The 71,290-nt window shown below is 41.5% G+C and overlaps 7 protein-coding genes across 7 annotated transcripts in view; 3 read left to right on the top strand and 4 right to left on the bottom strand. All coding sequences in view use genetic code 11, as the record gives it.

Annotated features, from left to right (window-relative positions):
• Positions 1-8,518, bottom strand: part of EGR_04800 (Serine/threonine-protein kinase atr) — a gene marked incomplete at both ends in the record, with an annotated part of 20,073 nt that extends 11,555 nt beyond the window's left edge. Inside the window, 21 exons of the mRNA XM_024494049.1 lie at positions 1-154; positions 227-368; positions 681-1,103; positions 1,550-1,672; positions 1,721-1,840; positions 1,918-1,986; positions 2,376-2,554; positions 2,630-2,869; positions 3,110-3,325; positions 3,658-3,747; positions 3,816-3,890; positions 4,074-4,506; positions 5,034-5,405; positions 5,485-5,711; positions 5,748-5,967; positions 6,005-6,168; positions 6,201-6,434; positions 6,836-6,950; positions 6,988-7,067; positions 7,893-7,981; positions 8,500-8,518. The exon at positions 1-154 is cut by the window's left edge and continues 19 nt beyond it. Of these exons, the coding sequence (XP_024351614.1) occupies positions 1-154; positions 227-368; positions 681-1,103; positions 1,550-1,672; positions 1,721-1,840; positions 1,918-1,986; positions 2,376-2,554; positions 2,630-2,869; positions 3,110-3,325; positions 3,658-3,747; positions 3,816-3,890; positions 4,074-4,506; positions 5,034-5,405; positions 5,485-5,711; positions 5,748-5,967; positions 6,005-6,168; positions 6,201-6,434; positions 6,836-6,950; positions 6,988-7,067; positions 7,893-7,981; positions 8,500-8,518 (3,784 nt within the window). The remainder of the gene's footprint in view (positions 155-226; positions 369-680; positions 1,104-1,549; positions 1,673-1,720; positions 1,841-1,917; positions 1,987-2,375; positions 2,555-2,629; positions 2,870-3,109; positions 3,326-3,657; positions 3,748-3,815; positions 3,891-4,073; positions 4,507-5,033; positions 5,406-5,484; positions 5,712-5,747; positions 5,968-6,004; positions 6,169-6,200; positions 6,435-6,835; positions 6,951-6,987; positions 7,068-7,892; positions 7,982-8,499) is intronic.
• A 250-nt stretch (positions 8,519-8,768) lies between these two features.
• Positions 8,769-18,748, top strand: EGR_04799 (Palmitoyltransferase ZDHHC3; the record flags this gene model as incomplete). Its single annotated transcript, XM_024494048.1, has 8 exons — positions 8,769-8,823; positions 10,328-10,917; positions 11,591-11,721; positions 11,917-12,013; positions 12,387-12,465; positions 14,327-14,496; positions 15,882-16,138; positions 18,658-18,748. 8 exons carry the CDS (start codon positions 8,769-8,771, stop codon positions 18,746-18,748), a joined length of 1,470 nt encoding a protein of 489 aa, XP_024351613.1.
• A 2,185-nt stretch (positions 18,749-20,933) lies between these two features.
• EGR_04798 (Long-chain-fatty-acid--CoA ligase) lies at positions 20,934-31,012 on the bottom strand (the record flags this gene model as incomplete). The annotated part of the gene is made up of 17 exons (XM_024494047.1): positions 20,934-21,080; positions 21,210-21,563; positions 22,082-22,195; positions 22,270-22,434; positions 22,710-22,857; positions 23,880-24,097; positions 26,007-26,075; positions 27,482-27,558; positions 27,892-27,943; positions 28,009-28,041; positions 28,157-28,332; positions 28,546-28,645; positions 29,794-29,898; positions 29,978-30,045; positions 30,120-30,225; positions 30,274-30,352; positions 30,984-31,012. 17 exons carry the CDS (start codon positions 31,010-31,012, stop codon positions 20,934-20,936), a joined length of 2,040 nt encoding a protein of 679 aa, XP_024351612.1.
• Positions 31,013-43,950: 12,938 nt separating this feature from the next.
• EGR_04797 (Casein kinase II subunit alpha) lies at positions 43,951-47,830 on the bottom strand (the record flags this gene model as incomplete). The annotated part of the gene is made up of 5 exons (XM_024494046.1): positions 43,951-44,078; positions 45,785-46,041; positions 46,471-46,937; positions 47,036-47,341; positions 47,522-47,830. 5 exons carry the CDS (start codon positions 47,828-47,830, stop codon positions 43,951-43,953), a joined length of 1,467 nt encoding a protein of 488 aa, XP_024351611.1.
• A 984-nt stretch (positions 47,831-48,814) lies between these two features.
• EGR_04796 (Exosome complex exonuclease RRP41) lies at positions 48,815-49,990 on the top strand (the record flags this gene model as incomplete). The annotated part of the gene is made up of 3 exons (XM_024494045.1): positions 48,815-49,117; positions 49,430-49,604; positions 49,668-49,990. The coding sequence occupies 3 exons, from the start codon at positions 48,815-48,817 to the stop codon at positions 49,988-49,990; spliced, it is 801 nt and encodes a 266-aa protein (XP_024351610.1).
• Positions 49,991-51,021: 1,031 nt separating this feature from the next.
• EGR_04795 (Cysteine protease ATG4B) lies at positions 51,022-54,687 on the bottom strand (the record flags this gene model as incomplete). The annotated part of the gene is made up of 10 exons (XM_024494044.1): positions 51,022-51,044; positions 51,409-51,880; positions 52,626-52,866; positions 53,050-53,194; positions 53,573-53,652; positions 53,934-54,009; positions 54,085-54,183; positions 54,286-54,459; positions 54,538-54,636; positions 54,669-54,687. 10 exons carry the CDS (start codon positions 54,685-54,687, stop codon positions 51,022-51,024), a joined length of 1,428 nt encoding a protein of 475 aa, XP_024351609.1.
• Positions 54,688-59,114: 4,427 nt separating this feature from the next.
• Positions 59,115-71,016, top strand: EGR_04794 (Knirps-related protein; the record flags this gene model as incomplete). Its single annotated transcript, XM_024494043.1, has 12 exons — positions 59,115-59,537; positions 60,149-60,368; positions 61,317-61,423; positions 61,633-61,774; positions 64,155-64,731; positions 64,816-65,251; positions 65,593-65,670; positions 66,136-66,271; positions 67,747-67,876; positions 69,479-69,624; positions 70,534-70,617; positions 70,799-71,016. The coding sequence occupies 12 exons, from the start codon at positions 59,115-59,117 to the stop codon at positions 71,014-71,016; spliced, it is 2,697 nt and encodes an 898-aa protein (XP_024351608.1).
• Between the last annotated feature and the right edge of the window lie 274 nt (positions 71,017-71,290).

Raw genomic sequence — 71,290 nt, 5'->3', positions numbered from 1 at the left:
TAAGAAGATCCTGTACGCTTTGTGAAAACTTTGCCCACAGTTCTGGACCCAAAAGGAGGCGCTTTATTTGCGGCACTTCAGTATCAGTGTTTGACGAGGCTCCCGATACCGCAAACAACCGCAGAAGCTCTTGAATCGCTAGTGCTGCAGAATCCTATACATCGAAAATGATAGTAATGGTCGTGTTGTATCAAAGATGAAGGAGAGAAGGGAGTTTGAAACTCACCATTTGCTTGGGACTGGCGCCGCGCATGTAAATCTTGGCAAGCTCCATAATAACATCAAAAGTGAAGGAATGACCCCAGTTAAAAGCGGTTTGAATACTCCCTGTGGGACTGCTTTCAATTGTACGCAGTGTCAAGGTGAGTCTGAATGGAGAAATAGATAACGCGAAAATTCCGTAAGCAGTAATTAGAGAAAGAACTTTGGTGTATTAGGTGTCTACTGTTAATTGAATTCGAAAATCATGATGCAAAGCAAAAGAGATGTACGTTAGTTGTTCAAGTAGATTGTAAAAAACGGCTGCTTTTCAGTTTACAAAAATCAAATAATCCGTTTGGTAAGAAAAATTCAGCAAAACGTATGAAAGAAAAGACAGTAAATCGTGTTTACTTTTTAAAAGGTAACACCCCTTATCTTTCAACACTTTTACACGACAAACAACAGATGAAATGTGTAACCTTGAGGGATCAATAGCTCCCAGGGCACCGAGCCACTTGGCATAGAGTAGGCGAATATCCTGATCGGAATCGCGAGTGAGACCAGTTATAAGGGAGGTAATCAACTTGGAGAGGAGGTTTCGGATGGAGGAGGAAGAGGTGCCATCAGCGGCCACTTCGTGGGTCGTGGATGCTATTGCAGAGGGCCGATGGGCGCGGAGGGCCCTGACAACGAGTCGGGATAGCTCCATAAGACCACCATTGTGACGACGACCCCCAATAGAGCTCGGTACGAGCGAGGCCAGGCAGTAGCGACGAACGGACCGACTGGAGTGCTGGAGTCCCCCAACCCACGCGGCCAGCAGGTCGACAAAATCGTTGGGAGGAGGTAATTGCAACTCCAAGGGATCAAGGTAGCCCTCGCTTGGAACACACAGATCACGCCTGTAAGACGGTATCGGAAAGGTTAACATTTCACAAAGCAAATGTAAGCAGGCAAAGCGATAATAAATCGGTAATCGTGCGCAGGGGTCCAGGCTACTCGCATTGTTATCACCAGGCTACCGGATGTATCTGGCCCTGGTACTAACTGTCTTTATAAATAACTTAAGCACTGCAGAATGCCACTTGCAGTAACTTTGAAAGCACTCCAAAATACCAAAGAATTTCGTCTAAGTGTACAATTTTGTACAGTAATAGTTGTGCCAATTCAATTTGAAGTAAAATTCATCACTTCACCGCAGAATAAAAGGCATAACAGATTATTTTCATTCATACATATATAATCCACTGGTATTTAATTATTAGTAGATTAAATGGATCAATTTAATCACAATATTACACCCAAACAAGTAAGTTCGGAGATTAAAATGTGTAACTGTTAGGCTAACCAGGGGCAGATGGCTTTGAGTATGGGTTGGAAGTCCTTTAAACCCGGCAAATCGGGAAGAAAGAAAAGCTGTTTGATCGACTCCTCAAGTTGACCTCTAAAGTAGGACGATAGAACATTAGAACTGAGTAAGGAGACATACGACCAAGCTATAAAGTGATTGGATAAGTACCGTCGCTTAATGAAGACACTTGAAAGGGCCTTTTTCACATAATCAGGAGCGATGGGATAGAGACTGACCAGATTCGCCACAATGTCAGGAAGAAGCTCAATGAGAGAGTCACGTTCCAAACTGAAAAAAGGCATTAGACACACACGTTGTGAGCACATGGGTAATAAAACTAGACGTATTAAATTTGCTCGACTAACGTTTTGAGAAAAATAGCCCACAGCTGGACAACGTTCTTTGGTTCAACAACCTTGTAGCGAAGACAGAGCCTGAGGAGGAAGAATAAGAGGAAAGAACAAAACGATAATCAAAAAGGGGTCTTGAAGGGCAGGATAACTTTATCGTTAATCAGGAACCGAAATGTTCAAATAGCATCGTAAGAGATTTTGAATCAAATATAGCGCTATTTTGAATGCCAGAACTATATCAACCAACGAATAAGAAATCAAACTGTGTGATGGAGGGCTAACCGGTACAGTGAAATGACGATAAATATAAGCATTTTGTAAAAAAACTAGTCAATTGAAAATCTCTTCTTAACTCTGGGATATTTTGTTAATCTATTACTGGAGGTTAAACCTATTTACGGCAGTCATGCCAAGATAAAAAATGTTTTATTATAAAACCATCAACCTTCGGGTAAGTGCTGAGAACTTACTTGAGAGTGGCGATAAACTTGGCGCGCATTCGTGACACGGGTTGGCTGCCGACAAGGTCCATAAAGATAGCTAAGCTTAGCAAGTACTGCCTCCGCTCCTCCAGCGGACATTCGTCATCCAGCAAACGACTGTCGAAGAAAGCCAAAATACCACACAAATGCTGCTGAAGATATTCACCCTACAAAAACAGATTCATTATGTTGAAATAAGCCTACAAAGATTTCCTCACTGCTACAACACCAATGAGACGCACGAAACTCTCGAATGAGACATCTGGGAGTGCAGCTTCGGTGCGAAAGTGGGCGGAATGGTGCTGCTGCAAGAGAAGGCCATGAAGGGGTTTAACTAGAGGATTCATCGCCTTGCTGACGAGCCAGGCAAGGCCTGCGCGGGCCTCTGTGCGATGCGGGTACAGGTTAAGGACAAACTGATGCAGCAGTCTTGAGACATCATTCATCTGCGCCACTTGTTCGATCGAAATATCGAGGTGTGACTGAAACGTGATAAAATACAAATGAATAACTTTGATCAGATTCAATATTTGCATGGGATATGGAATTATCAAAAACCAAAATATGTAATGTTGAATACAAATGTACATAGAAAGGAAAAGGAAACTAGAACAACATTTATATAGGATATCTGATCCATCTGCTAACGATGGCGTATGGGCCGCAGATATCAAAATAAAAACACCAGTGTTCTATTGTGCTTTGAGATAAGAAGATCTCACCTCGAGAAATTTCAGCGCTTTTGTCCGTTGATCCTCGGAAAGACTGGTGTATATGTGAACGATGACATCTGGCAAAATACAGAGTTGTGCTACCTTTGTGATGTAATTATCCGTACTGGTTAAGCCTGGGCTCTGCTCGACCAACTGTTTGATTCGCAGATGACTTTCTTGAGTTCCTTTGACGACGAGAAGAATGAATAGAGGCAGGGTGAGTTCCTATAGTTTAATAAAGTATTTTAACAGCCTAGGCAACGAAGTGATGAGAACATTTATGCATCGAGAATAGGAGTGCATATTATAAGCAGTATTATAGGCATAAGTAAAGACCAAGAAATTTAAATTTACGACTTCGTGGCAGCAATGAACTGGTATAGATCAGAAAAAATAACAAAAAGTGGGTTTAATAGTAAACTTAATGCTTAATTTTCTGTAAAAGCCAATTGACTACTAATATCCGCATGGAAACAAAGTTTGAATTGAAAAAAAATTAGCCATGAAAAGCTTGGCACCGATGAGAGTAGGAATTTATAACCAGATGATAAGCATACCCGAACTACAGTGAGCTTCTCCAATTGAAAAATTCGGGCAAGAGTTTCAAACGCCTGACCAACAGAAGGATCCAGATGTTCTATGAGAACCTGATAGTCAAATAACTGTGTTTGTAAATTCAACCATTTTACATTAAATTTAAATAAAATTCACTTACTTGAGCAATTTGTCGTTTGGCTTCACGCAGAATAGATAAATTCGTTGATGCTAAACTTGACGACAGCTTACTAATCTAGGAAAAAAAGCAAGACAAATCACAGAAATAAAATGCCAAGCTACTTAAAGAATTCTTTTTAATTTTTTAATGCAAAAAGCACAAAGGTCTTGTTTACAAAGCCAGAGATCTACGTGCCTATTGTAATGGGAAGGAATTCTAGGGTTTGCCTGATTTCGATAAGACAACGACAGAAGTTACCTGGACTGCTGCCTCGCCGATTAGACTATGCGAATGGGAATTAGAGAAACCAAGACGACAAATGCTTGCCAAGGTATCTTTCATCAAATTGGAATAGTGAAACTCCGGATTAGTTTCATCATTGTCACAAGAAACTCGTAATATGGACAGTTCAACATCACGGCAACTTTTATGCGAGCTCTTTTTACTGCTCATTCGTCCAAATGAACTGTCCCATTCATTAGACGTGCTGGTGGTCAGAGGGTCTAAGCTTTTAATCCCATTGGCCAACTGCCTCCCAATGCCACCCACCACTTCTAAGCAGGTCTCCTGGTAGGCGCAAGAGTTCTCACTGCCGTGGATGGAGAGACGGTCAAGCAGTAGACGATGTAGAGGAGCCCAGCGGGATGGGCCTTCGGGGAGGAGACGGCCACAGAGCTCAGTGAAAACACCGCTGCAAATAAAATTCACCAGCGATTGAGCTTAACTACGAACAGGATGAATATATGCTCACTCGGGCCAAATCCTCTCATGTAAAGTACTTTACGGCAAGATAATTCCATCAGACGTTAGGCGTGATGAATTTGGGACGCTTAGTTAAATTGAAGGTCTCTTTTTAAAGGACGCGGATCAATTTGGAGTAATCTTTATGTCAAAGCCATTTTTAACTAACTAGATAAAGGAAAGATGTCCAGAAACACACTTTATTAACCTTTATAACGAAAATATTGACAGACAACTCTCATTTAAGTGTTTGTCTCCAATGGAAACTAAAATGGATTTTAATTAAGCCCAACCGAAAACAATCAAACTGAGATCTTGGAAGTAAGATGAAATCAGTTGTAAAACCATGTCGAGAGTTATAGCGAAATGTGCCACACGTACGAGAGTTGTTACAGGTTTTGCTTCTTAAATGGACGCTATCAACATCAGGGTCTAGCTTTAGTTGACGAAACATTTATCAGAAAAGTTACAACGTACCTTAGCAATGTAACAGATAAAGGATCAACCTTTTTGACCAATCCAACGACAAATTCTGTGAAGTTGGTAACGTCCACACTGCTACAAACATCCCATGTTATATGTTGGGCTACGTGTGAGGCTAGCTGTATTTTGCATAAAGGAGCACACGGAGGTTGAGCGGCATTATCATCGACCCATCCCCAATTCATAATTTGGAGCACGGTGGCTATTCCGAGAGGTTGGAAGCAGGACATAGAGGACTCATAAGTCGAGCATCTTGCACAATTCCTGTCATCAGCTGGAGACCAGGTCAAGCATATGGCAGTTTTCACCAATTCAAAAATCCCTTTTACCACTTTTTCTGAAACGTCCCCAGGAGTAGAAACTGAACTAAGAGGAGCAGAATTAAAGTTGATTTACCGAATATCAACAGTAATCAAGGCTTTGCCTTGGTAGTGTAAGGACCTACCTTAATATCATCTCAATAAGCAGGACTATGCTTGATCCCCACACATTTCTGTCACGCATTGAAGCATCATTTATCCAGTGGAGATTTCCAAGCGCCGCTACCTTTTTCAATAGTTTTGGCAGAAAATTCAGCGGGAGTTCAAAGCCTTTCTTCTTTGAAAATACCAACAAAAGCACAACAACTTGCAGAGAAATTCCCAAGAGGAAGCCGTTTTTCTCAGGTAAATCCTGATAAAAATTTACTTAAATTTGAAAAAAACTTACAGAAATGTTCTTGAAAAAATTCCACAACTTCTTCAATCCTCTCTCATCCAAGTCGATAATGAAATCGTGAACTAGTGAAACTCTGAAGATGGTTATTAATAAACTGATTCGGTCAATTAGATCACGAAAATTGGAATCCACGTCCAGAGTTGTAGAAATAAATGTTTTCATCAACATGGGAAGCACAAGATCAACCAAGGACGATGCAGATTCTCTCCATCTAGTGATAATGAGAACAGAAAAGTCGACGGCCTTACTGTTGACCAAATTCAGCACACTGAATACAGGCTGAGACTATCAAGGACAGGCGAGACCAATCAATGAGCTCTCCAGAGAGGAACATTAAACCGGCTTCAGATAATACGGAATCCACAGACTCCATTCCAATCCGTTCGAATCCGGTAGAAAAGAACTTGACGGCCTATTTCCATGAAACTGATCAAAACGGTATACTTGACGTCTGAATGTCTCATGGTGTTCGTAATCAAAATCCGATGCATCTTCATGTAATATGGCTTTTAAAATGGTCTTGTCAAGGACAAGAGTTTTGAATAATTCCAGCTGGATATTTTTGAGTTCAGAATTGTGAACCAGATCTTGACAAAAGAAATCCATTAAAGCCATCACGAGATCCCTCTTGTGGGGCAGTTTTCGATTCGGGAGGTTAAGAAGGCAAGATTTGCAAGTCTAAAGTAGTGCCTATTATTATACAACAGTGAACTGTGTACCAAAAATAATTCCATGAAGCACTGAGCCGAAATCTCATTCCAATTATTATTTATGCAGGAAATAACAAGTAAGACCCTGGTTATAAGATTACAACACGTCTTAACGAAGTCGTTCGGTCCATTCAGCATATGGAATAAAATGACGGATTGATCATCTGACTCGTTTAAAAACGAAAAACATTCCAAACTCCTGGACGCGAGCATAAACACTTTATCCATTAGAGTGGACACATATGAGGACCCCAAAGATGTCACAGTCTCCAACCATTTAACCGTAGCTCTAACACAAGCCTATAAAACAAACACGTCAATCAATCAATTGCTCAATTTTGTATGCAAAAATAAATTCTCACAACTAACCAATTTGCCGTTCAGGTCAGCCAACTCAATAACCTCTATCAGCATTTGAAGAACGCGTTCCGCAAGCGGTGGTCGCATCGCCAGAAATCGTGACAGGCACTGAGAAGTTAAATGGCTGGGAAAAAGTCACAGGATGGCAATGAGAATCTTACCAAATAACGGCTATGAAATTGTACGCTTCATCGACAGAGGTGAGCGTGATATGGCGGAAGTGAAGGGTGATAGTACCACTCTAAATTGGGAAATATTTGAAGTTACGAAAATCTTACCATTATTTCTACTTCTGGACGGCTTAATAAAATAGGAAGTGCGACGTCTAACTTTGCAGAAGAATTCAAACCAAGCTCATCGTCATACTGGGATAATCGATGCAACACCGCTTAAATTTATGAGTAACACATGTTCGAAAGAAAACCTACTCAAAGACGAGGAAACTAAATAATCGGTCAGAGAATCCACATCGGAAGTTGTGTGTCGTTCAAGCATAAAAATAAGCTTGCTGATAACATAAGAAACTGAGTTAACTTGGCGATGGGGACCATGCGCTCCTACCAAAAGAAAGCAATGAAGGCACCAGGCTGCGAAATCTAAAATGAGATATAACAAAACCATTAGTACAAAGGCCAGCTCAGCCTAGTCTTACGGAAAATCAAGGAGCAATAAAACCGTATTTAATGAAAAAAATTCCATGGTAGAGAACCAAGAGAAGAGCAATTTTTGATAATGTACTGAGATTTCCGTACCACAAAGTTCGTCCCCGAGGGCCTCTATGTACAAGTAAGGATGATGCGCAAAGGTGTTTCCTGTACGTGCCAAAAAATCAAGGAGATTTAAATCCTCTTTAAGGATTTGATTTTGGGGGTTTGAACACAGTGCATCAAGGACACAATACACGAATTTCACAGCATCGTCTGGAGATAGACTAAACCAATTTGGGAAAAAATCATAAATTAAACTACTTTGGGTTTTCTTGAGAAGCACCCATTAATCCAACAGAATTTAAAACCTTCCTTTTCTAAAAATATTAAACCTAGAGAAAACACACGGCAGACATTACCTTCGAAAACTCCATACGCCAAAGGAACTGGAAAACCCGCTTCACAGAAGGTGAATGAACGGTCGCTCTGACCTTGGTCTGCAGGATACCTGCTGAAGAAGAAAATATTATTAAAAAAACCAAGCTACATTGGAACAATAGGGCTATTATTATCTAAAAAGCAGTCTCAACGAAGGTCTACTAAGTAAATTCATGCAGTCAATGCCTACCTATGCAGGTGGCTGAAATTTTAATGCTTACATAGTTAAAAATCAGGGGCACTTTTAAGCCAAGCGAATGTAAAAAGCATTTGCAAGTGCACCTGTACATTTGACCCTTGCATTTTGCCTCCGAACACTAAAAAGCAGCAGAGAACTAAGTCAGCAAATTTGCTAATGCGCCGCTAGAGCCGATTAGCAACACCTAAGTTAGCATTTGGAACCTTATCGTGTTAATCATTAATTTGACACTTTTTCAGGTACCTTAGTTCAAAATGCTGGGCCTGCTTTATTTTTAAGCAAACTTGTGCTTTCGTCAGAAATCTGATTGTGCAAACACAGACATATTTCGGAACCAGAAATGATTTGGTGCCATAACTTAAAATTTTCCACTTCGACAACACACTTACTGGAACTTTTTATCACCATGGGCCAGCCACTGTTTGTTTTGCAGTGATATATATAATCTGCTATAATGTTAGTAAGCCTTTCCCCACGAAGCACTTTTTATTAAATCGGGTGTTTTTGAGGCTTTTATTTATTCAGCACAGGTCCTTGTGTGTCCCTGAGATCAGTATTGGTATGCGGTGTTTGATTATGATTTGTGATTGTATGGAAATTGGTGATTTTTTTGGTTTCGTGAAACAAGCTGATTACTGTGACATGATTGATTGGCAATATGCCCTCTAGCCTAACCGTGGTTGGTAGCTTTAACGCGCGTGATCCGAGGACTGGTATGGCTCCACCTGGATTTCTCCTAAATACTTCCTTGGTTGTATTTGTTCCCGTTTATTCATACATTTTACGTAAAACAGCTTCCTGTTATCTAAGATCGTTTTTGTGCTCGGCCTTTTTAAAAACATCCCCCTTGTTCTTGAAAATTCTATGCAGTTTTAAATGGGTATAATCTCTCCTGGTTCGCAGTACTATTCTTCATCCTTTTCAAAAGGCCTACGTGCTTTTGAAATTTCAAGTTGATTATCCTGTGTAACACCCTTCTGAACATTCCTAAAAAGGTAAAAACGACCTTGGATTTTAGTCCCTTTAGTCACTGGGGTTATTTATGAGGGAATTTCTCCGTCACGCACACTTTGCACTCACTTGTTTTTCCAGCTACGTCATGAATATGTTATGAAAGGACTGGTCTTTTTTTCATTAGTGGTTTGTCATACGATTATCATTGCCTCGCCTGAAATGCTACTTGTTGGGAAGTTGTGTATGTATAAATTAGGGGCAATCAACTTCATGGATAAACCGTGATACATTCTGTATATGCGTAGATGGCCGGGATTTGAAAAGATGTCCTCTAGAAAAAAGTATTCCTGAGTTGGTTCTGTCAGAGTTCGAACTCTTGTTTTCTGCGGCGCGTGTAATGTGATTTTCTTCCATAGCTGGCCTTATTTTTCCTCTCAGTATTGATAAAAGGCATGTTCGAGTCGGGACCTATATCAATCCATTTACCAACCTGACACATTAATGATATCACCTAGGTCTCTTTGTTATTATGAGGTGTGTTTTCACTTGGTGCTGAAGTTTCCTAGTGGTGAATTTTATTTATGAATGCTATATTAAATGTTTTCATTTTTGGGGCCTGCTCTCTTAGACCAGAATACTTAGCCAAATCCGCTCAGATTATCGTATTGGCATGATTTTAATCCATTCCACTTTAGGTGAAGTGGCATTTATATGTGAAATTTTGTGCAAAATTTTTGCTGACTTCATAATGTAGCTTGCATATTCACTTCCTTGCGTGCTGTTTTCACCGGCTCTTTAATCTATCTCAACATTTGGTAGAGCTGTTCTGGTGAATGATTGAATGTTATTTTCCCTTTTTAAATCTCAAGAAGACGTTGATCTTATTGGTTAAGTATTTTGCTGATATACTTGATTTATCTGTTTTGTTGTCGACCGAACTAAGGTCACTGTAAGACGCTGTCAGCATAAACTTTGGTCGCATATCTTCAAACCCATTATTCCTAGTCACTTATATTCCACATCCGCGTACTTTGTCATGCTCCTGCACAACAATTGATAAAATTCAGGTAATAAAAGACGGTAATTTAGCACTTTACTCTTCATCATTTATTTATTTACATCACATGATATCTTGGATGCCTTTGACACCACGTGCTGTAATATCATCTCCCTCTTCCGCAATCACCTGTTAGGTAAAATCCACCTGACTGCCTTACCTTATACTTTAGAACACAATGAACCGGTTTCCATTTGTCCGCTTAGCTGAGGGGGGCTCGATATCATCCCGCAAAAGCGAATCTTCACATCTTCAGGACTCTGCTATGGCAAATAATAACAGTAACCATGGCGTGATCAATTACGGCGCTAGTGATCGCCTCGCGGATGCCAACGGTGAGTCTGATAGCGCAGCCTCTGGGTCGACATTCCCTCCCGTCATCACAGCGGGGTCTCGCTACCGTGGTCACAAAGAGGTTGACATCAACAAGTGGGACGAGGAGGCCTCCCAACACCTCCTTACCATGCGACGACCACCCGGCGATCTCTGTGACTGCTTGAGTCCCTGGAGGAGGCTCTGTCGTCTCCGTTACCCTCCACCTCCACAAAAGATGGCCGCGAATGTTGAAAATGGCTTTCCCTTGCCTTTTGGTGTCGTCTGGTTTGTGCGTGACTGTGCTGGATGCGTCTGTATGGTCTTTACTTGGCTCCTCATTGCCTATGGCGAGTTCGTTGTTGCCTGCATTATTTTGCCGCAACTCCCCTCCGCTGTAATCGCTTGGATCTTCGGTTTTATCTACCACGTATTCGCTCTCCTTGCCGTTGTCTCACATCTCAAAGCTGTTTTTACCGACCCAGTATGTTTTAACTCGATTTAATGTTCATTTAACATCCAAGTACGCGACCCCAGACAAGAAACATGCATCCAAGAATGAGAGCATAAACGATTTTTTGTGTTAGTGAAACCCCAAGAACTGACTTAGAATCATTACCTGGCCTTTTTTGTCACTAGGGCGCAACGATATTAATATTGTATCAAACTGTTAGTTGAAAGATCTTAGTTTCAGACAACTATTATACGAACTCATGTGTGAAGGATTGAATTTCCGGTGAATTTTCGTATTTAGGCCCTTGTTACGTGTTATATTCAATAAAATCTGTTACAGCTCGAGAAGAATGTCTTTTTCACTTCAATTTTATGTAGTGTGAGTAGAATTTCAGTTCTGTCAGGGACTTTGCAGGACTTTCTTAAAGCTTCTAGTGCACTTTTTCTTGTGAACTACTAGGCGGTGGGCAGTATTCAGATTTTATAAGTGAATTACAAAGATTTTGACTCTTTAAACACCTCGCTTAAGGTTTTTAGGTAATCCTTGATCGTTTCCCATAGATCTAGTTAATTATACATTTTTTTTTCTTATACACACTTATTCTACATATTTTCACATGCTTCAATGAGAGGCCTCCCCGAGTCCTTTTTTTTCAAAGTGGGTTGTAATTGAACCCCATGTCTTTACTGTCTCTTCCTTTCAGGGCACGGTGCGTCTGGGCAACGCTACTCGTGATGCTGTCATGCGAATATACCTCGCATCCGGTTCAAATACTCCCCTGGTACGCTGTCCAAAGTGCCTCTGTATCAAACCCGACCGAGCGCATCACTGCAGGTAGACTTTTCCGCAGCTTTTATTCCGTTGGCGAAGTTGGTGTCGACCCATTTCACTGTTGAGCCTCTGGTCACTGTGTTGAGGTACTAAAATGAAGTCTAGAGGAAGTGAAATGTGATTTAGTGAAAGTAACGGTGTTAGGCAACTTTGCAGTGCACAATGCGATGTTCGCTTCTAATCCTTCTCTTTTTTCAGCTGCTGCCGCCGTTGTGTTCGGAAAATGGACCACCACTGCCCCTGGGTGAATAACTGTGTTGGTGAGGGAAACCAAAAATTCTTTGTACTTTTTAATGTAAGTTCTTCGATCGTTCTATCGTGTAAAATTGCATTATAATTAACCCTCCTCAGTTGGTCTAGTTGAATTTCACTAATGGAATTGATAATACTTTAGTCGTCAAGTATACCACTTTTACTCCGGGTTCCGCAGAGCTGCAGTGCCATAAATGTTCAGCATCACCCATTAACTCACAGTCCTGCTTCTGATTGTCTATTGATAGTAACAAATGCCTAATTAGAACTGAATTACAAGTGTTAACATTACCTATGGCTACCCGAGAAACTTAATTTCAGATTATGAACTATCCCTTATGTGGGTTACGCTAGCCAAAGGCGTCCTCCGAGAGGGCAAAATGGCGAGCTTTTGTCTTTTCACTTCATCATTTCAGTTATACATATTTCTACAATCGCTCGCTGGATTAGCGCTGATCATCTCTTTTTTCTTCTCTTGTTTCTCCGAATTCGGAAGTAAGTTACATTCTGTCTTTATGCATTTTGTTTTTATTTGCAAAAAGTAAGAACCGAAGAATTAGTTCGTCAAATCTTGCGGTAGTGGCTGATTTTTCGCCGTCTATTCATAGAATGCATTAATGATAGTAATGCCTGTAGCCCTAGAAAGATATGCATTTCACCAAATGTATTAAAATAACCCCAAAGCCAAATGGTAAGCTTGCTGTTTAGAGCACACTTTTTAAGTTGAAGCGAATCTGGAGGGACAGCTGCACACAGCAAAAGTTTCAGATAAAGCAAAAAAGTCGCTACTACAATTTCTTGCTGGATGTATTTAGTCGCTTGGCTCGCACATGTAAATACATACAAATTTATCAACTTTGTTTCTGCGCAGTGCATTTCTTATTTTGCATGCGTCACTGCTTACGTAATTATTTATTCAGTCTTTTGAGTGTGCTTGATTTCTTCCTTTTGCTTCATAAAGATAATAAAATCAGTGCGTTTAGCATTCCTAACACTGGCAGATAGGTTTTGTTTAATTCCTACCACTAGTAGAACTAACACCAATAACCCAGCCCAGTAGACACCCACACTGTCCCCTCCTGATTCATCAAGGTGAATACTAATATTCACTTCCCCGAATATTTGAATTTCATCTCTCTCTCTCTGAATAATCCCTACCCTTTTGCTCACTGCTCAGTCACTGTATTTTTCTGAGTCTTTAAAGAGGTAATGCATTTCAATTTTCGACTCGTCTCCTATTGTTCGATTGGCAATGAGCGATTTTCAACGATGTTTGGAAATTTGTACACGGCAGAAGAGGAGAGTTGAGGCGCTTTTCAGGATACCTGAATATCGTATTCTTCATCCCCTGCGACAAGTCATGGCGAAAATGCTGCTAAAACCCTTGAGATTTTCTTTCCTAGTTTCATTTTTTTTCTTCTCTTCTTCGTCGTGATTTGAACTATCGTAGAGTGTGAATATCCAGGCAGTTACAGCGCCACAGCAGCTCTTATCAACAACATATTCTTCATCTCCGAGGCTACCTTCTTCGGTCTCTTCACTAGCGTCATGTCGTGCTCTCAAGTATCGTCAATCATTTCGGACGAAACCGTGAGTCACACTCCACCACATCCCCTTTCGCCATTCTTCCTGTCCCCACCCTCCCCCCTCCTTTGCCTTGCCTCCACCTCATTTTTTTTCACCTCTCTCTGCTCTGGGCTGGGTACCAAACCCGTTATTAGTGTCGCAGGTAGCACTCACCTCTAGGCCTTGTTATTGGCGTGCCTGTCCTTTCTCTGTTGCTGCACAGCTCTGTTTAACATTCCTGTGAGGTGGTTGGTTTTACTTTCGACTGTTACGAATTAGGCAGTTGAGTAGCTCTAGTCATGCCAGACGAAGCTAAATATAATGATACTATTGGGTCTTTATTAATGTGCAAAAGCGTAGTTCAGGTGCACTTTTACATGCGATTGCCCTAGTACATGACTTGGATTTTTTCTCTCGTATTTTGGATACATGAGAAGATACAATAACATTTTAGATTCCACTGTGTTAGGTGTCTGTTTTGCTATCAATTTTACCCTAGAGGCAACTTTTGTGGTCACTTCAGTGAATACTCTCATTGGAACCACCGCACCTTTCAATGATCATCAAGAATAACCTCGTAGTATCGTCATTACAGGTGTGTAACCATCTCGACAGATGTTGGAGTTATCGTAGTGATAATTTTAAGTTATGTAGCACTTACTCCGACAAGCACGCCATTACTACTGCTCTGGCAGGGCTTTACGTACGTATGCAGTTGTGGTGTATAACGAGACCCGAATGTGTGTGCACTTGTATGTGTGCATGTATGTGCTTGTATGTATGTATTCAGCAACCTGTAAGAACCGCCTAATTTCGTCGTTTGGTGCGACCAATATCTCCTCTACCTCCCTCCCCTCCACCATGCTCGCCATCGGCGCGGGATTCGAGGCTGTCCTCTTTGGTCTCTTCACCGTCGCAATTGGGGGCACTCAACTCTGTGCCATCTGCAAAGACGAAACTGTAGGTTTTATAAACATTCTCCACCCCTCTCTACTGTTGTCTGAGGCTCCCGCCAACTTTCAACTCACTCTGGATGGGACCATCTTTGAGTTTTCCTCCCTAGATACCCTGTGTCGGTGCCCCCTGTGGAATTCTTTAAGGCGATTTCTTATGTGCCTAAAATGAACTTCATTTATCGCTGTGGTACCTTTGCTATGTTCCTGTATTAATTGGATGCTGAACCTCAGCTCTTTAGTTCTACCATTCGTTAGTGCTGACTAGTTGCAGTTATATTTACGCGATGTTTTCTTATAGATCTTTGTGTTATGCCTCATTTGTCTATCACTGGAGTTTCGTGCTCTAAATAACCGTTATAAAATTATTCACTAGCTTTACGCCGCTGCAATAGGTTAAGCCATTTAGTTGTTACTTTATTTTACGATGCTCGCTACAGCCTTCTATTTATGTCGACACTTCAAGTTAGGGCTCAAGATAGAATCAATTAAAATGCGCACAAATTACTGCAGTTTAGTTCTCAACCTTAGCTGTAGGGTTTAGTATCTGACATTTTTAATTTCATTTTGTTTGCATAGATCGGCTTTTACATTCACCAGCTCATAGTCCCCGCTGCTTCGAAACCACCTTAAATTAATTTTAACTCTAGGTAGCTCTAGAACTGTGCATGATTCTCCCCGAGAAACTGCTATTTTAGCATTTATGGATGTCACATCACTGTTCGTGATGCGGTCTTAATTGGCACCCTGCTTAATAAATCACTTTTCTGGCAACTTGCTGGTTTTTTGTGCCCACGTGCTTTTAAGCTTTTGTTTAGTAGACTATGAAAATGCCCTACTTTGGGTGGTTACGTAATGCCTGAAGCATTTGCATTTGTGATAGCAAGCAGCCCTCTGCTAACCCTTCAATATAATCTCCAGGGCATCTTACATGTAATCTTCGCAGGATCGATTTACTTTGGCAGTCATGACACTATGTTGTCACCACTTTGGGAAATAACTTGTGAAAATCCTCGTGCTTAATACACCTTTACATAGTTCGCCCATGCTCCACTTTGGGTTTTTACATGTTTATATTCTACGTCTGGGTCACGGTTGCTAAAACTGCTAGTTTGCTAAATAAATAAGTTTCAGAAAATTTAAAAGTTAGCACACACACATGACTGGGTTCTTTTATTTGAGCTTATTTTATCCCTATTAGCACTTAGTTGTCTTGCACACTTGCCTTCTTGGCGTACCTGATTACTTGCTTTCCGCACTGCAAATACCAGCTTTATGTACCCAGCCTGGTTTCACTTCTCCAACCTCATCCCACTTTATTTTGTTGTATGAGTACTGGAAGTCCGTATTTAATTTACCAAAGCTATGCCGCTTCTTCATTCCTCTTGTTAGGCTGTGGAGAGTTTGAAGCGCAATAAAGGGACGCCGAGGCCGCGTATATCAAAGAGGGAGACGTTGGCAAACGTGTTCGGACGGCCCTTCTCGTGGCGCTGGTTCAGTCCTTTCCACCCGCCGGCACCACTCACGCCGGTGGTGCCACCGCCTCCGCAGGAAAGCGAGGCCAGTGAAGGCGTCTCCGATCTCGAGATGCAGTCCGCACAGCAGCACCAGCACCGACACGAGGACCACTACGACGACATCTACCTCGTGTAGACAGACGCGCTTGCTCCCTTCCTCTCACCCTTACACTATCCATCCGTCTGTGTATGTACGCGTGTGCACAAAGGCCTCTCGTCTCCATCACTTTTCTTCCCCCTCCCCCTCCTCTCTTCTCTTTATGCTTTCCTACGGCTGTGCGCCAAGGCCGCGAACTATACTGTATGTAAGTAATTTATAATTTTTTGTGTGAGAGTCTTTATTTCTGCTAACGAAGAAAAATAAATCTGCATGAATCTTGCAGCTCTTCTATCGTCTAATTATGTGGGAAGTAGCGTTTTTTGTGCATCACATATCTGATGCTCGCCTCCATTTTTTTATCTATAAGTGCCCTTGAACCTTTGTAACGTGGTAGGTTTCGTGATTGAGGTATGCCGACTAAAACTATCGACTAAAACCGGCAAATTTTTATCGAGACGCGCTGTGATTGCGCCTTAGCAGTTCCATATTATTCTGCCTTTGCTGAAAATGTCTTTGCCATCGTTGTTGTAACTTGGTTTGTGTAGAGAGTTTCTTCGGTCTTACGTGTAGTTTCTCCTGCTCTTCTCCCAATATTGACGTGTCAGCTGGATTTCCCTTTCTTTCCAGCGCCTGTATCAAAGCGGTACCATGGTAGATTAAAACTTGGGCTTATGGGTGCGGTAACATTCCAGTGCAAATACATGTAAGCATGTGACTAATGGATACATTTGAAGAAACGGATATTAACTGCAATTCGGTTGTGAATGTCACGACAGCGTTATTCCGTTCAGATTTTGTCTTTAAATGTCAGGCCGAAGCTTCAGGGCTCCTTAATGCTATCCAAATGTGAAAGTCACTGCAACGCACCATCACTTCCCTAAGTTGTACCGTTTGCTTGAGCCTGATAAGCGATGATTAGCCTAGTTAGTCAAAATAACTACTCAAGAAAGATCCCAGGATTGGTATCGAAAGGCAGTTGCACTATATTATTTGAGTTTCTGTTATGGACTGATGTTTTCAAGTGTGATCTTGGAGACTGTCCATTTCCTAACCCGATCAATCTAGTGACAGACCTCGATTTGTACGTAGTGACTAACCGGCCAATGGGACTCTCCGAGTTCAGGGCGGTTTCAGTCTCGCAAATCCATACCATTGTATTGACTTCGGTTTTACTTTAATTATTTGCACATCAGTATGCTACATCAACCAGTCATGAGACCGAGTGGGAGCGCGTCCTGCTAGAAAGCTCAGTAACACCACAAAAACTGAGATTTCCAAAAAATCGGAACGGATATATTTTCTAGGGCTGCGGCCACTTCTTTTGGCAGATAAATGCTTTGCATTGTTGCATTCTTAAAGTAGTGCAATCGTAAGTGAATCAACCTTTATTCAGCCTATGCCAGATGTTAGGTGAGACAATTTCTGTTGGGCTTATTGTCCCTCGCATACATATTTGGTCCAGGTTTCCAGTTGCAGTCGTATGCATGTATATATTAGGCATGAAGCTGCCCAGTGCACCATAAAATGGCCGCAGCATTTTACATCACATCCTCGCTTTATTCAAGAACATTCACTCAACACACTGGTAGTAAATCATGATAAGTCATTTTAGTTTAAACTGACTCTTATGTTGAAGCGGGATCGACGATTACCCGTGGTCACGATTTTAAATTCCTATTTCGGCAGATTACACCGACTTTAGTTACTGGTTTTTGCTTAATAGCGAATGTCCTATTTTCGAAACGCAAATACGTTTATTTTAGCGCAAGTAATCGGCAGCAAAAACATTTTACCGATACTTGTGGATTTTGCTTGTCTAATAAACTTGCAACTGTCATGGGTCCTACCTCTACACGCTACTGGTTCCTTACCAAGATCCTTCGTCCTCCGTGTTCTGCCCCTATGTTTGGCCTTTTTTAGATTCCTCTCCTACATTGCTGAATACTCATTCAAACTTCTTTATCCTACAACAATATTATTTTAATCAAAATTACCCTCGAAAATTTAGATTTTGGTCCATGGTTTAGCACTTGCTTTTCAACACATCCTTGCGACAATTGACAAAACGCGGAAATGCTTTCGGACACAACCGCCTGTGTTTAGCTTTTCATGTAATTATGAGGCATCTGTGAAGTAATGAACATTAATGTACATGAGACGGCACGATTTTGTCGTCTTGTTATTCTTTTGTTGACGATTCTTAATGAGGGGAGGCCTCCCAAGAAAATTTTTTTTTCTAAATCGCTAATGAATACAGACGCCAATTCCTACTGGTCTGCAGACAGAATCATTTTTCCGCTTCATTATCCGCCAAATTGGGTCTAATTTTCAACACAGCACGTTTCTGATTTCGTAACCCTTTATATTAGTTGAAACTACTGAAATATATATATATATATGACGTAGACGCAGATACTAAATTTACCTGCTATGAGTTCATTTTGACGACTATTTAGCAAGAGAATAGGGATTACTTTCCTGAAGTTAGCTGCTTTGGAAGGAAATTTTGAATGAACTTCCAGTAAATCAATTTACTGAGCTTCGGTTAAAGAGACTGCCTGAAGCGACCGATTTTGGGCATGTTTTCCAGCTCATTCCCATCAGAATCTGACGATCACGATGACAAATTCGACAGTGTCTGATCTTTACTCCCCCTCTTCCTCGCGTCGGTATTACTAACTTTTAAGACATAAACGCGTGTAGTAGTGTGGGGGTTCGAAATGGAACTTGCTGTTGAGAGTTACCGGTTCTCAAACTGTACTGAAAAGTACTCGATTAGCAATAATAGGTTATCAATTGGTCTGTGAGTATTACAACGATTTGCTCTTACAATTAATGATCCGTAAATCACGATTTCTAGAAGTAGTGACGCAGGAACTAATGATTATTTGTCAAATAATTCAATGAAGGACATTTGTTGTGTCGATGCTTCCTGATATGACCCAGAAAATTCCACAGATAATGCATCAGTCTTAGCGAATTCAAGATGGTATGGGCTGACGAAAAATCGCTTTCGTTTACTCTGTTAAGAGAATCCCCAAATAATTTCATGTTCTACGCGGCACTTTAGTTTCTTTAAGTGGTTGTTGTCACTTTTTTTTTTAAAAGTAGGCGTAGTTTAATGGATTTTCAGCGCCATTCTCTCCTCTTGAACGATTCCAAAACAAATCCCCAGGTCCTTTTTTGGCTTATAACAGTATGTTTCCAGCCTAAATCTACCTATTAGAATGAGTGTAAATAGATAAACAACTCAATCTAAAATTATTCCAATTTGTCGTAATTTTGGAAACTGTTTATAACCATTGGATCATGGAGCAATTTAGCATTACTTCTTGGCAAAATCAGTATAACAAGAGGTGATAAAGGTAGTTATTTATTTGCAAACTCAAAGCAGTCTCACTCCGTTAAGCAAAGGGTCGGCAAAATGCCTGCCATGACGTTCGTTATCGTGGACTTCGGATTTATGAACAATTGTGATCAGTGGTACCATGGAACATTATTTATGCAGCCGATGGATCGTTTACTGTTAACCTGGGGTGTTTAATGCTGAATCACTAGGTATTGCTACCCTGGGTTTTTCAGTAATGTACTCACCTTCAGCACCAGAGAGAGGACATTTGTTCAGATAGTTTAGCCCCATCTTTAATCCCAGGCTTCTCGAAGACCAGCTGAAACTAGACGAGAGACTGTTTACCTGCCAGCAAAAGGGACAGGGTAACATAATGCAGAGCCAAAGTTTACTCTTTTGCACAAAACCTGCTTCTTGGATACACTGAAATTCAAACTCAACCTCGAGTACCACATAAGTAAGCGAATAGAAGTAAAAATTTGACAAAACTTTGAATTATTATAAACATTTTATGCCAAGCAGAGGACTAATGATTTGATTCATCAGCCTCTCCAATCAAGCCAGTGGAAGTCGTGCAGGAGTTTTATCGTCAAAGCAATCCAGAAAACTTTGTAACGACTCAACAAAATTAATCGAATTTCGTCTTCAAAAGAAATCCTTGTTCGTCTAGTAAGAGGACACTACGGTGGAAAATATTATGCTTGTTCCTCCCTCGTGTCGAAGAAAAGCGTCTACAAATCGTCATGAATCGCCTACTAAAAGTACGCACGCTCTAGAACAAATCTCCGACTTGGCGTACCTAGGGTAAAAGCACCAGACTTTGAGGGTGCAGGCGCACCCGCTTGCCCACCATGGACATCGTAACGGCTGTGCGACCATAGACTTGGATTGTTAAGACTAACCATCCGCTGTTCATCAACTTAGCGTGGGCTTAACCATGACTACCACTGAATGTTGTGTTAACCGCTAGTGTATACTCAAGGACGCGAACTTAATCACGAATCTCAAGTATAAATTAAAAAGAGGTGACTAAACAACCCTAGTGAATTACATGGTTTGGAGTTTTACTGACAAGCCCAAATTGCCAGGGCTCATTTGGTAGTACTACACCAATCTCAAGGCCGTAGCAAACATAGCAGTGCAAAAAATTACCTAAGGAGACCTCCATTGCTTGGTACGTGGGAGGCAATTAAGCATTTTATCGCAATCCGAGTTTAAGTAGGTTGTATTTCACATTATGGGGTCAAGCATTCATTCGTAAAAATAAAAAAAGATCTGTCAGTCACTTCAATACATTTCGTTAAAAGAGTTGAGCATTAAAATTCAATTACATGAATAGTTTCAACCATCTCCTGGGGTAAACATTATTGGGGAGCAGTCTGAGTAGGGGAAGGGAGGAAAGGAGCAAAGTGGTGCTGAGGGTAACTTTGTTGCTCTTTGAAGTGAACCATGATCCCAGACGGGAGAATGGATGAATTCTATTGAGCCGTTGGATGTTCCTTATATAGGTTGACCAGTTCCTCGGCGTACCGTTTTCGAACTGCAGGTCGAGCTACCTTCTGTGTCGGGGTCAGCATTAAGTTGTCGATGCTGAAGGGCTCCGGTATAAGTTTGATATTCTTTACCTATGGTAAAAAAGGAGAATATGATAGGCTCAATTCGCAGTCATCATGGTCACCAGGTAAGAATATTCTGAATACTGCAAAATGAAGGATACAGGAATGATCTAGTCATAGGGGATTGATGAGAATAACCTTTTCGAATCCCATGAAGTTTGCAGCTTCAGAAAGACTCTTTAGATCAGCCATGACTATCTTCTTGGCTCTAGGATCAGCACAGATATCCTCCAATGATGGTTTGTTTTGAGCATCTAGGATGGGTTCACGAAGGCTTTTTGGTGAATAGCTGGATAGTGCCTTCAGAAGTGGTTCAACCTCAGGGACAACCAAGGCAACAGGAAAAGTGCTGTGTGCGTCGCCGTCGACAAAGATCTGGTTGATTAGAGGACTCCGTTGATAAACGAGTTCCAGTTTCTCCGGAGCAATGTACTCTCCCTGCGCAAGTTTGAAAATGTGCTTGCAACGATCGACCACCTTCAGACAACCCTCCTAAATAAGAAAGGAATCTCAAAAGTATCTGCAAAAGTGGCTCACCACAACTTGAGATTTCAACATTCACTGGTTAAGCATTTACATCCTTAATCAATTTGGCAACTATTAAAAACCACAAAAATGCAGCACATAAACATCCTTCAGTGTATAAAAATTTCAACTTGAGGTATTTCAAACGCTGCGATTAAGTTACAGTTAATTAATTGGTATTTAAAATTACCTTATGTAAACAACTTATATACTTTCTTAGTGTGATGCTTTGCTTAAGTTGCCCAGTCAAGTTGGACTTGGCATTTATCTGCCCATTGTTTCCAATAATAGAATGTTATTTTCAAATCCTAAGAAAACAGTCAGCAATGGGCTAAAATGCACAGATTCTCTGTCCGCTGATAACATAGGCAGTTTTGAAGATTTACAACTTTTGATATGGAAGAATTTACCCACCACGATAACTTCAAGTATACTTAATCCGCCCAGGAAAATCTAAGTAAGGAAAAGGGTAACTGAGGGCTTACTTGCCAAGTGCCCACATCACCAGTGTGCAGCCATCCATCTTCGTCTATTAACTTAGCGGTCATCTCAGGGTTCTTGTAGTAGCCGCTTACGCACGAGGCACCTCGAACACAAATCTGAAAATCGAGTCCTCAGCTTAGTTTCGCCAAAACATAGTTCTACTGACTGTATCTCAGTAGGTAGCACGCACCTCTCCTCTATTATCTCTTGCAGCAAGGAGGCCCATATCTGGCACGTCGGTTAATTTGATTTCCACAGATGGCCAGGGAGCTCCAACGTGACTGCCGTTCAGATCACCAGCAAGCGATGACGACACGGGACCACAAGTCTCCGTGCAACCATACCCCTCGAGGACCTAATTTTATTGAAAAATTGCAGAGCAGGACTTCGTGATTGTAACCATTAGGACAGGCTACCGGAATATTCACTGCTACAAAGATCTTTAGGCTGGTGAGCTGTAAAGAAGAATACGAATTTTTTCGCGAAAACTTCATCTAAACGTCAAACGTCTTCCATCGACAAATTCATCCAGCTGGTAAAGTGAATGGTAACTTAGGAAAAGCCCGACAGCTATGTAGATGGGGAGTTATTCCACCTCACAAATACACTAAGACACTGTGCGACACGTACCGGGCACGAGAAAACCGCCCGAGTGAAACGCAGAACGGGGGGAGCAATAGGAGCGCCAGTCACCAGAACGAGACGAATACGGCCTCCAAAGTTACGCAGAATCTTCGAAAATACCGTCGAGTCCCAAAAACTCTTGTCGTAAATTTGTCTGCATGGAAAAATTGGTGCGATAAGACAAAACACATAAGGTGATGCCTCTTTCATTTACTTATGCCTGTGTGTGGAAGTCAACAATAAACGTAAGAGAAACGCCATTGGATTATGAAGGTGTATGTTCCACTTTCCCATTTAACTCGCCGGTCTCAAATTCAAATTTCCAGTATTTTGCCAGGACACACTTCTTTAAGCTTTCACCGCCTCCTCCGGAATACGATAGGCCAGTCAGACTAAGCCCAAATAACTGAGCTTTCATCGACGCATTCAACAACGGATTTTCATGGGAAAATTAAGCTAGAGTAAGGGCAACTTTTCCATGTAATATTTAACAAGACTTTTCCCTCAATAAGTAGCACTTTGAAATAATCAGATGGTAGTGAAGATATGTTCATCAAACAGTAGTGGCATGGCAACAAATGAACACGCCAGCAGTAGAAACGCGTACATTAGTCTGAAAACCACGTAAACAAAGCCAATAGTCTGTTATTCAGGTAAAGTACCTTGGCACAACAATGGTTGCTATGACATCTAAAAGGCGAACAGCCACCTCCGGGATAGAGCATAATTAAGCGCCTAAAATGAAGACAACGACATCTATTCCTTCAGGCAAGTTGGGACCTTGTGGGAGTAATGGCTGGTCCATTATTGATGTGCAAGTAAAAGAGGATGCCCAGGCGAACCTCCCACAGCTGCTTTATGGTCATTTGAATTAGGCCTTACAATCTAATATAGCACTTGGCAAGTATATAGCTTATGGGTAGTGATACACCCAAATGGTTTAGCTGAGTTGGGGCTATTAGTAAGCAAACACCATGATTCAGTCGCACAGTTGTCGGATAAATTGTGAAAAGTAAGCACGTTTCAGGTAAAAAGGTACTTATAAAAGAGCAGATTGCATCAATTGGCGACATAAAGGTGGTGATCTTACATTAATTTTAATGACGTAATCTTCATACAGTCAGTCAGTATGGAAAGGGAATATCGGTTTATAAAAAATTGCTTGATAAAACCTACTTGTCAACTTTGTGGCACTTTTCCTTGAGAGCAAACTTGAGCAGAAATTGCTTAAATGTGGACTTGCAGACACGTTCGTAGACGTTGTCGTAGATTCGACAGAGGAGGCGAGGTACGCTTGTAAAGATAGTCGGGCGAAGAATCCGCATGTCCTCACTAACGGTTGTAATATTCCCTGAATAGAAGCCGATTCGCGCACCGACGTACATGAGATAAACCTAGCATCAGTAAGGGAAACGTTAATACAAGACCGTGCTTCGTGAATCCAACAACGTGAAAACGACTGTAACCCTCACTTAACCACTGAGCTCACTACCTAGTTTCCTTGAGTATTCTCGCCAAGATCACCAAGCGTTCGGAAATAGTGGATACATCGGAGGGAATGATCTCCTAAATAAAACAAATTGGCCCAGGCATACACCAGAATGGGAACGTGTATGGAGGTTTGAAAATGAAAGACATCCGTAGAAGTATTCACCAGTGGACCACTGGAGAAAGGATACCTATGATGCCGAAGCTTGCTAAAGCAATGCGAAAAACTATTACTTCAAACTACTAACTATATAAACTGGCACTGCAGTACGCAAAGACTCTACCACAAAAATAACATGCATTCTAATTCTTCTGTCCACATGGAAGGTTGAAATGTACGGTTTGGAAAGGAAAAAACCCTTTTTTGGGATATTAGTTGTCGCCCATCGTTGGGCTTTTCTACAGGTAAAGCTTGCATTTAAAGTCCAAAGAATGACAATTTCATCACTACTCCAGAACTGAGGCATTTTGGAAGCGTACAACCTAGTAAATAGAGCTAATTTTAAATAGGCACAATTGAGACAGAACAATGCCATCGATGAAATGAATTTCAATTAAAGGGGTGTTCCCTTTGACTTCATCTTCCTAACACCCCACTAATTAGAGCGTGAGCCCCGCTTCCGTAACTCTGGTGGTCTGCGCCCTTCCCATTGGTGACGAGTCGGCTAAACGCCGTTTGCCAAGTGGACGCGTTTGTTCGTATGCTCCCACCCAAGATGCAGTTAATGCACTCGTTTCCAAATAACCGGACAACGAACGGACATGCTACACTTGGGAAAAACGATGGCTTGTAGAGACTTGAGCAAGTGCAAAAAATAGTAGTAGAGAAGATGGCACCCTTTCAGTAAAGATTTGTTCCGGTAAAAAATCGGAACGCTTGATTAGTGTCACAATCTTGGTACATGCACTACGCTATTGGGGTCAAACAGAATAAGCGTTGGAGAAGCCTCTTAAAATTTCCAAACCAGTTTTGGTGAGTGGATTTTTAAATAGGTGACCCATCTTCTGGAAAGCCTCCAATGACTAATCCGGTTCAGGCAGAGGCTTCATATTCTAGAAAATCGTGCAACCTCACCCACCTTTGGACTCTGACGGCGTTTTTGAAGCCTCATTTAAGTTAACTACGTAATTGACTAAATCAACTTGTGATTTATCAAAACATCACTATAGGAAAGAATTTCACGGCGAATGACGGGTTTTGCACGTATTGTAGGATTGTCACTTCCGAACAAGTTTTTAAAGTGAATCACAAAAATCTTGGAAGAGAAGGTTAAATTCAGTGGACAGGCTTAATATTGGAATGAAGGGAATCCTATGGAAACCATTGTTAGCACACCAAGTTTGTATCCACATCGTATATCTTACTAAACCGGAGGGTGTGGTTGGCGATTTTCCACATTATGAACGAGAGGATTCAGCAGTAGAAAAGGGGAACAGATGTCGTTGACAAATGAAATTTGGTTTGCGACAGAGCTGTGTCAAGCCCTGCCTGTACGCTAAAACTCTGACGCAATGACCTAGGGTTTTGACTGGAATCAACACGTGCAGATAGCATCAACCTGCATGTTTAGGGTTGCGCACCATACAACACATGATTCAGCTCCCGCCCACTATTCGTCCATCACCTGATGGTCAGCCCATCCTGGACCAAAAAGGGCAACAGAAAGGAAGATTTAATGTCCGACAATGAATCGATAGCCTAGGAAGAACTGCCAATGCACTGGAGACAACCTCTACTTGGCGGGTAGATACGCCAACGCTCTGAAAAGGATGCAATCATTGGGAGAACACAATTATGAGTTGTCACTGGCTTACCTCACAGTACTGTTCGTAGATGTGCGCCAGAGGCAAGAACGATAGGATGGTGTCATCCTTTGTGATAAGCTAAAAATGAAATTGGAACAAATAGCGCATTTATACCAGGAACAATATAAATGGAAGACAAATGACAGAGTAGCGTACTCGTCGAAGTTAAATACCGTCTCCCTCTTAGTTCAACTCAAAGTGTACTGCTGGGTCAGCATCGCGCTAGCACGCAGATTCGCATCTCCATCCGGTACACACTTGCTTTCGGCATAGTGACTAATGCTGAGGACAACTTCTGCAGCGCGCTAAGGCATCCAACCATAAAACTGACCAAACGTAAACACCTATTGAATATTCGGCTCATATTTTTTGGCATTTACCTCAGATCTTCTACGAAAGTCTAGTTCACCAAATGCTCAAGCTGACCCCGTTCACAAGGGTAGATTTATTACAGAACTTCAGGCCATCTTATGAAAAGGTGGATGTGAGAAACCTACCAAACAGATCACCGAAGAGACAGTGGAGAATACGAATGCAATAAAGCAGTATGGGGGGGTTGCACAGGGACAAAATCTTTGACCCGACATTACAATTAGTATGCAATGCTATACGTATTCCGACATCTTAACGTTTGTTAGAGCTCCGACAAAGTAGCTTTAAGAAAACGAACTACCCTGTGTCTCCAGCACTCCAGCAGGCATGCATGTACACACCACACTCCTTGTGCTGCTCACATTATCAACATTGGACTTCGCTGTCCCGGTGTCACCTTTTAAGTTGCCAGCTGGAATCCAGACAAGATCCAAACTCACGCACATGAACACCAGTTTATAACAAAAAGCCGGAGAATAGGTGAAGCGTAAGCACTTTACATAATCATTAGGAAGCATTTAAAAGTAGCAAAAATATGTGCTTTAGTGTGTACTATCAGCCAAGCTTACAAACCTAGATGTCACGTCTGGTATTCAAACGCTCCTTGCAAACATTTAGTTAAAAACTTGCACACTATTCACTCCACAGCAATGCAGATGAAGGAGTTAGTTGGAGATTGCACAACTATAAGCTAATCCCACTAAATCGAAAGACCGTCTCACGATGATTGACTTTTGATTTCGCATTCCATTGTCCTAAACAAGCAGGTCGAATCATTACACTTCAAAAAAAGAATTAATTTATTCTTCCAGTTACTGTAGTCTAACAGAGTACCAGTTGTAGGCAAATGTGGTAGCCAAAACACAAAAAACAGTACTGCGCTGATTTCCAAACGTGCTACATTCGTATGGCGGCCCTAATTGAAATCGCCCATAAACACTGTAGTATCGATTCAAATGATGTTTCAACGAAGTGTGGAGGGCATGAACATCTTCATTTGATTTCAAACGACTCAAAAAGGTACGGTCTTTAGAACATATCACTTACTTTAAGAGTCCAAATAGAGTCGGTACTGAATAGAATACCGAATGATGAAGTAGTTTCGAACTTACTTTCCCCAGAACCCGTTGCGTCGCGGCAATAACGGCGATGAGATTTCTATTGCGAATCATGGCACCCTTCGGAGTTCCTGCAAACCAAAAGCGACTCGCATCTTATTTGCTGGTGACGAACAGAACTCCAGTCAACTAATAGGACTAGTGGTCATGAAAGATAAGCTTTTGGCATTCGATATATTACACAAGGTACAAGACAGCTTAGACCAAATCAGGTAGGCCTTATAGTGCGTTTGAAGCTAGCAAAATGATGAAGGATGCAAAGCTCAATCATCCAGGTTAACTCCGTCGAAAAGCGAAACAAATCAGCAAATTATCTAAGCATAACAATTATTGGTCAAGAATGCGATAATAATGACAGTGTCCACACTCTAGCAAAAGTACGCATATCATAACAAAACACCTACCTGTTGTGCCGCTAGTGTAGCAGATTGTAATGAGCCCATCTCCGTCTAAAGGCTGAAACATAACAAATCCAAACAAAGGGTTCATAACACACCACTCAGATGTTGAAATATACTTACGCATGGTTTCTGACGATGAACGCTTCCTCTTGCCTAAAATGAGCAAGAATAAGTCGTAATGGTCCCTAGTTCAGGGATCCTAAAACCAACAGTTGAAACCACAGCAGAATATTAGTTGACATAGTGAAGATTTAGAGGGGGAGCTAACCAGCAGTTCGTTAAAAGTGATCACTCCAATGTTGCTTCCGGCTGCAGAGCGCAAATTTTCAAGCTCCTCTTTGGAAGAGAGGACAACGATGTACTTGAGACAGGGCGTGGAGCAGCTCGCATCGATCAACTTCTTTGCCCGCTCTGGCGTGTCACAAACTACCACTGAGAGCTCGGCTAGTAAAAAGAGAACGCCAATCGCTGTCTTTTTGTCCTAAGAAAATAGCACACCAAGGTCCCAACTTATAGAAACGTCTAAAGGAGCTCTATCGAATAGACGTTTGAATATAAAGTTAGCGCAGAGAAACGGTGCAAGTAACGAAATCAAATCCCAGGAAATTCTAGGCATTTCGTGCTAACAGGCAGGGAAGGTTGTGAGAAAAACTCTACCTTCATTACAAATGTGTTTCATAGCCTCTTGCCCGAGGGTGTCGTAAAGAGGCACCACAACCAGCCCATAGGCCCAGCAACCAAGCTCAGTAATGAGCCACTGAAATGGAAATACACATTTAGAATTTAGAAGCAATTTATGAGGTCACAGTCACAAACATCTAAGAAATCACTACGTAAGCAGGTTGGCATTTACACCCTATACGTCCTGTAAACAATGGAGGCGAACAACACTGAGATTATTACACATTTGCCCCCCACCTAATTCAGTAGTAACTACTCGACAAGCCGAAATTGTTTTAAACCAATGAGAAAAGGGAATCTCGTATACTTGAAAATATCCAATTTGTTGAAACTGTTTTTATCCTAAAAGCCTATCAGAACTTGTTTGTTTGATAAAGAGCGAAATATCACGGTTGACGCATGATTCTTGAAAGGATATTTTGTGTGCACTCTACGCTTGTCGCTGGGATCAGGTGCTTTCTTTCAAAATGCATGCCGAGCAAAAACAAAATCACGACAGTGTATTGAGACACCTCCTTGCGCGACTCGACAAGGATTTCATTATGATTTGATACCTCCATTGCAATGTAATTTATCATGGGAGTTGAACAAGTTTGCAACTGGTATTTGTGGGTTATGAAGATGGTCTGTGGGGGTTGATTGAAACTCCGTCTGTGATAGTAAATTCGCATGCTGAGTTTCCGTCAACCAGTTTGACCAGAAAATAAGGTCTCAATGGTCAGCTTTTTGGAGACCTATCAACTTAACCCTAGACTAAGAACAAATGGGAGTTCGGATTTTGATTGTTCCTTCCCACTTCGATATTTTGGCGATTTCTTTTTTTCGACCACGTGCCTAAAACCATCATCTTGGAAATTAATGAAGTAAAATTTATTTGCAAACATTACTATTCCGTATTGTTACAGTTCCGAAGCAAAAATGGACCATTTTAACAAAAGATTTTTTTGGCAGCAATGAAAGAAACAAGTTGTAGCAACAAGGGAAGAGCGTCCTTTTCTAATGGGAATTGCTGCTATATTGAGCGTAAAACGCAAGTAGGATGGCAAACGAAATAAACACACTAAAGAGTTCCAGAGGGTTAGCACTTGATAGTCAATCGAGGTGTTTTAGGATGCGTAAGTGCAATCACAGGAGGCAATTTTGAAACATTGAAAATAAGAATGGAAGAACGTAGGAATGAAGTATGTCAACCCAGTGATATTTAGATAGCTTAAATAAACCCACCCCAGGGCAGTTGATCGCATATACACCAACGCATTTCAACGAGTTCCCTGTTAGTTCTTCAAATTGAAGGAGACCCGACCCACAGGCCTCTACCTTCTCGTTAACCTGCAAACATGCACAAAAAATCCACAATGTAGTGGGAAATAACTTTATGATTCAGACAGAAGCATATTTGTCTGCCTACTTCTTCATAAGTCATCCATTCGTATGGCGATGACGGTGAGTCGTGCCACCCGATAAACTGATCGCTAGCTAATGTGGGGAAAAAAACATGATATAGTTAACAGATCAAATCAGACAATGCGCAGCCATTGCAATTCACTTACGCTGGCGTTTTACTGTGTTCCTGAAAAAGTCATAAACTGCTCCAACACCCTCGACTGTATCCACCAACGGTTTGTCTTCTACTAAAGGTGACACATGGATACCCTCCTAAAATAGTGCGAGGCCCAAAATACGAGATTCCGGAAGAAGGCACACCTTTTCGTTTCTCAAATATGAAGTATTCTCATAGAAAAAATCGGTAACATGGCTTGACCTTGGTGTTAACATTCCAGATCTAAAATCTATGCGAAATGAATAAAAAAATCCATTTATTATCCATAGTAAGGAAAGTGTCACAACTCGGTAGAAAGCAACCAAAAGTGGCCTCGAAGTTTGATTGCTACTATGTCATGGTGGCATTACAACTCATACTGTGGGAAAAATTGTACAAGAAACTATAATGATCTAATCAGGATCGTGCTTCAAGTCCAATGATTGAATAGTGGGGCTAAAGCGAACTGCATTTCGAAACAGTCTACGAGTTATTTCCTTAGGATAAGGTAGACGATAATTCTAGACAAAAGAAATGAGCTACGACCCAGATGAAACATTGTTCAGAAAAAAAGTGAAAAGAATGTTGGACCCTGAAATTGTGAATTCACCACCCATACTGCAGTTAGTGAAAAAAACTTAAAAAATACTTGCTAATGGAAATTACAGTGTACATTGCCAGAAAACTGAACCCCAATTATCACCACGTACTTTCGGCGAGAATAATTTAAGAATCACATATACGTATGTAAAACCAGAAAAAAATCGAACTGAAGAGTAAAAGGTGTTAACACATTTGACTTAGACCCTTACACGGGGCGATAACAAGATCTTTGAGGAGACTATCTACGAATACAACTTCCAAAGCAACCTACGAGAACTGACTAAACCAAACACGGAACATACCCCAAAAAGAACCAACCACAAACACACCCAAGATGGCGCAGGAAGAGCTAGTTTCAAGCTACAATGCTCCTCAGGTCAAGGCAAATGAATTGATAATGGTGATTTTAAACGAAACACTCATGGTGGTGATGATATTGGATTTAATAGGGGCTTATTACATCAAAGTTTTGGACTCAAAATTAGCGATGCCACTGTTTTAAATTTACACTTATTCTATTTAATTTTAAATACATTACGATGATATTAATCATTTGCCATCTTTTTCTACGCAAGTAGAATTTACTCTGTAAATCCTACTCTATTTCAAGGAAATAATAAGGGCCAGTTTTCGTGGCAAGGTCTTTAAGTGGTGGAGTAATACAGCAAAAAGCAGTTATCCCCGATTTAGTTTCCAAACACCCTATTGTGAGTTTTTATTTTGACCTTTGCGTAGTCAATAATGCAGATCTCTCAACCTTCTCTAAAGTTGCGATACGATTTTTAGAACTGAGGAGGAAAGAGTGCAAGGCTATGGACACGGCCAAAGGGCCAGATCGCAGAAAGGCACAACCTGCAAAGCCTGAAGAACCCGCGCAATTTAGCTTACAGTTAAACAAAATCTCAAGTTACCACATAGTTTTTTCTCCTTTTAAGTATCGCTCCTGTCCTTCTCTTTAAGAGTTCTTGTGTTTTGGCCATTATAATGCAATCGGTGCTTTAAGAGCCGCCCATGAGTCAGGAACGCTAGACACCGACTTTTTCACGTAGGCGGGAAAACTTTCGACCTCTTTGTATGTGGCAACTTTCGACAACATCGTTGTATCTTATGCGTTTTTAATATTTGTAAACGGCTTTGGGGAAGGGGAGCATTCATTGGTTTCGTGCTTGCCAAGTCTGGAAAGTGCTCCACAATAAATTAACTTCATAAGTGATTGACATTTGTAGGAAAACCAGTCCAAAAACACGGTCATTTGAAGTTGTTTCTCCGCTTCTTCCTCCTCACCACTTTATTTTATTTCGTTGCCGCTCTACCTTTTATCTCTCTGGGTTCCATTCAATGACTTGAGATGTAGAGGGGATACATTTTGTTCATGTGATTAATATCCATATATGAGTACTGTGAACAGCTCTCCTGTAAACTCCTCAAATTATCCTAGTCTGGTGACGCTAGGATCATTAAAAGCATGCTCATAGAACACACATTTGTGGGAGTTGCCGAAGTTATAGGTTACTTTACCCATTTCATTGGGTCTTCGCATCGGGTACTTTTTTATGCGCGTATATGTTATCCAACATATCACCATACAAAATTTTCAAGTGAATGGAAAACATATTACATCAATGATTTATATCTATTGTTGCATAATGCACAAGATTTGGCAACTGATTGTTAAGGAGGAAAGTGTAAATCCCCTCCTGCCGCACAGCATCCGGACATATTAGTTAGAGACTGTTTCGATGAAAGACTATTGCTAATTTTCAGGGTTTTTAGCAACTTCAGTTGTCAGTTGTTTTTAGAAGGCCGGTTTGGGATGCACCTCATAATATAATCTGGTGCTATCATGATTATGCCTAAACTTTAAACGTTGGACATGAAATTCCTTGTGCACATTATTCATGTAGTTTCGAATTTCCACACATAATTAAAGGCCTTCAACTTTGGTGATATGAACATCTACTGACCACTCGTAAGGAGAACAGACAAAAGGCAAAATGACTCCGCATTTACTATGAGCATTAGTGCGACCCCCATTTAATGGTCTTAAGGGTTTCCTAGGTGCTCTGCTGTTCAATACCGTGTACACGCCACGTCCACGTGCACTTGTGTGTATAGAATCCTACGTAAAATGCATTGGTTTGTGACGTTAGGTTTTATGCCTCCCATCGTCAGGGTAAAATGGGAAGCTGGATTGCATTGCTAGAGAAGAGTGACTGTCAACCGCCCAATACTGCGCCATTTGGGGTTATTGAACTATTACGTCCTATTGACGTAGCCGATGCTGGACAAAGTGCTACCACTTAGCAGCAGATCAGTAGAAGCCCAAACAGAAATAAGATTATAACAACTTCTCTAAACGCAAGACCTCGGACACTAAATTTCGTGTGCAAATAAAGTGGTCCATCAAGTAGCAGGAGTCTACACGCTCTATCGTAGGCGAAATCCGCATTTTCCGCGCACCAGAGAAGGTGCATTCAAAGCCTGCAGGCGGTCGTCTTCATAGTAAGCCAGTCTTTTGCAAGAGCCTAAAAAAAAATAATTTTCGCCCAAATCTCAAAATTAAATCTGTGCTGTAAGCTGGAAGAATGCCACTGCATAGGTGTAAGCTGAGAAGTTTCGCAAATTTTCTACCTGGGCGTTGAAGCTCAACTATTTATTGTATTCATCAGCAAACGACAGAAGACATGACACTGGAGCAGAATATATACATTTAACACACAGTAGGGTTTAAGGCTACTAACAGGGCCCAGAAGCCAGCCCACCCGGCGAAGGTACGGCGATCAAGACACGGGGTATCCCTTTACCAAAACCGAGAGTTAAATGAACAACCAACGCATTGCAGCAGGATGAAAGGTGGTAATTTGTCCGAGACCTTTGCAGATGAATTGAAATGTTCTCCATATCGGGAAAACTACGAGCCTACTGTGAGTCACTTGATAGAGGGATAACGCACTAGCCTTACGCATTGAAACAATTGTTACAGAGCGACTTAGCTACTGTGGCATCTGCATCTCAAACGAAGTAAATTTTGTTTAGAAGAACTTCTGGCCGTTTTTTACCCTATGAAACATATATTTGTTTAGAATATTCTTCACTTTTCATAGAAATTAAAGTCGATATTTTTGAAATTTTACTGTGAATTTAAGTATAAACTAAGGTTTTTATGGGTTTAAAACTAAAGTAAATTACAAGTATTTTACAAAAAATGTTACTCGACACAAGAAACGATTAAATTTAAGTTTAAATAAGAGCACTTGAGGACTAAAAACTTTGCGTAAGGCAAAACTACTACAGGTTGAGACTATTTTTATACACGAATTCCACTATTTTGGCACGGAGCGGCCTTGCCTTAAGTAACTCTTTCTGCATGCTTTGATGACTATTGTGTGATTAAGCACCCGCCTTCTCCTTCTTCTCCTTCTCCTTCTCCTTCTTCTCCTCTCCCGTAGCGATGGAAAATGAAGGCGTGGTGGGGTAACCGTGTTCTAATTACAGTCTCCAAATTTCCGCCACTGAGTTAAAAGAAGGCAAGATAGATTGAGTATTAGGCCTTTCAATTTCCATTCAACCCAAAATAAGAGGCGAGTTCAATGTGCTTGAGAAGCGTTGATTCAAGAAAGATCTGAAGAAAATTTCAACGTGAAAATGAATGGCTGATATAATATTGGCAAAGTTTGACTTGTTTAAAAAATTGTTTTACAAGATTACGGAAGCCAAGAGTTATATTGCATCCACGTTTACATCTAGGGTCTTGAACCTAGCGCATTTTGACAAACATGGCGAGATCGTTTCAAAACTAAGCTTGATAAAATGAAGAAGAATGCTTGAATTCCTTCTTTTGGGAAGAACTAAACTACAACTTGTGCTTGGCTCAATGTCAGCAATCGAAATTAGACACTTATAGTTACGCCAAATCCCGATTATCACGCACATTCTCTCGATTAACAGTTGCAAAGTTTCTAAAAAGTAGCAAACTTACGAGATATGAATTAACCTGATACTTTTAGACAAAGGCACATTTTGAGTCTGCTAACATTGGGCATTTCAACACACTCCTGACAGGTACACACTGTGACGCGGCACTCTATTCTTATACCTTAAGCAATTCACTGCATCGAGAATCAGTTAAACAGGTCTTGCAATTGCCTCTTATGTCTACTATGAAAAACTGCTCACATCTTTTACCTAAAACTATCTATATTCATGCAGAAATACTGAGGTTCTAACGTAAAATTGGCCGATCTTACGTGAGCAATGGTGATATATGAGAAGCTCTTTTCTATAGGGTGCAATAATCATACAAGCCTTTACTCCTGATCCAATTGTTTGCCTTTGAAAAACTTTCTCGTACCAATACAATTCCCGATTCACACTTACGATGGAAGATATGAATGAGTCAAAAGAGCGCTCAAAACTTGCGGCATATAAAGGTCTATAATAGTTATTTATAACCAGTCTGACGTAGCTGGATCAAAATTAATACTTAAATTTTAAGATGTGGAATTTGAATCGAATTCTTGTTAAAGGAATGAAAGTGCTAGCCAGTGCATTCCTTCCAATGTAGGTTAGCAGCATATCTAGTTGTTTTAACTTTTCTGTTCATGTACAACACATACACAAAGCGTTTTTCAACTTTGCGTACGCTCATCTCCCTCTATCACAATGATTGTGACATTCAAGCGACTTATTCACCCCTATTTGCGTCACTGTAAGTCGCAAAGTTTTCAGTCTATTTAGTACTTTTGTAAGCACTCATACTCTTAGTAAATGAAATGCCTTGAGACTTATGATTGTCGTGTGCATCATCGCCACATTACTTCAATAATGTACGAGGCAAACTGGTTTCGGTTAACCTATGAACTGGTGATTACAGAATAAGTAAAGCGCAGTGAGAATTTGACAGCATGATTCACCCAATCTTCCCGAATCTTCTGATCTGATAGATCTGGCGCGACGAAATTCGTTAATAGCAAAACCTAGTTACTAGTCTAAATTTCTATTTAAATTATCTTTTGATTTTTTATCAAAACACGTGCTTGTGACGTCCCATGAAGATGAGGTGTGTCAGAACTTGTAAATCATGCTTACATCGTGCTGTATTTTGGTGCTGAAATTAAATTAGTATGGTTAAAGTAGGTCCAGAGTTGGTGATATCTACTACGTAATCAGGAATTTGCATGTTTATGCAGAAAGATGTACATGAAGAAAGGAACTGGCTGGCTCCCCTAACTTAGCATACACTAATGGTCGAACTCTTCACTTGGTCCATAGTAGTTCAACCATAAAAAAACGCGCAAATAAGCCCGAGATAAGGTCTACTTATCTAAACTAGGGCAGGCTTGTGAGATACTGCTTTTGGCTTATGATTAAACTAGAATAGCTTTCATTACAACAAAGAAATGTTCTATATTTATCCATCTATACTGTAAACACCTGTATTTATCCTTCACCTGTGTGGAGTAGACAGGTCGTTGCATTACTAAAAACTAGCAAATAAAATTGCTTCTTCACGTGTAAAACAAGGTGTATATCACGGCAAGAACACCTGCCTATTGGTTGCACATAACTTACAAACTTGCTCCCAAATCATCATATGAGAAGCACTTAAAGCCTACCAGGTTCTCAAAACAATAGCATTTTTACTCTTGCGATTCTAATGGGCTGCTGCGTATTTGATCGTGGAACGAGGAAAGAGAACTGCATCAACAAGGCGAAATTATGACAATGGGCACCTTATTTGGGTCAACCAAAGCTGATCAGTTTGATGTTTCTCCGACTCAGAGGAGGCTGAATTTTTACGAGTCGACTTTCATGCATAGAAGCTGAAATACAAACATTGACAAAATCCAACATGCCAATTGCACGAAATAAAGGTCCAAATTACCCATTACTTCAGGGTCTGGACAAGTGCTTTGATTAGTCAGATGGAGTAGAATCGGTCAGAAAGCGGTCGGATTTAACCCACCTGCGTAAGTTTATCGAGATGCGTCCAAGAAATCAGGGTGTTTATTTTGGCTACTAGGGAAAATGGACCATACTCCACTTTCCTTGCCAAGTAGAGATAAGAATTCGACTAAATTCAATGGAACAGTTTGGTGAATGCTTGCAGATTTGGAACAGCCTCGATGGATATGTAGTTTGGGAGCAGACGAACCACGATGGCACAGAGTCCCTCAAAGCGTTTAAAACCTGTCATTTTGGCACTTCTCTTTGCTAGGAACGATGGGAACGAACGGGATTTATGACATTTCAAAAATAAGCTGCTCTACCATGTTTATAAGAAATTGGACTTCTATTTATTTACAAATTATTGGGAATGAATAAATTGGATTCTCTCTTCCATTTCGCTTAAGGCATAGAGATCCACAAGGTAAATTAACTAATAATATAAGCCAATTAAATGAATAAATTAACCTAATAAATTAACTAGGATAGCTTTTCCAAAAATCGTCAAATGCCGTCTATAGTGGTAGTTTTCAAGCAAGTCATCCCACCTCTGTTCAGTTACTTCAAAGAAATATTAAAAACCCATATCTTTAATGAGCTTAGATCCTTAGTTTGTGGGTACGATAATTTTAATTTAAAAGCTGTGGAGCTCTATGTTTCTGCCATCACTTCTGTCCATTATCACTCTTACTGTATTAAAAACAGCTGACCTTATTTTCAAACTTAATCTTCTGAATAGCTTACCATTAACATCTCCCATTTTCCGAGATTTACGCAACTGTGTTGCGTAAAAGGCCAGCAACGCTCTATGGGCTTGCGGAACTCGTCGTTTAAAGTATCATTTGAAAAAGGCTGGCATATCTTTGAGTACGACGCTTGTAAATCAGCGTCTTAGAAATCACGCCAACGCTGTAACAGATTATTAATTCACTGATTTTTCAATTGACTTCCCTTCAAGCATGCCTTTAACCATAAACTAGTAGTAACCCTGACGGTGGATGATTTAATGAAGAATGTTCTACATGGATTCTTGACGTAATTACCCACAACTGTCTGTGAAATATCAGTGACAATTTTTAAATGAATTTGATGGATATAGCAGGCAATGTAAGGCCTATTTTTGGCAGACGTTTCCACCTCTGACAACGATTTTTCGTTTCCCAAACAGCGGAAAATCAGTGTTTTTAAAGCAAATTTCCTCTTTTGTGTTTTAACCAAACCATAATTACACGAATTCACAACCCATTGCAATACTTGCATGCAAATGAGAGGCTTAGGGCGTAAGTCGCCGAGTCGACATTTCTACACACGTGGGGTCGTACTCAAGTGATATTTGGGCTCTCTGAGCTACACGAGCATGCTTCGAAGACTCGCTGCATAAAAATCATCCTTCCACAAAGGCTGTTTATGTAACTAGGCGAAGCATAGGTGAGAGGTGCCTATATTTTGTTCTTTAGCAACTCAATTGATAACGATCTCTACGTGATTTATCAAGTATGGTAGCTATATATGAGCCCGGTGGCACGGTGGAGCAATTTACATCTTGGATATACAATAAACAAAATACATCAATTAAAATTATTTTCCAGCAGGGAAACCAAAACGGACAGCACTAGTTGAAGCTTGGGTTGCATGAATAATGTATAGTGCTTAGGTTTTCCTACTTTTGGCAACTAAAGCTAAAATGTTAAGACATCATTTACCCATTCAATGAAGTAGAGATTTCCAAAATCACATGTGGAATTTACTGTGAAAAGTTGATTTTCCAAAATATGGGTTTCTGTTTAGTCGAGCATTGATAGAGAAGGAGACTATTAAGTGCACAAAATTAATTTAGTTATTATATAACATGCTTTTATTCCGAAATTATGGGGTACTTGCGACGTCAATTAATTCTACTCATTTGACCTCCTAGACATGGAGGATTTTGCACGTACAATGGGGCGTCGTTATTTGAAGGCGTTGATTGTATAGTAACCTCTCAGTTGCGTTGATGTGCCACTTAGGGCACCGCCATTGCAACTCCGCCAGGCGGCCTGGCATCCGGGCCGAGCCTGTAGACTCAAGCCCCTTAGTGGGTCTGCACTACCTATTCTTCTCAAGCGCTATGCCTTCTTCCTTCTTCAGGGAAGTTATTTAAAGGAGTTGTGTCTCCATAAAGCGTGCGCTTTAGCACGCGTTTTTAAAGGCATTGAATCCCTAAGTTAGGTAAGTGTGAAATAACTTCTCATAAACAAAAGTAGAATTTCCAAAATAACCGACATCGAGGATTGCGTTACTTGTACACTGGCATCTTCTTAATCCTCCCAGGCTTCGATTGCCATCTTGGAGGCACGGTTTTGCTGTCAAAGTCATTCCTGCTAATTACTGTTCAGTCCTGCCACGCATCTATAATGCAGCACCATCCGACTTCATGCATCTCAGAAGGCCTTTAGCGCGTACTCTTGACTGCGATCAAGTAGAATGCTTCCTCAATTATGGCCAAGTTTTGTTCATTTAGGCTGATTATATGTTAGAAATAAGTGGCAACAAATTATCCTTTACTGGAAGATGAATAATTTTGTCCCGGAGGAAAAGCAACCGAGTTGAGATTTTGAAATGATTCGACTTAAGTCGACTGCATCATGTGATCATTTGCACATCCTATGGTACATCAATTATAAAGTTCAAGTGATAAAGGAATTTGTCTTGAAACTTGTGCAAATTCAAGACCCTTTAAGTAGTAGTCAGGCTGACTTGCGAAAAACGTATTTACTACTCGATATGGACCGACTCTACGTAGGTACCTAACTAAACGTGTGCGTTTATTTTAATAAAGATGGTAGAAAGTTTAATTTCGTAAGGCGGCTGTGCTGGTGAGATTAGGGTACTTTGGATACCAACGAGGAGGACGATAGCAAACTTGATTCATTACGATCATTTCAATACACTGCGGTAGTTTTTATTTACCTCCTGCGAAGTGTAACTCAGCGGACTGCCACGATGCAGTGCTTTACGTAGGATCACGCAGAGCATCCCGTGCGTTTTTTAATTTTTGCACGAGATCCCAATTTGTAACTTGTAAATCTAGCTTAGGAAGGAAAGCAAAACACAAATTTTTCAAATTAAGATAAGGCAATACTTTTGTGGTAAGATGGAAACTGAATGACAGCATATATTACAAGTTTCGCGTTATGTATTCCATCAGACATTTACTTAACCACTAGAATGTACGATATACTGCAAGCGATGGGATTATTAACAGTTAGAATAAAGTTTAAATTCATAGTTGTCGCCATAATAATATCCTCTTTGTAGGTCTAAAATGTGCCTCGGTCAAAAGGTCTATTTTCTGAAAAAGCGATGTTTGTTATGCAAATGAGCCTTCTTACGATATAGGAAAAAAAGTACCAAAATCGGGTCCCACCTATGCACAGTAACCTTGGGTTGCAGCAAACCATAAGGGTGTCACGTTGATCAACGACAAAATTATAACATAAATTATGCACAAAGCGGACTGTGATAAGCTTTTAAAGGCGTTAGACCGATTTTCATCAAAATATAAACTTTCATACATCAGTTTCCGAGATCTCGCATGTTTCTCTTCATTATTTCCCTAATTCCGATCACGAAAGTGTTAGTTTTTAGAATGAAATGGAGGCTTGGAAAAGCTGACTGAAGACTAAGACCACCGCCTCAGCCAAACCCACAATGGGCGGCGTAACTGGTTTGGGGGTATGGAGCTTAGATTTGAAAGTTATTCTGTTACATACAACTGCTATTGATGGCAGTAGACCAATAATAGCCAATTGTTAGTACTTAATGCACTTAATTCTTTAACCCGGCAATAATATTAATTTCTGGATAAAATTAGGCTACGATTATTCATAAATAGACCTTGCATGGTTTGGAAAACGACTTCATTCTCCCTTTCATTTAATGCGTCTGGTCTGAGTCAAAGTAATAAACTAGTACCTCACACTGGAATAGGTACTTTCTCCGAGGTGGCTGCCTATTTAACTTGCTGACTCAAGCAAGATCACGCCATTCCACATTTTCAGAGGTAAGGTTGTCTGCAATTGGGCCACTTCGGATGGAAATGACATTTAATCCTTTTTTGCGCCCAGCACGAGTGCATCAAAGTGTTCACAAGGTATCCTGGCATGTGTACTAACATGCAAGAAGCGTTACCTTTCTTTCACCATTCTAGGATCTTTTATCGGCCCAAAAATCTATTCACACTACCTCAAACAGCGTCGGAGTAACTAGGCCACTGGAAAAAATGCAATTTTGAACGTTGTAGCCTAAATGGTTTTGAAATAGCAAACTAAGATTATGTATCTTAGACATGAACGACTTTCAGTTCGACACTTAGAGTGGTTATCGCCGTCTTAAACAAGCAAAATAAAGGCGACTTAGCCTATTTAAGCCCATTTTTAATTGCTGGTAAATGCAACAATATTCTCTTTTGATAAAATAATCCCGAAGAATGTTTGAGAATGCAAGTCATAAGTGCAGTGCCATGGAGAACCTAAAACAGCGTACCGGACTCCCTAACTAACCAAATTATCCATACTCTAACGCATAGTCTGAGAACTTGATTTTGTATTTCTTTGAAAACGATCCATTCAGACATCAAACTCTATGAGTTGATGGTATAAAAGTGATTTGCATAGTGGCTTGGTCTTCATCCATTACACTAGGTGACTAACTTGTTCCATCTTTTATCGTTTGATTTCGCCCTTCGGGCCTTCCCTTGTCCCGCTTTGCCAATCTAAAGAGGGCGCAAAAGTCTCAACGCATCGGGCTATTCCCGTAATAGTAAATTTTAAGGGATTAATCTTGCTAAGGTTTTCAGCTTTAAATAAATAACTATCAATGTCTATCTACCTTCGCGAAGTTAATTCCTAACCGATGGCTCCACGCAAGTACCAGTCATGCTGCATTCTGATTCGGGTTCCTGAATTTGTATAGTTCCTATAGACGCTTCCTGTAATCGTATTCAAGGAATCTGTTTAGTAGGTATACCACACCTTTTTGCTAACTTTTTGTTATCAGTAGTAGAGAAGTTATTGGAGCGTCTTCGTGTATAACCTTCTAGTGTGTCTTTGAGAAGATCTGTTTTAGTGTTACAATTACGAGCGTATTTAAGCAAGGTTGCAGATTCTGAAACCTTCTGTATTCACCCCGCTGGAGCGCAATTATCCTCTAAGCGAGAAGAATTTTCAAACAATTACCACACCTGATAGTATGAAATTTAGAGGTAATAGGTCAAGAAAGTAGCCATATTTCAAAAATGGGAGACAGAGTACTACGTAAGTCGAACCAACTACGTGAATGTGAGTTAGTAAGAAAACGTGTACCGATGCGGAAGCTGCAACTTTTCTCCGGATGATAGAAGTCGGCCTGATCTTAGTCAATAAGATGAAACCGTCCACTTCAATTTATCACTCACAGTGTCACATCGACATCTCAATGCATGACTTTTACCCTATGACAGGGGTCAGAGTCAGATGGGATTCTTATATACCCGGTGTCATTAGTCCCGCAGAGTAGTGTACAAATCATGCAAGTAATGTCAAATACTCGACTATGATGGCCACTCTCTTAGGTTAGAAAGACGCACTGAGTGGTTAAGGGACAAATACTCTGAAATGCGCGTGAATACGATAAATATGTATCATATGCAACAAGTAACAGGAAATTTTAGGCTTTAGCTTGAGCCATGATAAACCGTGTGGTTAATAATTGGTACAAGAGCATATACACATATCTGTGAGAGAAATAGGTCGAACATACCTTTCAGATACAGCTAATAAGGGCTGGTATTTGCAATGCGGTGATTATCACCATGGTCAGGTTTCTCAAAACCGAAATGGTTACAAACAAACTAGTTAATCGACTGCTTTAGTTTCATTCCCTAATTGAAAGAGCCTGCAACTGTTTACTTATGAAGGCATCACCTCAACCAGGTAGAGGATGCACTTCCTAACAACACGTTTGATAGTATAGCCACAAAAACTCATGGATGTGGTAAATGTTTAAGACATTGCATTCAGAAATAGACAAACTTCTAGAAAAAACCACAACTCTCAACATTGCCTCAACAGAGAATCCCCATTAATGAGGCCTTGAACTCCCGACAAACTCTAGGCTTGGCATTTGTGCTCACCCTGAACCACCTTGTTAAAATTCCTTCGCATAATTTGGTAATCCACCTCTTCCCATTTAACGTCAAATTGGTGGTGGTCCCAGTACTCCAGCGATTTTTTCTTCCCAACATTTGCATGCACGTGACTTCTTCAGTGTTTTCTTAGTTGATTTGTAAATTACAAATGAGTGAAGACCTCCGGACCATTCTTACTTTTTGGATTTATCACTAAATGCATTAATGCTTGTGTTATTTACTTCAAAATTCATCAATTCCTACTTGAATTACTGAAACAACTACTCCACAATGTCATCATAAACTGTGCTTACGAAGGCTCCGGATTAAACAATTCATGAGCTGTCATTTTAGATGTGAAGAACCCAAGGACTTGAGTACATTTGATGACACTTGTCTGATATTCATCTACCATGACGGGAGGTAAAAAGGCAGGATGATTTGACCTGCAATTTCATTTGCGATTTTAGAGCAGACATGGGGATTTCAACATACGCACCTGGGAATGCAATATGTAGCTTTATTTTATTTATTTTTAAGCTTCTTCAACCCCCTTTGCGATCCGAGTTAGTGGCCTAGTACACTATGGAACTGATGAGACAATTGTGGGAGCAGCTCCCAATATCATCCAATGCTGATCTAATACAAACGAGCCACAGAAGAGTCACCAATGCGTTAACGATGACTAAAGGTGAATCACTTTGTTTTAGGAGCAGCTGATATAGTTAAGTACATCGTGTTAACCCGTAAACAAGTAACTTCAGACAAAAAAGTGTGAAGTAGACGGGGCACAGAGTTTGAAGAATGGTTAAAGATGACTACAGCAACAGATCTTTAGCTCTAAGAAGGGGAAAATAGGAGGTAGAGACAGCCACAAAACCAAAAAGGGGACAGAAGAATGGCAAAACACCTCCATCCACCAATGTAAAATCAGTTAGAAATAAAATTGCCTTTATGAACACAAATTTATTACTTTGTTTATACTTGGGCAATTCGCCTAAAAAGGGTTAAAGACATTTTAAGCGCAAACGTATAATCTATTTGCTTTTGAGGTGAGGATAGGAAAAATTTAAGGCGAACTGAAATAGGCTTTAGATCAATGACTCTCTGAATGTGCATCCGCCGTCAGTTGCCACTAAATTTAGATCTAATTGTCCGACTTTTGACCGCCACTGGCAAAGCATACACGCTCCACGGCTTCCTGCGCCGTAGGAAGATCATATTGGAACAAGTGATCTCGCAAATCTATCGCACCTTTTGTTACAATGAAAAGGCCTGTAGGGGTGGATGAGATTCAGACATCGGATACACGGATGACTTTTGCGGCTTCCTACAAATTAGAAGGTGAAGTACTCATTTGGTGGTTGGATGAAGATGTTGTGCGACAGAGGGACATAGCGAAGAAAACGTCGTCCTGCAAGGGGGTGGCTTGTTGATCGTGTCCTAGTTCCTTGATCACAGGCTCTCGAATCACCTCATTCGCGTGACTTTCATCAATTGTATAAAACCATTTAACCAATTTCGTTTCCTACCTAAAATGATAAAGAACAATCGCAACTCAAATTAGCAAATAATGAGTCGCTGTGTCTACGCCGTTCGCGTTGATATCGCGACAGGTCGACCGTGTGATCACATGCAGTTTGGAATGACTCGAAGTCGAAATTGAAAGCCCACGAACGGAACGTCACCTACGATAGGTTGACATATAGGGTATTCACTCACTGCTTTTTACCAACGAAACAATTCGTTGGTGAGTGGGGCTCTCTGTACCGCACTGAATCCACAAAACAGCGCATTTATGCAAGTGAAACAAATTTCAACCTCCTCTGTATTTTTGTAAGAAATATCCTTAAAGAGCTGAGTTAAAGCATGATCAAAAATCAGAATACGTGATTGGAATAGTGGTAAAAATCACGAGAACCCCAAAAACTGTAAGATATATTAATTCTCAGCTATTGTTAATTTAAACAAGAAGGGCCCTAACGATAAGATATTTGATAGCAGCCGTAAGTAGGGGAATAATGTTTGATAAACCCCAAAGATTCCGTGGGTTTTTGATGTCTTGACAAGCTCGGAGACTTTGTATTGGGTTCTCAAACACTTTTGTAGCGCATTCGGTGTCGTTTTTGAGAGCTCTGCATTTAAACGTTATGCCATACCCTCCATGATCGAGATTGTACGCGATTTGATAGATCCTTGAAACAGTCCAACAGTTGTAGCAGTCTCAATATTCTCGTGATTCGTGCAAACGCATACTGGTATGGACACGAGCTCCACACTCTGCTTCCATGGCTTAGAGGACGATTCAGATTATTTGACTCTAACTGAGCAGAAACCCTTCACTGCACAAACCCAACTCAACATGCATATTTATTGTTGTCCAATTGATGCATTCGATGCACCTACAGTTCTAGTACATGTATAAAAGCACAGGTTTTGGTATGTCAACTGGAAATGCCATATTTGTAAGGATCTGTATTTAGGTGATGAAATAGGCTCCGGCTAAAGTGAATTCCCGCATTACCCATGTTGGAAATGAAGGTAGCTGCTGTTACCAGATGACTATGGATGCACAGACTCAAACACGTCAAATAATAAAGGCAATTTTGATATCCATACACGCATGCCAAGGCCTCATGGCGGAAGACACCCCAAACCATGCAGGACTAGTATTAAGCTGCAATGTGGAGAATTAGAACATACTAACTAACGAATGAAAAAGGAAATGGCAGTGAATTCGTGCAAAGTCTATAGAAGAGATCAATCTCAAATTTAAACCAACAAAGCGTGAAAACAGTAGTCAATGCGGTGGGTACCAACCACAGGGATTTATAAAAGGAAAATCCAAAATACTTCATCACCACAATTCTAGAGGCCCTAAACAGTGAAGTTAGCAGACCACCATGCCTTATCACTCCTCACTGATGGCAGATGCGCCAGTACCACAGCGCAGCGGAGCGCTGAAGAATGCTCTCACTCACCAAACGTTCTCCGCCGCGAATCCAACCCCAGACATTCGAGACACTGACCAACCCTGAGCACCAACTGCCGCCGAGCGGATGTGGACAGGCTCGAGGCCTCCCCCAGCAGAACAGGAGTCGTCAGGATAGTACGCAACGACTCATCAGACCAGATATCCAAAACACGGTTCAACGTCAGTTCCCAACCACGTGAGACGCCACACCCGCGCACCAGACACGGCCATGGAGCCACCGTGGCGCATACTAGCACCAAATCGCTAAAACCCCATTAAAGATTAACCAATAGGACCCAAAATTATGCGGTCGCTTGGAAAACTAGAACGAACTGAAAGCTGTGCAGCCGGCAGAAATTATGGTAGATACACCCACGCATCCCCCAAGCTTCATTGATGAAAACGCAAATTTCCAAATTGAAATGCAAGAGGGAAGACAAGGAGGGGCGCAAGGAGGCAAGGCAAGAAACCCCCCTTTCCCACTGACAGTTTTTAATCTCATATTTAAGTGTACAATTTCGCATAGGGAAACGAAGCCGTTGGGAAGAAACGCTTGACAAATTGTTTGATTAGTGAGTTGGGGACGGGGATAGATGTACAAGGGGACTCCGGTAAGTGCTATCACCATGAGACTTGAAAGATTTACAGCACAACCCAGCGTCTATTTACTAACTTCAGAAGAGCATAAACTACTTTGCGTCGTCTTTTGAGTTCACATCGCCAACATTATTACATCCTTCCTTGCTTCCGTTATTCGCAGCAATGGCCGCAGCAGCAGTACCCTCGGAACGAGCTTTTCGAATATTGGCAAAGTATTCGTGCTCCATTGCTTCCTTCGCCGTAAGACGCTCATGGTGATCATATCTCAGCAACTTGTCAAGCAAATCGATCGCGTCCGGTGTTGCTAAATGCTCGCAGTCAGCCGTAATGAAACGATCCCAGCGTTTTCGACCATGTCTTCCCAAAATGTCATTAAAACGAGGATCCATCTCAATATTATACTTACGAATGTAATCGAACAACTCGACCGTGCCCAACACCTTTGCAATCCGTACCAATTGGTCATAATTATCGTGTCCGTGGAAGAATGGCTCCTTCTTAAATATCATACTTGCCAACATGCAACCCAGAGACCACAGATCAAGAGAGTAGTCGTACGTCTACAACGGAAAAAATAAGGTTAATAATTTCGTTCGCCTTTTTTCCGACAATTACCACGGGCGCAAAACGGTTAGGAGTAGGTGTGAACGAAGCATACCTGATAATCCAGAAGCAACTCTGGACCTTTGAAATACCTAGATGCAACACGAACATTATACTCCTGACCAGGATGATAAAATTCGGCGAGACCCCAATCAATGAGGCGGAGCTTTCTCATTGGATGATCAATCATAACGTTGTGAGGTTTGACATCACGGTGCATTATTCCCATGCTGTGACATGCATCGAGAGCACGAAGCAATTCAAACATGTAGAACCGAATGTCGTAGTCCGTCAAATTTTGGTACAAGTCCTTGAAGTCTTTGTTGTCAACATATTCAAAAATAAGAGCTGGAGTCCTAGACTGAAGATTTGAAAATACTTGTGGTTAAAATTACTTATAGGAAAATCCAAAACCATCCGCATTCGCGGATGCCGTTATTAAGAGGTCCTAAATTTACAAGTATGCTTTAAGGCTGTTACGAGAACAATGAAAATTACGTATCCACACAGAAGATTGATTCGGTAGTAACTACAGACTTACCACAGGGTCTTTAACTGCAGCCAAAAGAGAAATGATATTTTCGGCGCCCCTGAGATTCTCCAAGATTTTGATTTCGCGACGAATTTTCTTCTTCTTCACCGGCTTAAGTACCTTGATGACACAATTGGTATTGTTGGTGACATTTATGCCCTGGAAAACTTCGCTATATTTCCCACGGCCAAGCTTCCGTACAATTTGATAATCATCCTGGTCTCCCCAATTAATAGTGTAATTTTCATAGTCCCAATACTCACGAGGTTTGTTGAGATTTACATCTGCATAAATACGGGCTTTGCTTTGTAATTGCATGCCTAAAATATCCACGAAGTGGCCCAAACAATTAAAATTTCTTATAAAAACATGGGAAAAAATGTTGGTGAATTAAACCAGAGGAGTGAAAGTTGTTTTCTTGATTGCCAAAGTAAGACTTAACGAAAACTCAGACCAAAAACAACATTGAGGATCCTACTACGGTGGGAGAAAGCCGTAGGACGCAAATCTAGCCAGTGCAACGCTCAGGATAGTTTGAGCCCAATAAATCTAGGACAAAACAAGTGCAGCCATTCCTCAACGACTCACTCACCACCAAATGCGACGAACGTACGCCCACAGAACAGACGCAGAACCGAAACCACTCTAGAAAAAGCAGCCAGCGCAAACAAACAAAAGCAGATTTCGTGATACACAAAGTGTGCTCACATAATTTGATTACACAGCAGTTGCTTGTGCTAGCAGTTTTTAAGTCAATCATGCGTAAGAGCCTGCCGTACGATTTTCAATAACTTAAAGCGATATGAAACTGAATGTTGGATAAAACTTTGAAAGCATTTACAAAATAACACTTCTCTTAAATAAGTTCACCTTTTTCCTGGCTAAAACAGGGGCGAACTTGTTAGTTCTTTCATGAAGAAGCACAAATATCTACAAGAAATATTGCTATCTCTAAATATGTGAGTTGTTTACTAACTTCGAGTAACTTTTAGTACAGTCCTTAAAATGAGCAATATGACTCAATTTAAAAGATGCTTAAAGTTGTTCAGCTGCGTAGTTGTATAAATCGGCCCAACATACGTTTTTATACCATCTGACTTTGTTTCGCGCCTTAAAAGTCAATTAATTCGCGCAATCTGCCACGAACTCTTTGTTTATATTTAGTAGCAATCTATTTGTTTAATGATCAGCGTCAAACTTCCCACTATAGATTTATTTAGTTATGCGTCCAAGTGGGCTAATTCTGATTCGTTTTAGTAGATACTTGTGAGCTGTGGCTTGTTTGCTCTCGTCGGGCTTTTGATGGCAGAGTTGTATTTCAATGACCGCCGCGTTGACGGCCGCAAAACAACAGAACTACGCACCATTTTTTGTGAATTCTTGCCTGGATTGGCAGATGGTTCTGTTCTTCTACAGCAGGGCAATACGAAAGTTACTGCCTCAGTATTTGGCCCCCATCCTTGCAACGTCAAAGCTGACGAAGTACCTGATGAGGTTTATATTACCTGTCAGTACAATCGTCCTCCATTCGTTAACACGTCTGGCAGCCGACAGAAGCACACCCATTCTGACAAAGTTTCAGCAGAATATGCAATGACTATCGAGGTTTGTTCATGTCTTATGCATTATCATACTAACCGATTTCTTGAATGATTTCTTGTCCAATTGTTACATATTAGTGTATTTGGTGGGCATTACGGAGAGTGGTATGCATTGATCATTAGTTTAAAGGATCTTGCATGGTAATCATGGATTGGCACTGACGTAAAGGCGCCAAACTACATTGCAATATTTTCTAGTCTAATTCGCGGCTCACACTTTTTCTCAAGACATGTTCTCAGTCCAAAAAGTGTTTTAGCACCTGATTGCTGGCTTTTATGCACCAAAAATGGTTTTATGCGTTTTTGGGATATTCAGGAAGTTTTTTCGGCACTAATTCGTGGATCAATTTATCCAACGGCCCAACTCGATATATTTATCGAGGTTCTCCAGTCAGACGGTTCGGAATTCAGCACTGCTATCAACGCTGCCAGCCTAGCCCTGGTAGCCGCTGGAATCGAAATGATTGGCTTCGCTGTTGCGTCAACTGTGGGTATGTTTCGCGCCGTCGCGGACGCCTTCTAGGCGCCTAAATATTCCCATATCTTTCTCATAGGCTTTTATGGGTCACGTTTATTCGCTGATCTGTGTCGGTATGAGGAGAATTCTCGTGTTACCCGAGTCACTGTTGTCTGCCTCTTCGGTAACACAGATTCAGGTGCAAACGTCCTTACAGGCGACTTCGAACCTTCCCTTCTACCTTCTTCTTTGCCTCAGCACCTCTCCGGTGCCCGCCTCCTTCACACGCGACTCTCATCGTGGCTTCCCTCGGATAAGCTGATCATCCTCATTCGTGGTGCTGTTGAGGTGGCCAAAGTCATTCATGGTGAACTTGCTGAGAATTTGAGGCGATACGTGAAGCTCTCTGAGCGCATGTAAATACCGTACCTTCCTGCTACAGATACATGATTTTTATTTTTTAATATCGGGGCACATTTCGCGATAGTGGAAGTAAATGAAGAATGCCATACCACACTATTTATTAGGCACTTGGTCACTTCACGCACATCCTATGGGGGCCAAAATGTCAAACGAACTCTCACGAAAGACCTCATCTGCGAGCATAGTTAGTTACTTCATAGGGGTGGATAAACCTATTACCCTAAAGCTCACCACCGATTTTTGGATGAAATTTCTAGGTCAAAGAAGGATTTTATAACCATAAAATCACTGCGGCAGATTTAGTGTGGCCCGGGATTGTAGCGTACCGCAAACTCGGGCAACTGCCGGGCATTTTGGAAACTGAGGCGGTACGGGTTCGATGGTTGCGCACCACCCCCAAGCGTCTGCAAATCTGCTTTCGCCGAAATTTGTGCATCAGACATGTCGCCAATGTGGATTTCTGCCATCAGTTTGTCCACTCATTGCAGTGGGAAACTACCACTTACTGATCGGCTAGCATGAAGTTTATTGAATGGGATGGCGAATGAACTACCACCCGCTTGACTTTGTGAATTGGAAAGAATAAATTTGGTTTCAATATCAGAGTGTCTGCCACCATACCCAATGTGACAAATCGCAAGAAACAACTATCTTCACAGTTGTAGATTTACGGAAACTAACATTCTATCTTCGAATGGTTTTGGACCTAATTGAATTTGCACAGAAGATAATGACCCGTTTTCCGGTTTCCCCGAAAGCTGGGTTCGACATCCGCGGAGCCTCATTAAGATTTGCTGTATTCAATCAAAATCCACGATTGTAACTAATGGAGAAGTTTATTGATGCATTCCAAGTAATTAGTCACGTTGCTAATGAGGGCAGTGGTAAAATATGGGACACTGATTTACACATGCGCGTAATTTGCATTCGTAAGCACTCCCTAAATGTACGGGTATGTTGAAGTAGAACAAAGGCAGTCGAACAATTCTGCTAACGCAAATTTGCCATGTTGAGGAATGCGCACCAGGCTACACCAGCTCGAAGTCTCCATCTGGAATGAAGGAAGAAGAATCACCATGTAATTTTTAATAACTGGATAGTTCGAACAGAGGCGATCCCGACGATTGAGGAACTGGGTATATCCTGTTAGGGTTTCATGCAATTAAAGTGTAAAATGAAGTAAGCGCAATGGCAGTATGGATATGGAAGTAGAGTGGGAGGTTCGGATTTTCGCGTGAAATTTTTTGACCTGACGGGTGTCTTTACCGGCCTGCAAGTTGAATTGTGCTATAAATATTATTACCTCGTCCAGACATAGATATACTTCCCATAGAGTATAATTTTTGGGACTAGTATTTTAACATTTAACATCATTGAATGGATCGCACTCCCATGCATCAATGACAGTAGCTCACCCGCTTTACATTTGGAAGTCAGAGGAGTGGGCGAGGCAGGGATCGCGGGGCCAGAGGAGGCGAAAAGCTCGCCCCACTCCTCAGGAGTGCGGAGAGAGGTAAAGGAAGGCGGGGGAATGTTTCGAGGGCGAGTCTCGTGAACTTCAAAGAGGGATGACGAGAGTTTATCGGCGAGGAGGTGAGCACAGAGGTCGTCAAAGTCAGCTTCGGTGCGGCAAACGAAGGCCACGGCTAGGGAGGGGTCGAGACGCCGCAATGGAATGCGGAGGGGAGTGGTGCAGTGGAAGGAGCCGTCCAGCGAGGCAGCCTCCTCGCTAACCCCCGGCGCCGGCTCGCCCAGAATCGCCGCCGCTTGTGTGGTGTGGGGGTCGAGGCAGAGCACCTCGTCGTCCCCCACACTCCCGATCAACCAGAGAGCGTGGTTTGGTCTCCCACCTATCACACCCACGCACTGGCGCAGCTTGAACAGGCCCTTCCACCAACAGCAAAATGCATACAACGCTAGCCCGCATTTTAAAGTGGCATCATAATGAAACTACTATTGGTGATATGAGCAATCATAGGAGCATGAATTCGGCCTATTATAAAGTCGCTTCATACTCGAGTTTTTGTGACTCCCACAATGATATTCCCGCTTTAACCCTCAACCTCTTCGGTATCATTTAAAAAATTACATACAATCATGTCCAATGCACACCATCGGGTGAGAGCCGGGGTTTGAAGTGAAAGATAATATGCAATGCCATCGCAATGAGGAATAAATTTTACAGTAATATTAGCAGAGTGGAGTCATTTTAACGACAAATAGACCCTACTACGAAAAAGAGCTTTTTATAAATATACAAAAGGGCTAAACAGTATCTGTTAAACCTAATAGACTATGGAGAATGGTGAGGTGTCTAACACACAGCTAAATGAGCACAATCTTCGATGCTTCAGCAATGTAAGCCATCTAAAATCGTTTAGAGATTTTACGTTTGAGCACAATCAGGTGGGAAACACTTCAACACACGGAAAACTAAAAATTACTAGCAAAGCACCTTAGGCGGTCACGCGCAATATTTATTTAGTAAGTCAGAGGTGGTCCCAAAACAGTTTAAAACTAGTAATAGCCTCACAGGAGACTTCCGTGGACCATAGTATGTATAGCAATCTACTTTGTTACTCTTCTCTATGTTTTCCGTTTAATAAACTCTAGAAACGGGAGGAAAACTCACTTGAAGCGCAGGTGCGTAGCGCATATTGAACTCGTGGAGGCCGAGTCTAAGAGGAAGAACGAGGAACAAGGGGTGCCACGTGGAAGAAGCGGCGGTTGTAGTAGTGAGTACGGAGAAGACCTCCGAGGTAGGAGAGGAGTCGTCTCCGGAGGGAAAAGACATGTTATAGACCGGGGGGAGGATTATTGCCACACTCTCATCATCCACCTCCACGGTTATCGGACTGCTCACAATAACTGGTCTTAAAGGACAGAGGAAGAATTGTGATGGGGCACTACTTCGACCGCCGCGGGTAAATACTACTACTATAGCGATCAAGGGGACTCTATTACCCGGTATAGTAAAATGAGAATTCTGTGTTGCATGTGAAATTAAAAAAGTATCGATTGTCATCAGAAGAAAATTTTGAGGTAAGTTTACTGACCTGTCGCTATTTTTTCGCTCTGCAGAGAGGTGAAGGGAATCGTGGGAGATGGGAGAAGGTGGTGAGGTGTCCTTATTGCAAGTTGACTCATCGATCGCTGCGATTTTAGAATTCCGAGCCGAGGCGCTTCGACGACAGAGACTTTCTGACAAGAAACAAAGCACGTACACAGTAAGCGAAAAGCACCAAATGACCCAATTACAATAGAGTAAGATGAACCTTCGAAGGTAAGTGTACCGTACATTTGATAAAATAGGTCGTTTATAAATCAAAAACTGGAGTTGGCAGAAATAAATCCAATGTGCACTTCTACTTGAACCAAAGAAATTGAAGAGCAAGGATTTTATTTGCTGAAGGAGTTGCTTTTTATTAGGAATAAATTAATCTTATCGCGAGCTTTACAAGATGACGTTATCCATCCTTCGGTTTCTGTAAGAGGCAAATTCAAGGCGACAGTGTAGCCTGCAAATATACAACATTAGCTCAATATGGAATAGAAATCATATTAAAATCTCAAGCTTACTTATTTCCTGCATTACAATTCCATCTTCCGTTGTAACATGAACAACAAGGTTTGTCCACCGATCACTGGCAGAGAGCTTCCTGGAAAACAGAAGTACAATTACATCAATCAACCACTATTTTACTTGTAAACCCAGTATTACCAAATCTTCATTAAAATTTTGTTCGTGAATTTTTCGGATCATGAATTTATCTTAGATCACATTAATCAAGATCCCGAAACATTAGATAGTTGAATTCATCTCTAAATAAAGAAGGAAATTAAGTAACGGCTTCAGTTCATGACAGGGTATAAGCGGAATGGTGGGTGGTATGATTTTCTTATGGTTATAGGCCATTAATGCCTAAAGTAGTGAACCTACTTAAGAATTTGGGCAACAGTATTGGGTCCTAACCAGCTGCTGACGGTCTTATTGTCATCTGATGCAGCTTTGGAAGCTAAAATGAGAACAATTTCCAGCAGAAGTGATGCAAAAAGAGTGTTTATACGCAGAAACGACTTTGATCACTAACCTATTTTGTGAATAGAATAAGGTGCGGTCGGCTTATCTTCGAACATCTTCAAGATCCGCAAGTACGATCGATCCAGGCGATCGGGATTCCACCTCCACTCTGAATGGTAAAAAAGAAGAAAATTTCCACTAACATACACGGGCCCAGTTGGTGGAAGCATGGCCAATTAAGGAAGGTAAATCAAAATCAGGAATCACTGACCTCGACCTAAGTGGAGGTGCACCAGCGCCTGACCAATCAGCATTTGGCCGCACCGATGCATGCAGCCCCAACCAGTGTCCGTAGTGGGGCCCTTTTCACCCCCAATCGGCGCGAAACCTCGTCGGTATGTGAACCACAATCTCGAACGAATATCGTTAGCTATCTCCTCTTGGTCTAAACAATGAATCGAAACAAATAAGCATGATGCATTAGGTGGAATCAGTCCGCAAAATAACGTGTGCATCGACCTACCATTTAAAGCGCTATGTTCTTCGCCCAAAATCCAGACTGGTTTGTCTATGCTTGGAAGATAAGGATGATCTGTATCAGTGTTTGCAAACACGGCTAGAGCTAGAAATAAATGCCCCGATGATGAATCTTACATCCCCAATAGGCATCCATTGGAATAATTGCTCAAAATAAGGTAACTTCTCCTGTAATTTCAACAACTACAAAGTTAGACCTGTATTTCGATAATTCCTACCAGTAAAAACCTAAAATTAAGATAGCCCAGTTACGCTCTTACAGAACAAAAAATCGGATATAAAAGCACTACTTACTGTGTTAAGTTGAAATATGCTTATGCAGAATTACACTGTGCGGGTAGAAAAATCCACAATATAGTCCCTACTCCTCGATTTATGGCTACGACAAGGAGAGACAATCAAATGAGTGTTAAATTAATTAAATAGTGAAAATGCTTTACAGAGGGATTTAAATCAGTAAAATATCGCATAAGTGCTAGCTCCTAAAAAATTCACATATTAATAACTATAGAAAGCTCGTAAGATTATAAACAAAGGTCAAGTGCCGGTACTAAGGAATAAGCTCCTACAAAACCACAATAAAATTAACAAGCACATAAAAATTAGGTGGAAACCAGGTCAGTCATAAAATACAAATGACTAACTCCAAAAAACCTGTTACAAAAGAAAACTTCGACACATTCTTCCCACTTTTCAAACGCTTTTGCCTGATATTTCTCACAAACAAGGACAAAACACATAAATGACAAAGTAAATGCCCTCAGTTAGGAAGTAAAAGGCCCTACAAGGTCCTAACATTGAAATTACGCTAGAACAGCACAACCACAGCTAACCACACCAAAAGCCAAAGCGCATAGCAGTAGACAGAGTTAAAGAGGCGTCAGGGATACAGCGCATTAAAACAAAAAAGTCGAAACTTTGGCGATTAAAATTTTTGGAATTTCACTTTTTTTAAACCTTAAAATTGTGCAGTCGAACATCTTACAAGCTTATTAATGCAAAAAATGAAGAATGCACTGCATACTGTGTGATTTCCTAGGTGCAATTTTTACGACAGTGAAACCAGACTAAACTCAACAATGGTCGATTGGATCAATCGCATTCATCCACTATTTAATTGATTTGGTCTTAATTTGGCCTTGTAATCTTGAATGCAACTGCTGTTGATAGTCAACTCGGAGTCTTCTCGAAGTCGTAAAATGTATTAAGCCGAAGCAGTGTAAAACGGCAGATTTTGTTTTAATCGCTGTTTTGCTAGAGAGACCACTTCTGTTTTCCACTACCGTACCTTTAGCTGATAGGCTGGTCCTCCAGCATTCCGGTAGTTCAGCCCTACTCTATGTGGAATATGTATTCAGCCGATTATTGTCTTCTTTTACCTTCAGAGAAGTCTTTGGGCGTCACATCGATTGTCACTGGAAACAAATCCGAGCTTCATGGTAGGGAGGAGGATATGCACATGCCACTGATGGGGAGATGAGTGACAACCCTCGTCAGAAGTTCTACCTTGTGCAGCTGCACCAGTCTCGTGTCCCCAGGAAAGCTGGCTGTGAACTATCTAAAAAAAGTTCTTTACGGAGCTGTCCAAAATTCCTGTATGACGATTTTAAATGTGTGAACACACAATACTTCCTCCACTTCTCCACTAGCTGAATAGAATAGCGATAGCAATGGCTGAGCAATGGTGAATTAAGCACAAATTAGCAAGAAGGAACAGATGCGAAATATTATTCCTACAAGGCTGTGCTAAGTCCCTTCCTTTGGTTTTTGATTCTGCTTTTGTGCTATGGAGACGCGTGATGGCTGACACAAACTTCCTTTTCAGAATCCATTTGCCATGCAAGACGAGACTTGAAATCCAGCGGAAATGCCAAGAGGGTATCAGTGACGCTGCATGGAAATTCGGTGGCTGGCGCGGTTGGCTAATTGGTGCTTTTCTTACAGCCCTGACTGCGTTGTAATGGCTGATGCGAGAGATTGAATAAAGGGAGTGCGAGGCAATGCACTTAAAATGGGAGGGGCTATGTAACATGTTGATTGCTTTTTAACCCTTGATTTTTGTAAAGGCGCTACTTTGTGTCACTGCTATTGTACCTCCATCAGTTAGGCTGGCCCTCGGGCCATACCATCAGCCCCAAACCAAACTGTACGTAGGCGGCACATATCTAACCCGAGTGTCATGTCTTCTTTCGTCTTTAGGGAACCCTCGAGGCGCTACAGTAATGCAATGTGCTGTAAGACAGCGCATTTTAATTTCCAGTCCGATCAAAATAAAGTCCAGGTTACCTAGTCTTCCCTGCTTCATGCCATTAAGAAGGGTGCTGGTTGAACATTTTGCTGGGAATTGCATTTACAGTGCATAGCGTTGGTGACCGTAGCGATGCTCCTCTTCTTCTTAATGTCATTCATTAAATCTTAAACACTGAAAATTTGTTGTGATTGCACCAAGTTGCCTCGGATTACATCAAAACGCCTCTATTCTTTTCTGAGGTAGTTTTAAACCACATCGGTGCGGAAGATCTCTTATTGACGAACGAAAGGGCTGTGATGTAAAAGGAATGGGCGCTAAACTGAAATTCAAACCGGTGAGAGTGAAAAATTCTAGTAGATAAGTGCATGCTAAAATAGGTGTCTAATTGCAACGAAATTACATTTAAATGGTGGTTTTGGTAATAGATCACGCAGGCTCCGGCGAATGACTTGTCATTTGGGCCATTTTAGCAGCTACATAACCTGTCCATGTATCATATCTTCATTCGTCTTCAGGAAAGTTCCGAGGTACTACAATCATTCATGAATGCAGAAGACCTCCGTACTATTATAAGTGTCTCTTTGCGCCTTTGTGACTACTATGATTTAATAGTTTTTAACTATGTAGGTTTTCATTTCCCTTAAATCACATTTACTCAGGACGGAATGACCGTTTGTTCATGCCTATGGTAGCCTAGTCCATATTCCTGTGGCCTGTTGCAACTTCAGGATAGACTGAAGGAGATACATTAGTGGCAGCGACTATTGAAACCGAAGCAGTCAAATAAATATCCTAATTTTTTGGCTGGCTGCAAGACCTTAAACCTCACATAAGAAAGGCCATTGTCGTCGATGGTTGAGTCTGCGGAATTTCACAACCGTAATGTTTTTGGAGCCACTTTTACTTATGGCAATCAGCCTTACTGAAGGTTTAAAAATGCCCCCAGAGGCTTGGCTTGGAGCTCTTACATAAAGATTTGTGAACTGTATACGTAAATTACGGCTACTTTACGCCTCTACCGGCCAAATGACATGTAAGTAGATTGCTGAGCAGCACTAAAACGAGTGACTGAATTGTCATTGATACGAAATTAGTGACTTAGAAGTTGGCAAAGAGAAATAAGAAGAGACTATCACTTTAAGTCGGCTCTTAATTGGTGACTCAGCTTCAAGGTAAGTGGTCCTACTAGTGGCAATTGATCTATGAAATCTGCACTATGTGGACACTCGACCAAACTTGAACAGTGTGAAGCTAGTAGGTCCCTTGTCCCTAATGCAATCCACAATGGGGACAAAACACTGGGTAAAATAGGAGTAAAGAGATGAAAAACCAGAAGATCAATGGTCTTTCCATCTATACGAGAACTTAGAGGCCACTAGTCCTGGCTCATGAGTGGATTTTGGAGCGCCGACCCCATCGCGATCGCCAAGGCAGAAAAATGAAGGATGGGATTATTTGGAGCAACTCCTAGAATTAGTAGAAAAACGCAAAATAGTTTTGTATTTATTTAATCATGAATTTAATTGTGCATGTTTTGTTACCATTGTAGGTAGACATTCATTTTGGCGGTACAGCCCTCACCCATGCTCACAGCCTTATTACCATTGCTAATGTTATTAGTTAATCTTTCATATTAGCGCTGTTTATTCTAACTTCGAAGAAGGCTTGAAGCGCTATGGTGATGACGGCTTAGTCATTTGTATTCATATCCACATTGCCTGAATAATTTAAATATATTGGTTTGATAAGTTACTTAACTATGCGGGCATTTCAATCTCAGTAGTGGGAACGTTTACCCTGCAGCATGGCTTTAGATTTATGCTGAGAGCCTTTTAGCTCTTCTGCTAGTTAGTAACATATGTTCTTTGATGTTACTTCGGCTTGCTACGACTTCGGAAGGAGCCAGGGCTCTACTGATCCGTAAATAATGTGCATTAATGTAACAAGTAGGTATTTCAGTTGTCACCCCATTAACCTAATCTTAGTTTGTAAACCCCAAAATTTTTTCAACGAAAGGGTGAATTTGCCAAAAGTGCATGGGAACGGCCGAATTGAGATTAACTTTCAGCTGCGAATATTATTTTTGCAAACACAGATATTTTGCTCGAATTTCTCGATTTTGCTAAAAATTCAAAAATTACGCATTATTCCGGCTGGTATATTCCTTCTCGTCAAGCTTTTTAAGTACCGCTTTAAAAGCCCAGTGAATTTTTGTTTTTATTACCTATTCTATGCATGAAATGTCACCCAGCGCATTTCAACCTCTGTTATTTGTGGTTTACTCGTGGTCCACTGGATGCGTGGTAGCTATTATGATTGATGAAGTTGAGGAAGTCAGGATTCCCCCTTATCAGTCCTTTGAAACTCTTTCTCTTGCCAAAGGTCAGCGTGAAGATGGCCATCTGAGTCAAGGTCACGTTATGTACTTTGGGTCAGATCTTGCTGATTCAGTCCCCTTAGCAGCATCGAAAAGGACTGAAAGAATACCTCGTGATTCTAAATTATTGAAGTTTCATGGATTTCTGTCGTCTAATCCATCCTGGGTTTCCACCGATGCATCGGAGTCTGGTGCAGTTAACCCATCAAAAATCACTGAACCTCTGCAATCGGCTTCTGCTTTCTTTACTGATGAAATGACTCCAGAGTTTGCATTTACTCAATATCAGCGACGGTCGGAAGACCAAGCTTGTCAGGTCTGTGGACAGCCGTCTGTTGGGTTTCACCACCGCGCCTATGTTTGTGAAGCATGCAAGGCAAGATTGCGAATTTTTACATAAATAACCACCGTTTTCCCCAAGTTCTCTCTTTTATTGTGGGAATCTGGGCTTCGTGGTATTTTTGTGAAATAATTAGTTCTTCTTTTTAAGCTGGATTTTGCTATGTGGCTGTAATCAATCATTTGGCTCTCCTGTCACTACCCAAGTTTTGATTGATTCACTCTAATCCTCTTGGTGACGACCATCCTGCTACTCATTGTGAAAACAACAATTCAAATAAAGCCAAATTGATATGCGCTTTTGTGATTCTCTAAGCAATGGTTAGATGTATCTATGCCTCAGAATTTTTGTATCTTCAATTTGCGCAGGTCAAGGTTTTGTTTCATTCTTGGGTTTCGTTGTCTATAAGCCCCCTTCCGTCTTTAGTGGATTCCTAAAGGCTAAAGTTCAGGTGGTATGGCCTTTGAACATTGTGCTTCAACCGTGCAGCATTCTTCTGTATATGGTGATATTTATAGGTATACCTTTTGAGCAGCCCGCTTGTGATCTCGCTGTGCCATCAATTTGTGTTGCTATTGACCCCCATTGACCGAATTCACTATTAAGCGCATTATTTCACTCCATTTTAGAAGTTTTTCACTCGCCACCTGACTAATAGGATTAAGAAGGAAAAGTCGACCTTCGGGGAAGGCGATTCTGCTAAGTCGTCCACTCAGGGAGGCGAAACTCACCCAGATTTGAATGTCGTCTGTCCAATGGGTGGCAATTGCAAAATCGAGGGGCCCGGCCGGGGCAAGTGTCCACACTGTCGCTTTCGAAAATGTCTCGATCTCGGCATGAGTCTCACGCGTAGGTCGACTTATTTCCCTTAGCCCTTACTACTGGAGAGCTTCCTTTCCCCCTTTCCCCCCTCCTCCGCCAGGAAAGATTTCATATAGGTTCATTGTACGGAATTTTGCCTACGTTTTGGCGCTTAATCCTAGTTGGCCCTATATACATGTGAATGCATGCTATGCTACAGCAATTTTAACAGGATATGTAAGGATTTTTTCCTTAATATTTTTCGGGCTTGTGGGTAGGTACTTTTTGTTTGTTCTGAATAAAACCTCCAAATTTGTATTTGTCCTCCTATGCAAAGTTGTCTCGGTTTTATATCAGTCTGCCTACCCAAACGTTAAGCAAAAGTCCACTTAGAAACGCTTAGAAGCATTTTCCCTGAAAAGAATGCCTTGCCACTGGGATGTTTTAATTGTTGATAATTTATTTGTTTCAATTATCGTATTTGTGGGGCTCAATTTAAAAGGCTAACAAAGTGGTGGTTTTGTCTTTTATAAAGTTGTAACGGTTGTGTTAGCCTAGGCGTACACTCTAACTGACTTCAATTTTAGACATTTTGCCATTGTTCATAAAGTATTCTGTTTCCAATGTCAGTGGTAGGCTTTTTTATGGAGTTGAGACTAGTCCTTGCGCTTATACACCCGCTGATCCACATGTTGGAATTAAGGTCAACGATGCCTGTCTTTGATCTCATTTCCAGCTGCAACAATGTTTGTGTGGCTACCTATTAAACGACCATCTTAAAAATACATACGTATGCGGTTAGTGGATTGTTATTTATCTACTCTACCGATACCTGGATCAAAACGGCAACGTAATAAACTTAAAGGCAAGAAGAATTTCGGTTCTACGGGTCTGTCGTAAAGTTGTTTTAGATTTATAGTTGGCTGAAGTACCCAACCCAACCTATGATACACTAAAACAGTTGTTCAGTGGTATGCCTCAAAATGTCTATTTTAGCCCCGGGCGGAGAGATCGGTTGTGACGTGTCCAAGATTCCGTGTCGAGTATGCGGTGGGCCGTCCTCTGGTTTCCACTTTGGTGCCCTGACCTGCGAAGGCTGCAAGGTAAGCCGAATCCATGTCTTTTTTACCAAATCACTGATGTTTGGATGTGGTTGTGAACTTTTCGTGTGTAGACGTGCACATTTAATGACGTCTGTGATCTGTTTGGAATCAATCCCTTTTATAGGGAGATTTCATTGGTTTAGGTGCGGAAGTAATTGTCAAAGATGATAGCTCATTGTTTTCTGGATTGTATTTTTTTGTTGTCATAGGGTTTTTTCCGACGAACGGTTCATTCGAACAGCATCCCGCAGTGCCTGGGCAACCAGACTTGTCGCATCACACCCTCTAACCGCAACATGTGCAAAAGTTGTCGTTTCAAAAAGTGCCTCGAGGTGGGAATGTCTCAGAAACGTGAGTTCGCGTCCTCACATTTTACATGACCTTCTAAATCGATCGTTAGTGTACCTTTTTTGAAGAATAAGTCATTGAAATGCAAACGTGCGGTAGCGCCTCAAACGCGCATCATCAGCGCTGGGTGCCGTTTAGCCCTCGCGTTCACAGCGCTTTGCCATCATTGCGCGTTACGCCTTTTGTTCTTCCTTTCTGTTGCAAATCACCTGCATTCGCTACCATGTCAACGGTGGTGTATCAAATTAAACAGATAAATATTTACCTTTAAAGCGTCTGTTTAGCATTAATGCTGGTAGTTATACCAGACATCGAGGTGGTGGTGTGTTGTGTTCACGTCGATCCAGTTTTCTGACAAGGGGACGCCTCGACTCTTCCCTACAGCTTCCGTCTCTTTGATGTGGTTGACAGTTTTGCATCCTTAGGCAGCATTACAGGGGATTTATGGGAAGGCGCATTACTTTTGTTCCTAAGTTGACTCTCAGTCACCGCATCCACCTCTGGGATCGTTTGTATGATGCTTTTTAAGCGCTGGTAAAGTGAGGCTTTCTATGGAATGGATTCATTGGTTTTTCAGTCTGGAAGATGAATTGTGATCCGCAATAACTTTCACATTTTACGTGCGTAGTCCTTAAAATGGAATCGTTAAAAAAAACCTCGGTATTGCATTGAAGGCCTTGTTTGAGACAGCACCTAATTTATCGACACTTCGAGGTCCATTGAATGGAATTGTGGAGGCAGACGTGTGGGAAACTGCATTCATTTATGTACAATTGCCGAACGCACAGTTGGTTCTCAAGATCATGGTGGGTGATTTGGATTATTTTTTATTAAACTGAAAGCAGTCAGATCTTTCTTGAGGAAGATTCAGGTAATGTAGACGTTGTTTCAGGGTGTTACTAACTTGCGTTTGACTGGGAAGTGAGCGGGTGAATGATGGGGTACATACATGGTTGACAAAGGTTTCCTTTTGTTCTCATTTTTTTGGAATGTGTACCTTAGTGATTGTGCACTTTCAACCGTTGTCAAGGTGTATCGCCGCGTCGAGAGCCTGCGCTTTGTGTACATAACTTGCTGTGTGTGTCAACACATTAATTTATATTTCTTGCTCTCTTCCAGAGGGCGATATTGTTCTGCTGCTTCTACTTTTGTGCACATCATCAACACAGTCGTACAAAAGCAAATAAACTACTGGCTCCTCCTTTGGCTTGAAAAGAAGCATTGGCCTTACCTCCTTTGCCTATGGCGGCGCTTCTTTCATCTCATGTGAGATTTTGTTGACGTCCATGGTAAACAGACTACACAAATGAGTTCAAATAGTATTACTATCGTTTTATCCAGTGGGTGGCGTACTTGTGCCTGGTTTTTTTTCAAACGCAAAATGGGAAATTAAGACCACAATTGAAAATAAGGTAAACGTCAACAAGCGTTTTATTATCCTATTACTGCCTATCTCCCATCTAGTCAACCATATTCACACCAAATTTCAGATGCAATATTTCAATTACCAACTATGGAAGCACTGAATTGCTTCATATTGAGTATCGTGGGGGAGCTAATTTATCATCCTCTGCGCATCGCCGTGTTCGGCATTCAAGGTGAACGCGAATTCATTGTTTGACGACGTTCATTTCATGGAGGGATTGCTTCCATGAGATCTTTAATATCACTTATTCATTATTCGCATGAATGAAATCATCAGAAGACTTGTAGTGTGGCCTACAGTAAATAAAGTTATCTACTTTATTATGGCAATACCTGGAAAGATGGAAAAACACTTCACATCCGACCTTAACCCGCATTTTGACGACTCCGTAGCTCCAGTTTGTTGAAATTCGCGCGTTACCCAAGCAAGTCTGCATTCCCTAGGAGCTACCTGCTGTTATCAACAAGGGTTTTGTCAGGCCAAGCACTTTTTCTACGTAGCAGACAAAATAAAACGAACTAAGGCATGCCTTTTTGCTGGAGTTTGTGAATCCATTTATTCTTTTGATTTCTCGCATGCCACCTCAGTTCTGATGGAGAAAAATTCTTGGCGTACAACAAACAAAACAGGAATTCATTGGCTAAATCCTTAACTTTTATAGTTATAAGCTCGCCATCCCCAAAAAACGACCGCCAAACTTCACTGGTTTGTTTATACTGCCCAAGGTGGTATATTTCACATACCCACAAACCCTCCGAAGGACCTTCTTTTAAAATTAAACTCGTTATTGTTATTTGAGTTTTGTTGGCTCTGCTTCAAACTTTTTCATCTTACCTAACTCGTCGAGAACTTCCCTCTCCCCTTACCTCATAGATGGGTGAATGTCAACGGATTCCATGACGATTAAATATTTACAGTTGAATTGTAAACCCACCAGCCTTATATTTTGTCTTAAAGGAAGTCGCGTCGGTCGACAGCCTAATGCCATAAAGTACTACTGCGTGCGAGAGATCTCCCGGCGAGAGCAAAATGGTGGACTTCCGTCCCCGGATGATTCATCAGCATCAAAGGGTCCATCGACTCACACCAACCATGTTGACGACTCCGTGCCACTCTCTCCGGGGCAGCGTCAGACCGCGCTTCTGCAAACAGCTGCTGGTGCTCCCAAGCGATCTCTCAACACTTTTGAGACGGTTGATGCGACGGTGGTACCTATGCCCACCGCCATTGCCTCAGTAGTGGGGGCGGTCCCATTGACAGCCGACTTGGGTAACGCTACTGACAGCGAGGGAACCAGGAGTCGAGCGTCCACTCTCAGCGCTTCCTCTGGTGTCTCGTCTTCCAGCGCAGCCTTTCAGAACCCTCTGGATGCTCAACAGACTTCGCCCATCATTTCATCTATCTCCTCTCTTAAGAGACCTAAGGTTGAGGATACTCAAGAACACGATGCTGGGACAGACATGGTGGACAGCAGTTTCTGCCAACAACTTGCTTCTGTAACTGTTGCAAGTTCACTCGCTAACCATTTCCTTTTGTGAGTCATCTAATCTTTACCAAAAACACGATCAACAAGTAACGCGCCGATCAGCTCGATCTAAAACCTTGCTTTCATTTATAGGAATCCCCAATTCGCTAGCGGAAGTTGTTCTTCTCAGCTCCATCACCCTCAACCCACTCCGACAGCGGAGTTTTTAAGTCAGTTGGCAAAGCACCATCCCACAATGGTGGCAGCAGCGGCAGCAAGTCTCCTTTGGGGCAGTCCGTCTAATGGGCCTGTGTTCAAGTCCGAACACACCCAAACAGCAGTGCCCTCTCCACCCCAACTCTCGTGCTGCTCTTCCTCCTCCTCCTCAAGGTTCCATCCCCACCAGTCACCTGCACCACCACCGACCCTTCCGACGGCTCTTCAACCTGTTGACATGGTGGTGCACTCGTGTCTCGGGCCTCCAGAGACAAAGGCTAAGCAACACAATAAAACGGAGAACCAGTCTTTCCATGATGATGTTGTTCGAGAGGGTTCTGAGGCCGCCTCATCTCTGGAGGAAAGCATTCGAGTCAGTCCTTTCTCTCCTTCGCAAATTATTTCGATACCGGCTTCGATGCAAAGTTGATTATAAGCGCATAATTTAAAACTACAATAGAGGGGCTTTTTTCTACCTTTCTCATTAGTGAATGTCGATTCCTACATAACCTAAACTTATTTGTGGTTTCGGTTCTTCTTCGCTCAGCACTACTCGCTTCGTCGAGGTTATATGGCCTAGACTACTTGTAGCTAGTGACCAATCGTATAATAGAATTATTTAGTAGCGATATGCTTAGGGGACATGTAGCGTCTCCCATCATGTAAGTGGAAATGGGGATTGTCTCCTATTGTTACGATTTTCTATCTTAACAGACGAACGTCTTTGTGACTCTTGCGGAATTTACTCAGGGAATCGAGCGAGCCACTGATTTTCTGCGATCTGAACGCATGGTAAGTTAATTCTCAGTCTCCATTTTGGGTGATAACATTCTAGAAAGGGTCAGTTTAAGTTCTTAAACCTCCAGTGTCTCATTTACGCACACTCAGTGAATGGGAGTCTCAGGTTAAATAGCAAATCATGCTCTACTTGTCTGTGTGTGGGTAGGCAGACGTTAGGTGCTTTTAGAGGTCAGACAACCCTTTTGATATCACATTGGCTTTGCTTTATTAATTGAAAGGAGCCTGTGAATGTTTAGTAGGGGCCAGAAGTGCCCTGTTTTAAAATGCAAGGTCACCGCCTTATTTAAGTCTTGCTATTGTTATAGTTTTGAGTGTGAAGTAATCCTTAGGCGTTAAAATCGTACAGCACACAACTTACAAATAAGATTATGCAAGTAATGCAAAGATGGATAATTGATTAGATGATCCAGCAGTTTACAATCACTCTAGATAGTGGCGGCTTGAGTTATTTTGCAGCGGTTAAAACGGATCAGGACTGATCCGCAGCCCAGATTCACCAACTTGGACACCATTGAACGTGTCTGGTCGCAGATGATGCGGCAGTTCGTTTCACACACTAGAATGGTCGTCGATTTCTCGAAGCTTATCGCGGGTGAGTCGTTAGTCCATTTATCAATCACGTGATTTTGTGTGTGCAAACGTGCCTGTGTGAAAATCCGACAAAGCGCTACCCCAAATTATATGCTTAATCGGTTGCTTATAAGTCCAGGCGTGTTCTATGCAGGTCTTCCGTTGGTCTGTCGTGGAACCACTGCCTAACTTGAACTTCCTGTGATTTCTTACCAAACCGTAGCACGCTCTCCTTCATGGAGATACCTAATTTTACCCGAGTAACACATCATGCCGGAATTTAATGGGACACTGGGAAGCACACAATTCATCATGTTTGGTAATAAATAACTTACCACATTTTCACATCTAAGTTTTATGCCCGTTATGAAATTTCCTCTCTGTATCTCTTGAGAGTTCGTTTTAACCAGTACGCTTGACCAGTCGAGTGGCGAGCAGTCTATTTACCGACCGAAACGTGCTGCGACCACCAGTTGCATGAATTTATTTCATTTTCCTTTTCAGAAGTACAGGCAATTCAATTTTCAGTCAAATTTGAGTAAATTCCTCTTTTCGCGCCTCCACCGAGCATATTGAAGTGGGTTGATTTGAAAATCGTCACTATCACCATTTAGCTTTACCTGCGTTTTTTAGTTAGAGTTGATATCTGGTGCATGTCACCCAGTCATACACGATGATGCACATACACACACCGTGAAATCCAATCTTTAGAGGGCTTGTGCCTGGTCGCTTTAACCCGTTTTTGTTTATTCTAACGAATTCAGCTATTTCGATTGCAATTCAAGCTGCGTTTTTCATAAACCCTCATGTACCACCCAAATTAGGCGACCGACTCTTTTTAGGCAGATTTGGCCATCATCTCATGTTAGGAGGTGTCTTCATCTCATTATGGTGGAATTTTGGCGTTTAGTTGCTTTTTTTAAGAGTAAATAACGTTGAGATAGCATACAATTCAATGGCCCTGTTGAGCTATCCGCAGCATGTTTAGTACACGTTTTATAATGGTTTACTCGATAGGGGCTTTTAAGCATACGAGCCTACTGTGTGCTGGAATTCCTTCAATTACGATAAAACGATTTTTAAAGTGGTAGAGTTGGGTTAAACAGCGTTTGGGATTGCTGCGTTACCCATTTCCATCTTTAAATTTGAAACGCAAGTAACTGTTCCAGACGCTTATATTCCCGCCTTATGTGGATTGTCTACATTTTATTGCGCTAATTAGCGCCTTCTTATTCACTCATTAAGTCGATTGCGCGCCCTAAATGATACCTTAGTGCCCGTACACTATCATCAAATCCTTTGCTCCAGTACTGTCCAACTGGCCAATAACGTCTCGTCGGTTGCGTAAACACGAAAAGCTACTCTCAAGGTCCCTTAAGGAGACTGTTCGGAAATACAGCCTGTGTAACCTTGAATCCTGGTTGTTGTTTTTGTGACCAAAGTTACTGGATGAAAACTAGATATACCCTGTACATTTTCTCTCCTCTCCTTTTGCAGGCTTCAATCGGCTGGGCATCAACGACAGAAGGCAGTTGATTCGCGCTGCCATGTATCCCATTATGCTGATAGAACTAAGCAGAGACTTTCAGAACAACAGCAGTCTCTCCTACAACTACTTTGATTTCCCGTACGTTCATAATCGTTCATGTCCTGCTTACTCATCGATGACGTGACTGCACCCCAATCCGAGCTTCCACCAACCGCCTTCCTCGCAGTCATGAACACTTGCCCCAAAGTCGTCACATGAGCGTCGACATATTTTTTGCCTCCTCGCTTTCCTCCTCCATTAGAGGCATGGTGCGTGTGTGCGCGTGTACGTCTGTCCAGTGCTATGTAACGCAGTTCGGGCGCTGCGTGCCTGAGTGTGTACGTACGGTGTGTCATCCACCTTGGCCGGATTATTGGACATCAGCCAAGACCATTCTTTGGTGATTCGCGTGCCAGTGTCACTGCTTCGCTCTCTCGCTCTCCCCGTAGGCCACTCACTGCACGCCGACTGCTGCGCAATGCCAGTCGGGCAGTGGGCGGCAAGCAACGAACACTGCAAACTGCTGCCTTGTCCTCTTCTTTTCCCAAAGGATCACCTTTAAATGAGTGGCCGTGCTTTGTTCCGGTTAAAAAACAGCGGATATATCCACGAAGACTTGGGTCATCAGGGTAAACCAAATTACGCCACGTGTCATATGGTTGAGGGCTATCCTATCATGACGGGAGAAATTGTCGTGGCAGAATGGGTGTAATACTTTCCTGCTAGTGAGAAGGGAAAAGGGCTAGAACAAAGGGACGGTGAATAAGAGCAACGCGGAGTGTAGACTAACAAGCAAGCGATGCAAATGTGCCAGGCATGTGGGCGTGCTATAAAATTTCATTTGGTAGGTTGGTCATCTCGTCTTCTTCTACGACCTTTGCCGTATCCCTGAATTCAACAAAAGGAAAGGAGTTAAAATTACCAGGCGATCCTTGTGTTGTTCTTCATCGGGCACCTTGTACCACTTTCTGCTACCACTGCCCTATTTTGATCCCTGTATTAAAATTACGGCATTGTCTACGACCCTTTTATCCTTCAATCAAAGTGCGCCTCCACAGGTCACTTTTTACTGCTCTAGTTAGCATTTTGATTCCCAAAATCGACGTTTGGCTTTGGGAAACGTTAAAAAAGTTATCCTTGCGTACCTATAAGGTTATCATGTGAAGAAGTGAAATTGTATGATATGCTAAAATCAGGTTGGTTGCTGCTACTTTTTCGAGTTGTGTGATTATTTAGGTGATGTGTTTTATGTCATCGAGTTCTGTGCAGCCTGTTGCTCTATTTGTCTCGTTGATCTTGCAATGAACACTGGAATGATCCCACATTGTCTCAATAAAGTGGGGAAAAAGTATTTCTAAGGACAACTTCCTTATCCCTCTGCTTTTATCTTGGCTTTGTTACATCAGTATTTTCCTTTTATTTGCTATATTTTTATGCAACCACATACGTTCATGCTCAGGCATATGGACGTAGTGGCTGCTCTCCAAATTGCACACCCTCCGTAATTACTCGTGGAGGAACATGCTTAAGTCGTTGTTGCTCACTTTCCCATCCTATATTGGTATTTTCTGTCTTTCCCCTCCTGAGGTCAATAATATATATTCATAACAAAACTAAAGTATTTCTTTTCTTACGGTTCCATTATCTACCCATATCTATGTTTGATTAACCAGGAGAATATGAATACCGGTTTCGTTTTAGGGAGCGTGAGAAAGAAATCATAATTCAGCGCTTTCCTCCCCTCGCAAAAATAATCTCCCACCTCGTCCAGTCGGGGAAGGTTCTTCGACGCTTGAAGTTGGACGACATAGAGAGCACCATTATATGTATACAGGAACTTTTAAGACGTAAGTTAGCCTCTCACTTAATCATTTACTCGCTTGTTAGAGTGAAATATTTAAGTGTAACAGTCCCCAACTGGGAACCGCTGTCATTCAACTCAACTTTTCTTGATACTGTGACACTACATTTTTCATATTCAAGGATTGATTAGATCCATGTGTACTTATGAGACTCGAAATCACCTATGATTGTCATCTGAACAGGTCCGTGAAACGAATCTGGCACATCAGTATTGACGCATTGAATCACTCACGTAGTTAGGTGCCCGGTGCACCGTGGTAAAAGCGTCACGTAGAAAAGCATTATCGAGGAATATGGTCGGTGTTTAGTTAAAAAGTCGTTATTTTTAAAGGAGCAGACAATTCAAGATGTTTGGCATAAAACGTAGAAAGTAATGAATTGGTTTTTTGAAGTAACTTCCGTGGCCGTTGATACCAGTTGTTGTACCATCGATTGAAGTGGGGGAAAGAGGTTGTCGTTACTAATACGATGAAATCCTGAAACTATGATGAGCATACCTTAATCATCCCAAAATACTTGCCAATAAGGTGTCTTTCTCGCTGTACAACTCATCTATTATTATTTCTATTCCTAGAGATTTTTTTCAAGCCAAACTAATAAGTAAACCTTTGTTGTCTGGGCACTCGGAGTGGTGCGTAAAATTTTACCAATTTTCTGATATCCAGGCCGAATAAGTTGTTATTATTTTTATGGCAGAATTTGATACTGGTCTAGTTTTGGATCTAAACAGTGATAAATTTTCATAAAGATGTCGGAGCGCTGTTTTCCAGACCCAAATTTACATGTGATTTACTCGAGTCTCAACTTTTGGTGAGCAAAACAACGACGACATTTGGCATCGTATGACTATTGGTAACACGTTTGCTTTGAGCAGCCATCTTCTCCTTTTTTAGACAAGAACGAGCTGGAAGATCCGGCCTCCTGCGAACACCTCTTCCTCCTATCCATGCAGGCCCTGGTGAACCATGAACATCAAAGTAAGTCGTACCAAAATGGTGCTTAATTTCATTGATATATGTATATACCTAGTCACCTTGGCTTGCAACCCTTGTGTGCCTGATTTACTTCGTTATGGTGGTCTCAATTAAAGTAGGACAAAAAAATAGCTGATCTTAGTTTTAACTTTTTCAGTAAGTAAAGGAATAATTGTCGTTTTAGAATCCAAGTCAGATGCAGCAAGCGAACGTTTGACAGCATTTACGCAACTCTTGCCGATATTGAATCAGTTGAACGTAGAACATCACGAAGTGTTGAGTCAAGTCCGCCTGCAGTTCCCCCACCTCGTTTTTCCCGAGCTCTATGTCGAGATGTTCGCCATCGGGGCCGATAAGCCACCTCACTTCTTTCGGAACGATTCCAACAGGAATGACTTGTGATTGCCTCCCTCTTCTCCTCTTCTTCCTACATCACTTCCCTCCCCTTCTCTATCACTTCCCTTGGTATTTTCTTAAAGTGTCTTCCCTCAATGCCCCTCTTGCTCCTGTTCTTATTCCTAACTAGTGCATTGTGCCATAGCACAAACAAGCGATACGTCTGTCCACCTAAGCGCCAATGTAACCGCGTAAAACACGCACTCACGCACACCTATTACAATAGTATTTTGCTTTATCTTCCACATTCTCAGGTTCAGATAATGTTATCTCCTTCTCG

This window comes from Echinococcus granulosus (assembly GCF_000524195.1).
Source record: "Echinococcus granulosus chromosome Unknown EG_S00031, whole genome shotgun sequence".
In the NCBI taxonomy this organism is placed as follows: Eukaryota; Metazoa; Platyhelminthes; class Cestoda; order Cyclophyllidea; family Taeniidae; genus Echinococcus; species Echinococcus granulosus.
Note: the sequence above shows the minus strand (reverse complement) of the source record. Positions and strands in the feature narration are given on the sequence as shown.